Source organism: Haliotis rufescens, unplaced genomic scaffold, assembly GCF_023055435.1.
Source record: "Haliotis rufescens isolate VD_foot unplaced genomic scaffold, xgHalRufe1.0.p SCAF_6, whole genome shotgun sequence".
In the NCBI taxonomy this organism is placed as follows: Eukaryota; Metazoa; Mollusca; class Gastropoda; order Lepetellida; family Haliotidae; genus Haliotis; species Haliotis rufescens.
In genome coordinates, this window is record NW_025964334.1 from 23,480,697 (window position 1) to 23,552,785 (window position 72,089).

At 39.4% G+C, this 72,089-nt stretch overlaps 3 protein-coding genes across 3 annotated transcripts; all 3 read right to left on the reverse strand.

Annotated features, from left to right (window-relative positions):
- Positions 1–121: 121 nt before the first annotated feature.
- LOC124111260 lies at positions 122–7,566 on the reverse strand. Its single transcript, XM_046470909.2, has 4 exons — positions 7,512–7,566; positions 3,367–3,846; positions 1,706–2,233; positions 122–1,142 (listed from the first exon to the last, which is right to left on the reverse strand). Exons 1-4 carry the CDS (start codon positions 7,555–7,557, stop codon positions 217–219), a joined length of 1,980 nt encoding a protein of 659 aa, XP_046326865.2. The 5' UTR covers positions 7,558–7,566; the 3' UTR covers positions 122–216.
- A 10,411-nt stretch (positions 7,567–17,977) lies between these two features.
- On the reverse strand, positions 17,978–34,781 carry LOC124125804. Its single transcript, XM_046489167.2, has 7 exons — positions 34,407–34,781; positions 33,815–33,905; positions 26,629–26,796; positions 24,863–25,131; positions 22,337–22,495; positions 21,720–21,861; positions 17,978–18,783 (listed from the first exon to the last, which is right to left on the reverse strand). The coding sequence occupies exons 1-7, from the start codon at positions 34,743–34,745 to the stop codon at positions 18,743–18,745; spliced, it is 1,209 nt and encodes a 402-aa protein (XP_046345123.2). The 5' UTR covers positions 34,746–34,781; the 3' UTR covers positions 17,978–18,742.
- A 22,529-nt stretch (positions 34,782–57,310) lies between these two features.
- Positions 57,311–71,567, reverse strand: LOC124111263 (A disintegrin and metalloproteinase with thrombospondin motifs 9-like). Its single transcript, XM_046470911.2, has 6 exons — positions 71,323–71,567; positions 65,349–65,522; positions 64,367–64,632; positions 61,454–61,624; positions 58,486–58,630; positions 57,311–57,755 (listed from the first exon to the last, which is right to left on the reverse strand). The coding sequence occupies exons 1-6, from the start codon at positions 71,537–71,539 to the stop codon at positions 57,715–57,717; spliced, it is 1,014 nt and encodes a 337-aa protein (XP_046326867.2). The 5' UTR covers positions 71,540–71,567; the 3' UTR covers positions 57,311–57,714.
- Positions 71,568–72,089: the final 522 nt, after the last annotated feature.

The following is a 72,089-nucleotide window of genomic DNA, read 5'->3' on the forward strand; positions in this document are numbered from 1 at the left end:
TTCGTGTGACGTTAAACAACATGCAACTTAAATGTGTCCATTTCAGATATGTGTCAAACACTATATCAATGTTACTTTAAAAGGTTGCTACACCACAAAGTATGCATTTAAAATAAGGGGATGCAGATACTATTTTATTTCTGATCTGATTACAAGCCTCGATATATTGCTATATATCAATGGTCAGGAATGATGCCACATCAAAGATAACATTAATTAGTTAGCATTTTGGCCAAAAAGCCTGTTCCACAAATGATGCAGACACACCGCCAGCAGCATACCGAGAGAAGGTGTGCTTGTCCCAGCTGAAGACCCATCTGAATCTAGAAAAGACTTTAGAATGGAGGACAGATTAGGATTGTCTTCTTCTTCGTCTCTGTCTGCCATATCTGCAAGTTCTCCACTCTGTGCAGATACCGTGACGGATGTTTGCTCAGTTGCAGCTATTTCGCCTGTTGTAACACCACTTTCTTCGTTGATTTGTTCCAAGGCTGTTTCAATGTTGCCCAACTCGCTCCGTGACACACTGACGTCTGTCGCTTCTACTCCAGCCGATCCACTAGTATCTGACTCCCCTTCCCCAGCATTTCCACTGTGGTCTAAACCATCATTTCCCGCTGATCCAGGGCTGTCTGTCGATCTCAATGATACAATGGTGTCGGGATCTCCATTATTAGTTACAACACTACCAGAACCTCTCTCTTCAGTTGTTTCAGCATTGACTGATCCACCCACTTTATCTGCTTTTATGGTGTTAGGTGCACTCTCTTGCGTTGTTCCACTATTATTTGAACCTACCTCTGCAGCTGTAGACTGTTCAATATTGACAGAGTCAACCGCAACATTCGTTCCAATGTTGTTTGGCTCAACCCCTTCAGCGTGCTCCCTGTCACCATTGATCCTTGATTCATCCTCTTCATCTGTTTCATTGCCATCTGACCCGCCAAATACGTCGGTTCCCACGTTGTCAGGCCCTACTTCACCCGCCGATCCACTGCTGACTGACGCCGCTTTTTCAGTGTTGTCCGACCCACCCTCTATACCTGACCCATTGATGTCGGGATCATCCCTGTCCTTCCAATCATCTTCTTCGTCATCGTCAATGGTACTTGTAGTTAGACTTCTGTTGCAGACGGAAGAACCTTTAAGTGTAAGGATATAGAAAACCAAATGAGAATATTATGCAAGGATTATGATGTCAGTTTGGCATAAATGCATAAGCATCCACAGATATGTAAGGGACAAAAATGTGTCGCGTAATTTCCTCACACAAACACAATGCAGTGAGATTGAAAATATCAATTTCTTATTCATTACTGTCATGATTTTCGAATCCAGGTTTACTCCAAATAGGTACAGATTGTGCACACAATAATGGATGTTGTCATGATCATAGATTTTGTTTTAACTACAACATGAAACATTGAGCTGACAATCAGCAAACTTTCATTCATATATTCTGAACAAAAACGTTAGGGATCGCGAATGTTTTGAGGATACTGTTAGGAAATTGTCTTTTACTTCGAGACACTGTTCTAATCACAATCTGCCTAGTACCGTTTTCTGACCGTTCAAGTAACCTTAACATATATGCCTAATTGGAAATGGATACTGTACTCAAGTATTAGCTCTTTCTAAAACATACTAAGCACATATAAAGAAATATATGTCCTCCATTTAGCAATTACATACAAATGAAACTAACCGAATTTCCACTTGGCTGAACCACGTGACTTCACTGCTATGTCACCGAGGGAAAAAGGACTTTCACCAGTATACGTAAACATGGTACCATTCTCAGGGTTGCATCCTTCTCCATATTCCACTACCTCTGATGACTTCAATCTGATCCAGAATGTTTTATATTCATTGCAGATTGGCTCCATTGCGTACGAAACACTCCCGTAACAGTCAAAGTCCTCGTAACCTAGTATTGTGCATTTCAAATGCCTGGCAATAACGTTTCCTTCTGTTGTCGTTTGCTGAACTACGAATTTATGGGCCCTGTCGCCGATTTTCTCGCCTCCAGGAAGGAGAATAAGCTGTCCTTTGTCACAAGAGGTCACTTCGAAAAACAGGGTTGATAACCTGGTTACAGCAATTCCATTTTGGCTCAACCTGAGAAACCCTTTTTCTTTGACAGTCTGTAGGTTCACTTGCACGGGCAAGTGAGACACTGGCACAGTAGTGGTGGGGCTGGTAGATGCACTAACAGCTTCGCTACATTCCTCACCTGAGCAGAAAGAGGGGTGAACCCAAGTGAAGTAAGATCAATTTAAAATGGCAATTCCTTGGGATATTCTTAATTACAGGCATATGTAATAATTACATGATATTATATTGTATATATGTTGATCACTGAAACCACTCTTGTCTTTAAGTGAAGAACTATTGGCTGACACGCAGAAAAGACACTGACACTAATCACAAGAACAATCGTAAAACATCTAACTCACTGATAAAAGACAACTCCATGTCATAATTAAGCCATCATCGGAGTATTTTCAATGTATGTGTGACGCCACAATCCTCCAAAAGCGGGAGTACTCACGATACACATGATAAACCTGTTATTATATATAAGAGTTACATATACATTGTTACTACTAAAGATATATCATATAGTAAGTTGTTATCAAACAGGCTGGGGGCACGGGTGGCGCAGTCGCCTAAGGCGCCGCGATTCGCTGTGCAGAGTTGCGTCCCTTGGGCACGCCAGGTACCTTTGATTGTGGGTTCGAATCCCGGTTCGCCCCGATTATGTTTCTAGGTTTGTCAGCACCATACCCGTGCTCGTGGGTTTCATCGAAGTGGTAAACGTCTGAGACCTACATCACTTCGGGCTTTCCTCCCACATTAAGCTGACACGCCGTGATAACTGGAATACTGTTAAAAGCGGCGTTAAACCAAACTCACTCAATCACTCACTCAAACAAGCACAACTCATGTTTTGACATGTTATGGTTATAGCTTAAAAAGGGAATGTGAGTAGCCCTACAACGTTTCAAACTTGAACGTTACTGCAAAATTGAACGTCGCCGTACATTAGAAATTGTATATGGAAGTCATTTCCTAAAACACTTATCACACTGACATATCTAATGATTATCCTTTCATAAAGAATAATTATATAAACATGTGAGGTTAAACTAGTTGTAGTAGTTCCTTTGATTGCCTTCACTTCCTTTGATTCCCTTTACATGCGAATTTGGGCCGGAAGGTAAATGATCTTAAGGCAACAGACATGTTCTTTTCATATGTAGCCATAGTAAAGATTTTTTTTTAAATAGTTATAATGTATGTTAGAAAAGGAAAACGTACAAACTCCTTCAATAAATAATGTAAATGAGAAATAGATCTGCTTACCGAATTTCCATTCAGTGGTATCATCAGAGCCTAAACCAATTTCACCAAGATTGAAGGAACCAATGTCGGATAGTTTCCACAAGGTGTTGTTCCCAGGCTTGCATCCTTCTCCAACCATGAAAATGCCTGATTCTGCCATGCTGATCCAGAAGGGTTTAAAGTCGTCACATGAGGAGGTCATTGTTGCTCTAATTTTGTCACTACAGTTCATGTTTTTCGTCTTAGTGAGAATGCATTTCCTCATGTTGCCAAACCGGTGTCCAGACTTTTTATCTTTTATCATGAGCGAGAACTTCAGTGCCAGTGAGTCTTCAGCAAAGCCTTGTTGGTATAGTTCCACAGTGGCTTTGCCGCAGCCCTTGTGGCTAAATGTCAAGGTGGTCATCCCAGCAACATTTATGCCTTTGTTGCTGAGTTTGGTAATGTAATCCCAGTTACCAGACTCATTGGTTCGAATCTCCTTGGACTCCACCAGGAGCTCTAATAAGGAAAATAGTGGTATATTCAGTTAATGTCAAGACATAAGAGGCAGTACAATACAAGTTTTAAAATTAGTATCACATCGCGTTTGAAAACGAGCATTATAAATATTCAAACAGTGGTACACGCGGGCGGGCCCTTTTGTCACCCAATCATGTCCATTTCTTTGTCTGATGGGAATAGAGCGCACCTTCCTTTTTAACAATGTTGGATGACATCTATGACCTCACGTGCGTGTTAACCGTCCAAGTACCCGCTGATTCTAATCATGTTTGGACATTTTGTTGACAGTTATTAACCCGGGTTAAAATCGGTCTTCAGTAACCCATGCTTGTCGTAAAAGATGACTAACAGGAACGGGTGGCCAGGCTCGCTGATTTGGTTGATGTCATCGTATCACAAGTGCGTAGATCGATGCTCATTATTTCAATAACTGGATTGTCTGGTTCATCTTCCCGAGGAAAGGGAGTCAGCTGACTACAGAAGTCCAGTTTTCACCCTCGCCGGACTGGGCTTGAATTCGCCAGCACACAGAGACAGCGAAGAATGGGTTAGAGTGGGTCAGATCGCTGACTTTGTGTGCTGGCGATTGGTTGCCTCACTCTGGGAGTGTGGGTTCGATTACCGGATGGGACTCAAACCCCAAAGTAATAGAATCTATAATTTACTAAAAAAAGTGTTATCTCAAATATAACATTAATAACATGACTACTGCCGTGAAGATTTCAACCATCAACTCAGTCGGTCACACAGTCCCTGAAACAAATATATCCAATAAGGCCCATGCAAGTCTATAATATTGGAAAATTTAGATTACCGTCAGAAAATGAGGAAAGTCTCTTGGCTTCTTTTCATTATATTTCATATATTACTATAAACTGTTTTTTTTCTTAAAATATGTTCATTTCAGAGACTAGATTTTAATCTACCGTCAACTGGGATATTTTCCAAATCTTTTCATCTTTTTAATCAACGTATTCAAGTCATTGGATGCTCTTTGCGAAGTAAGAGCACTTCATTACAATACATATCAATCTGATCGTCTTGGCAGGGCACCGCTTTCAGGGGGGACATGCCGTACATTATATAAGGTATAAGCGATAGAACTAGGCGAGAAAGCAGTGACGTGAGAAAGCGAAAGAATGATGCGATAAAGCGAGAAAGCGATTGAACGAGAAAACGAGAAAGCAATAGAGCGGGAAATCGATATTTCCAATAATGTCGTACATTAAAAAAGTTTTTGCTGATATTCAATGATCCATTTCTATAATGTTCACCGCTATTTTGCCTTTTATAGTTACCAAGAACGTTTCAACATTTTGTAGTAGAGATACATTTGTCTGATACAGAATCCAATCTTGTTTCGTTTGCATATGTACACGCATTTGTTTACCTTCTTGTATTGTAGTAAATTAGCAAGATTCACATACACGCTAAAGGAAACGTTCTTAATTGTTTTTTTATTTCGAAAAACTCGGATTATGTGACGGCGTAATGGGCCCTTAAAACATCTATTGAGGGCCATTAAATAATCAATTAGTCTTCGCAGAAATCCGTGCATTGTTTTAAAACGTCTGTACAGTTATTATGGTTAGTGAATAGTGAGACAATTTTAACAGTCTCTCTATGGTATAATTTGAAATACGTTTCGAAAAATCCCTGCTCGCTTTTATGAAGAAAAAAACTTTTCAGCCGCCCCCCGTGACAACCGTTGTGACAACCGGCCGCGTCATAAAAGATGATACTTGTTGTTACCCTGTCTGGCGCTCGGCATTAATAATAATATAAGGGGCTAAATCAAGGACTGGTCGGCTCGGAGTCAGTATACTGTGTCTGAGAGGGGCATTCATGTTCAACTGTGGCTTGGTCGTGCATGCACGTCTCAGTATAAGTGCAATAATCTTGGACGCGACGTTAAACCCCATTTCACGTGACCATCTCACCTTCACTTTTGAGTTACAATCGAGCATGCACTTTCCACCAAGATTTCAAAGAGCGTCATACGAGTCTTGCTCAGAAGTTGTTTGATCATGCTTACAATATTCAAGGCCTCAGTAGAGCTATCAAAGAGTTTTATGGCAGACATGTAGAGGGCATTTCAAAATTTGACGCATCAGTGACAAAAATAATGTCTGAGGCAATTCCTTATTTTGACTTGTACCATATGTTCCCGTGTGTTTGCAGGTGAACAATTGACTTGCCTTTGCATGGGTTTGTGACGGGTGCTACCGGTGGTGCAGCATACGTTCACCTTTTAACGAACACCTGGTATCATCTCTTGTTGACAGTGTTTCATAAACACATGCTCATGATATAGTCGGAATCGTACAATCGACTCTGCTTTTGGCAGAGATTACTAATTAATATGGAAAGGATTTTTGTCGCTTTTGTAAACAAGGCATTACTGTTGTTTTACGAATGAACTTTGTACCGTATAGAACACATAACCCTATAGTGGCCAAGAGATAAAATAGCTTTACCGTGAGATATCGCTTTCTCGTCTCGTGTTATCGCTTTCTTGACTCGTGTTATCGTTTCATTACTTTCTCGCGGCAGTAATTGTAGGCGAGAAAGCAATGAATGTTCTCGGCCACCATAAGCATACTCTTTCTAACAAGATTGCAAAGAGCGTCACACGGCTCTACCTCAGAAGCTATTTGATCAAGGTAACAAGTACAGTAAACTACGGTTATAACGAACACGCTAACAACGAACTGCCGGATATAACGAACTTACGTTTTCGTCCCGACTATTTGCTGTAGTTATGCTGTATATATGCATATAACGAACCACGGCTACAACGAACTAAAATTAGTGGTCCCTTTGAGTTCGTTATAACCGTAGTTTACTATATGTCCGATGCAATTCCGTATTTTGACTTGTGCCAAATGTTGTCCTGCTTTTCACCTTTTCGCGAACACCCTGGTATCAACACTTTTTGATAGTGATTCATAAACACATGTTCATTGAAAAGTCGGAATTGTACAATCGACTGCTTTTGGCAGAGATTTCTTACGATCATGGGAAGGGTTTTGTAACTTTTATTCTACAGTCCCTTGCCTTTGGAAGATACTGGATTGTCTGGCCCAGATTCGATTTATTTACAGACCGCCGACATATAACTCGAAAGTTGCTGAGTGTGGCGTTAAACAAGAAACACCTGGTAAGGCAAGAAATATTGTACGGTTTTCAGGATCTGCTCCGGAAACGAACACTACCGCCATTTTTAGTCTAAGTCAAAGTCGTTGCCACCGACATATGAAAATTATGTTTTCAAAAAAGCCCAAACTATCAGTTCATCTCTAAGCCTACATGTATCTTTGTGCCAAGTTTCATAAAGATATATGTCATGTGTTTTTAGTTCTGCTCCGGAAACCAAACCTGACGGACGGACGGACAGGGCCCATTCCTATATCCCCCTTCCACTTTGTGGCGGGAGATAGTTATGCAAGAATGCTACTTAAGGAAGGGAATTTGATTTGATACGGACATTGTGTTGGGACAATTCAATATACGAACATCAGATATATGACGAGAATATATATGCATGATGGTGAGAGTTAAAACGCACTCATTTATAATTAGGAAATAGCACGAGCACTGCTCAAGAAAGGAAATAGCAAGAGTGCTGGTCAAAGAGGAAATACTACTAAATGATCACATACCCTGTCGAAGCAGCAGCAGCAGCAACACACGCAGTGCACCCATCATTGCTGATTGGAAGCCGCACACGTGGAATGCAAACCTGGTTCTGGTGTTCTTTATATCATACAAAAGTTATGTTTCCATGGCAGCTAGTTATTTGAACTCATGTATAGTGTGTTTTTATGAAGGTTCATCACGAGTTCTGTGATCGCAGATAATTATCTTTCTCAAACAAAGTATGTATATGTTCTGTCATTAGTCCAACTGGTCAAATGTTTACCGTGTCCGCGGTTCTCTTACTGCATCATTACACGACAACTACGTACTGCTTAACCTCTATTCATAGGACATGGCCGTTGTTAATATACTCTACAAAACGTTGGGGTATTAGAAATAACTGATCATAAAAAAAAACACAAAGAGGTGTCGGCGGAAAGTAAGGAATGGATCAGAACAAGGAAGGACTGGGTGTGACATGACAATCACCATAACTTGTTGGTAGTGTATTGTAAAGATGCAAACAACAAAGAAAGCCGACGGGTTGTGTAGTGACAAAATGCGCGTTTGAAGTGACATGATCAGAAATAGGTCATGCACCCACGATTGGGCAAACATTCGTTTAGAGGGTATGGTCCGAATCAATCTTCTAATATGACAGTATGAGAGAGTCTTCTCACTCCTTTTGCAACATTACACGAGATCATCGGCAATTCTCCCAGTTTCTACGCTCTGAACACCATTGGCGTCTGGCTGAATGTGTCGATTTGTTAACGGTGGTATGGCACATGGCCGCAAAGGATACAGACGCCTTGTAATAACTTGAACGTGGCCTGGCGCAGGTCAACAGAGATTAGATGGGCTGTTTGGGATCGAATTGTTAATGAAAACGACAAAAGAAAATCCACCACTATAAGAAAGAACTTTCTCGTTTCTATACATAAATTATGACTGTAAACAATGTTCAAACAAACAGCAGGTTAGAAGAAGTTTCAGTCTAATGTATACTTCCGCAATTCGTGCAGTGATTTTCTCTCCATACATATCTCACAATAATAATGATAATAGTAAGATTAATACAGGTTAAGCCACAAATACTTATGCTGTACCCGTCCCTTCATATTCATTTGGTGTTGTTAATTGGTAGAAACAAGAAATTCATGGTATTACACCCTCACACGAAGAATCATCTCAGACAATAGATCTCACCACCCTCGCGCCTCCCTCAATCGCTTATATTTTCCAATCATGATAGGAGGGCGTGATTTGATTAACGTGGAGCCTCTTCGTGATAGAATTGTTTTGTGCAGTTTTGCACACATTTATTTGACTGATGATCCTCTTGAAAAGCATGTCAAGACTCAAGATGAAACAAGGCATTCCACAATTTTCTTAAACGAGCCAAGGATTTAGGACCTAATCTCAATGACAGTGTTGATTTTGTTGATGGATCTGTACTGCTTGACGGTACAGAAATGATTGTGAACAAAGCGAAGTGCCATATCAAATCGGCCCAGTGTTTTAAGGAGAGGCTATCTGAACGACCACAGCATCGAGTTTATGTTCAGTGTGTTGAGGAGATCAGCAACCCTGCAGAGCCCTTCTCTTGGATGAAGTCGTCTGGACTGAAAAGTGAAACAGAAAGCTTTGTGTTTGCTGCTCAAGATTAGTCACTTCCAAATCCAAACCGATTTTGCATCAAGCTTTAAATATGAAATGAAGAATATGCAATCAACTTAATGAGACTGCCCAACACACTGTCAGTAGATGTCCAGCCTTGGCACAACCACAGTATCTTAAGCGACATGATGGTGTGGCTCGATCCTTTTATTGCCGTCTTAGCAATGCTTGTGGTTCTGACACAGAGGTCCATCTATGGTACGACCGAGAATATGTAGAGGGCGTCATCGAAAATGATAAATACAAAATTCTTTGAAATAGCCATTATACAGCCTGATCTTTTCGTGTGTTTTTTTGGGTGTTTTTTGTATAAATCCAAGTACATCATTTATATCATTGAACTTTCTGTCCCTTTTGACATTTATGTGAGTGACAAGATTCAGGGGAAACAAGGTAAATATGCGGACCTCGCTTTCGAAATGTCACGCTTGTATCCCCGGTCCCAAGTTGTCCGATTCCCCATTATTCTCGGTGCCTTTGGTTTGGTACCTCTCAATCTGTTGACTGACATTGGGAGAGTACGTACCCAGGTTTGTTGCCAGTAATACAGTCCTTCTGACAAGCTGTGTAATGCAACCGTCTGACCGTGCCAGGATCACCCAATCCCTCTTTGTTCCATTGTTTTATCTTAATCTGTAAATAATAATAATAAAATCGACAAAACCATTCCCATATTCATGAGACATATATGCTACCATTTAGAATATGTTACGAACATGTGTTTATGAATCACTATACAAAACCTAGTATACCACCTTTTCGCGAAAAGGTGAGCGTATCCTGCCCAACCGGCGGCGCCCCTCACAAACACATGCACATGCAAGTCAATTTATGAAGCAACATACATATGTATGGTACAAAACAAAATAGTGATTTGCATCAAAAATAATTCGTGTTACAGATGCGTGAAAATTTTGAAATGCCATTCACATGTCCACCAAAAAACTTGTTAAAACCTTTACAACTTGTGAGCAAGACTCGTATGGCGCTCTTTGCAACATCCGTAAAAAAAGGATGCTTGATTGTACCTCAAGAGTTGTAAATATGCTGTAAGTAAGTTGTAAGTTGTAAGTTGCTGCTGAAATATTGCTCGAGGTAAAGGGAAAATTGACCTTTGGAAAGTCTTACCTCCTCACAGTCTTTTGGATAGTATTCTTCTATTTCTAGTTCAGGAGCGTAGATGAGTCGAAGTGACGTGAATATGTGACCGTTTTTTTATGGATATCAGATCATCGATATACCTGAAGCTTAAGATACGCTTCTTGTCTTATTTCTATGTTTGATTTTGCAAATCAAAGCAGAAATTCCTATGCATAAAGAAACAGATCAGCAAGAAGAGAAGGCCATTTGGTTCCCCCTGGGATGCCTACTTCTTACCTAAACGTCACATGGATGTTATCAATGAGAAAGTCCAGCATTTAGGCATTTCAAGTTTTGTCATTTGGGATACCCGTGAACAAAGTTGAAAACTCAAATGTTTGGACAGAATTTGATTGCACAAATTCAATCAATTTGATTTGAGATTTTGAGAGTGCCACTGGTCTCAATGCTTTATGCAAATATTAAACAAATCCTCCCTTAGTTGTATTTAGGATATGGTGCTTATCATTGAGGCAGGGATTTGTTGGTACATTTTCTGAACCCAGCAATATTATAAATATATCTCTTTGTGTGGATTATCATGGAGCTTTGGAATCAAGTACAAAAGAGTATTGGCATTTCTTCAGGTTTTAAAGCCAAGTTAAAAGTTTTAACGTGGTTTGGGGGGATTAATTTCTCAGTTAAAAAAGATGGCCTTTAATGAGACATTATTTGTTTGAAGAAATAGCAAACATATTGCCCCTAATTTAATAATATTAGTGGTATAACGATTACCACGGCTATTAGTAATGTTGCTGAAACTATCCGCAATAAAGTCATTGATCCACAACTATCGTTTTGCTACTACTTCCACCACGACTGTTAAGATTATTTGTACATAACGTCGCTTTCTTCACTGACGGCAGTGACTTAGTGTGTAAGTGTAAATGTTTACGTTCGTGTGTGTGCTTAAAAGCGTCTGTGATGTATGCTAACTGATGTTTCACGTTTGCTTATCAGACTGTTCTCACGAACTACGTCGGTATACATTTGCTTCAATACTATCTTATGGTCTGTCTCATACATTTGGTTGAATTATAATCGGATCTATAGCGTCATGGTATCGTGATCAAGGGCAATCACAAGGGCAAGTTATTGTGTTCGTTTCAACGACCTTCAGTACTTACAGTACCTTATTCGAAAGTATACTGTGACAAGACATTATAATTAGTGCATGCTGATGGCAGTTACGTGATTAGGTTTGTAAAAGAAGAGACATTCAAAGGTGACTTATAATAGTCCCACAAATTTACCTGCAATTTTCTGCAAGAACATTCAAACTAGATTTTTTAAAAACTCAGTTCCTACCGTGTCTCTAAATGGTAGGTCGTGTTGGCAATTATGTTCCCGTGCTTGTCGAGGTGATTACTTGACTTGCTTTACATGTGTTTGCTACGGTTACAACCTGTGGGAAAGGATACGATTACATTTCGCGAACATTCCTACCCGATGCTGTTTCATAAACATGTTCTTATGATATCGTCGGAATCGTACAACAGATTCTTTTGGTAATAGAAAGAGTTTTGTGGCATTTATTTATTAATAAACTGTTACGATAATCATCTTGCTCGAAGATGTTTTATTTCAGTGTACTTCTATGTCCATTAAACACAAACACGTGTAAAGGCAAGTCAAGCTAAAGTGTTCACCTGAACTACTAAGGGAATAAAAATAGTGATTTCCATCGGACCTCATTGTGGTCACTGATGAGTCAAATTTGAAAATGTCCTCCACATGGCTGCCATAAAATTCGTGAAAGCTTTATTAACCTTAATTAAACAGCATTTGAGCAAGAGTCGTATAGCGCTCTTTGAAATCTTAGTGAAAGAGCATGCTCGATATTGTATCTCAAACGTTATCAAATGTAGACACACAGTGGACATGCATTGTCACTCTAAATGTTTATGGATACATGTGAATATGAAACAAAGGACGCTGTGATCATACTTGAACTACACAAGACATAACTGCAAATTCTACTGCTACATCAGCTGCAACTACTACATCCATTAGCTCACTGTTCTGATCAAAAATCATTTTACCCTACTACAACACTTCTAAATTCTGCAAAGTGACAAAGGACGACACAGCTTAAATTTTTTTTTAAATGTTGTTGGGAAACAATGGAATTGTCCGACAATATATGCTTTCATTCGATTATTTTTTTAGTCATGTATATGCATGTAAGAGCATGTCGTGAAAATACCTACAAACCTCATGATCACCTTATCAGCCTACATTCATTACCGAATATGTCTTCAAATTGAGGTACATTCAAGAAGGTGTTTACATCAAAAGTTGATCACAAGCAGGACATGAAGCATAACATCATACATTCATCGTGTCTTTCGATCAGTGACTCATCTGATGTCCGATGCAGTTCCCTAGTTTGACAAAGAACGTCATACAATCCTTGAAAGTTGTTTGCCCAAGCTTGCAAAATCAAATTTAATCAAGAAAAAATTGAAAACGTTTTACGAAAGAGGACAGGTAGTGTTCCCGTATATGTTTTTCAGGTGAACAATTGCATGTGTTTATGACGGGTTGGGCAGGACACCTCTTCGCGAACACCTGGTATCATCAATATGTGATAGTGATTCCTACAATTATTCTGATTTTATATTTGTTATGATTAAGGGTTTTGCAACTTTTATTTGTTTTAACATATGGGGAGAAATACACAGGCCTCGTCAAAGTAACGTGTTCCAGTTAGCGCGCCTTCAAGTATATATGTTTATGTATATTTCTTATGGATGGTGCTTATAACCCTTGGAACAGTAAACTTATGGAGGCATGACACGTATAGGGTCTCATCGACATTTGATGATTGTGAGACCAAATAACGAAATCTGAAAGAGAATCATTGGTATAATGCTGTTCTTGCCCGCGATTGATAGGATGCGGTAACGCACCAGAATATTGATAGACAGTGGTAACGCACTAGCATTGGTGTCAGTGGAATTGTATGGGGCATTTGAAATCGATAGTATAAACAGAACCGGATAGACAGTCATTTTAAATTCACATTTCTAGTGGTGAAGTTATATCAATAGATCACTGGAGCAGTGATGAAGCACAATAATCAGTCTTAGTGAAATGAAGATTTGTTGTGACGACAGATATGTACATTTTACCTTTTAGTTTATCAGTTAGTTTCTGAATTGAGTTATGGTCGAAAGTACCATCGATAGCTCATTCACTAATTATAAATGTGTATAACGGAAAACGTTCAAAACCTGAATAACCCTGACAAATGGAAACAATAATATAAGGGATCAATGAAAGCGATAACCTTCATACATCCGGAGGGCACATTATCATAATAGTAAGATAACTAATTACCTTGTTGAAATTTTTGTATTAGTTTTTTTATCATAATTTTGATAGATAACGGTACGCTCAGGATTTATTGGATATAAGATTTGCAATCGAGGATTTGATTCACAGATTAAGAATCGGTGCCCTACAGGACATCATATGCTATTTGAGTAATTGATGAAAAGAAGTTTTCTGCCATGACATTCTAATAGATTTTATACCATGACGGTTATATACCATATTTTAAAGAGGTTTATCTCTGAATATCGGTGTGGCGAATTATGAAAACGCTGCAAATGCTACAATTAATTATATAAAAAACAACATCTGTATTGTTTGTATTTGTCTTCACACTATCTGAGATTTAAGAATCCTGGACATGTGGTAGATAGTTTGATCAGAACATACTCACAAAGTATGTTATCTACATTAAACGTATGCCTACTTTCTCAAACTTGCTTATTATCTTTGACATAACAAAATAAAATTATGCAACACTTTGTATCAATCAACTCAGCGAGCCTGACCACCTTTTCCCGTTAGTCGCCTTTTACAAGCAAAGTCGCCTCTTACGGCAAGCATTGGTTGCTGAAGACCTATTCTAACTCGGATTTCACGGGTCTGTTATCTATGAAGTTTGTGCATTTACGTGAGTAGAGTATCTTAAGTGTTTGGAAAAACGATCTGGGACACATTCTTCTTGCATACGCAGTCTACTATCGATAGATCCATAAAACGTTCGTGTTTGATTGCTATTACGTCGAACCCAGCAATATTCCAGCTACACGACGGCGGTCTGTAAATAATCGAGTGTGGACTAGACGATCCCGTGATTGATATCATTAGCATCGATCCACGCATTTGGGATATGATGACATGAATCAACCAAGTAACCCTGATGCCATAGTTACAGAAAAAGAAGTATAAGTTGAATACTTTATTATAACTGCTAACTAATATAAACTGCATACATAGTGTCTTGATATAATCAAGTGACGTGCTTTTTTATATGTATTCCTATATATTCCCTGTTGTAGTGATGATTACAGAAACTATCCTAAAATGTACTGCGTAGGATTTTAGAATGTGTATTGTCATATGTTTGTATATCCATGAGCTAGTTACTGCAAAATCTAAAGCTCTTTGATCACCTAGCTGAGGGAAATAATTAAAAAAATGATTATTGTGTAAAATCATAAATTACCATAACTGTGGAATAGTACCCTTACATGATTCTGTGACGCGGTTGATGGATGTGTCCGTATGTCGTGTTTACTAAGGATACATGCTATTCATAATCTGCTCCTCTGCTTGAACCTACCGGTGGAACTAATTTCATACGTATACTGTCATGACTTATGTCCATGCGTCAAGAAGCATTGTTCAAAGAAAATGCGACTGAGATCAGATGGAGCGGCAGGAAAATCCATCACATCAAAGTGGTTGATGTCCTTTGGCAGATTCTAGAAGGCATTACTAAAAAAAAGTGACAGAAAAGAATATAATCGGTCCATTTATAATGCGAGTAGTTCCATATACCAAGTGAATGCTCATGGTCCTATATTAGTACTACCCCGATCAATAAATCAGTGTGTACTTGATTTTCATTCTCAGCTCCCTGGACTATATCCAAGCTGCCTGTGACGTGCTTTAATGTTAACAGTCGCAAGACTATCTCATCCTACCGGGTTCCCATTCACTGACAGGTGAGCAGTTAATGTTACCCACCACAGAGATAAGATGATACATGTACATGTACCTCCTAACAGCCTCATACGCGGTGAAAACGTCGGAACCATCTTCACGGAATGACGGGGGGGGGGGGGGGGGCACGGGTGGCCCAGTCGTCTAAGGCGCCGCGATTCGCTACGCAGAGTTGCGTCACCTATGATTGTGGGTTCGAATCCCGGTTCGCCCCGATTATGTTTCTAGGCTTGTCAGCACCACACCCGTGCTCGTGGGTTTCACCGAAGTGGTAAACGTCTGAGACATCACTTCGGGCTTTCCTCCCACATTAAGCTGACACGCCGCGATATAACTGGAATACTGTTAAAAAAGCGGCGTTAAACCAAACTCACTCACTCACTCGCTTTTCACGGAATACGGACCCATCACATGATCAAACTTTCAGTGACTTTGCCAAGTACACCACCAGGCCCTTCGTTTCTCCTTATGGACATTGGAGGGATTTGGATCGGACTTACAAAGCAGCCCGAAAACAAACCACTGGTTTAGGGCTGAAACTAAGTCAAGAAAAATATGCATCTATTCAAACATTGCATCCCTACATTATCCTCATAACTCTTGCAAACTCCGGTGTAAAACAACAAACCAACTCATCTTGCAAACTGGAAAGCGTTCGTTCGTCCGAATTCGGTTTCCCATGGATAAAATGTGAAGAAAATATTCTCTGTGTCTCCCATCATGACATTGCCGACAGAGTGTTATAACCAATATACATAAACGGCAGAAAAACGTTCCCATAGTTTTGTGATGTGAAATTGCTTAGCACAGGAACAACAACACCTATGTTTTGCGACACTTCAGCTGCTGTTGTCTACCTTAACGTGGGCACAAAAGGAACGTAAGAAACTAGCACCGAAACTGAAACATCTTTATCGAACTCATTGAATTCTGTTTCCGTCTATATGAAAGACTGAACAAAACAATCGTCAGTTGTGATAGCTTTATTACAATCGCGTCATTAATTGAGGAAAAGATCTATGGATGAACAACATATGGATATCAAGCAAGTGATAACTGTAGAACCTTCACCAAAACGTCGCTCCTAATTGTTATAAAGAAATTGTTCATCCACATATCTTATCCTTACCTTGTACTCCAACTCTCAATGCGTCATTAATGATTAAGCACATGCCTTGCAGCAGGTCAAACAGTAGGAAACGGTATTTTCACACCAATGTACAAGGCAAACGCTAAATGTTGAACCGTCTTGCTTTAAACAGATTTCAAACAACCTTCACATAGTTATATTATTTCATACAAGTTCCTGTCTTACTGCCTCTCACTGGGAGAAACATCTAGTGAATTGTACCAACTTAATCAGTCACATCGGCCAGGTGGCTAGTAAACAACGATTGTACGAAGATGCTGAACATTTGTAGATATCACTCACGAAATTAGTATAATGCACTACTTAAACCACACTGTCAATAATATGTTAAGAATTTAAACACATACAAGACAAGTTTAGGAATGTGTTTCAATCCCGAACGGTATGCATATTTGGTGTGTTCTATCTCAACACGTTCAGGGTCTAAACACATGAAATGACCTATCGCCCCATAGCTTCAACACCACGTAAACGCAGCATCCACATAATCCAAATATGTTTAGAATATAAATAAACCAAGCTAACGGTGACTAGGATAACTGATATTCGTACAACATTCTCCGTAGCACAGGTAGTAACGTGACGGACTACACATCAAGGGGTTGCAGGTTCGAATCCCACCGAAGTATACAATTCGTTGTGTTCATACTTGTGTTGTTGCTGTATGCCTAATAGCATTGCTTTCATTTAGGATGCAGACAACGACGGTATATCCCATTGACCTCGTGACGATAAGCCACCTAGTGAAAAAATACTTAATGAGTAGTAAAGTCTACGAACAGGTTAGTGTCTGAGTGGACAGTGAAATTAACCAACTAAATTAGTTGTTTGTTTGTGTGTTGTTTAACGCCCCACTCAGCAACATTCCAGCTATAAGACGGTGGTCTGTAAATAATCGAGTCTGAACCAGACAATCCTGTGACTGACATCATGAGCACCGATCCACGCAATCGGGATACGATGACATGCATCAACTTAGTCAGCAAGCCTGACTTCCGATCCCGTTAGTCGCCTCTTACGACAAGCATAGTCGCCTTTTACGGCAAGCATGTGTAGCAGAAAATCTATTCTACCCCGGATAATCAGGGGTCAACTAAATTAGTAAACTTGACAAACTATTTCTGTCAGTACTGTGGTTCCTGATAACCAAGGTTTTCGTTTCAAACTGTACTCATTCGAGTACAGAAGTAGTTGGTAATGGGAGGTACCAAACCTAAGGCACCGAGAACAATGGGTAGTCGGACAACTTGGTACTTGGGACGCAAGCGTGACATTTCGAAAGCGAGGTCCACATATTTTCCATGTTTTTCCTGAATCTTGTCAATCACATTAGTGTCAAAAGGGACAGAAAGTTCAATGATATAAATGATTTCATTGGATTTATCAAAAAGGACAAGATCAGGTTTGTTGGCCTGGATACGTCTGAGGCTGTATACGGGCCTATTCCAAAGGCTTTTGTATTTATCATTTTCCATGACGCTCTCTACATATTCTGGGCCGTACCATGGATGGACCTCTGTCTCAAAACCACATATTATTATTATTATTATTAGACAGCGAATGGGACTTCTTCCAGGAAGCGCTGCCTAGTCGAACCAACCCAGAATTGTTCGACGAATTTGAAGACTCCCCAACACTGCATCCTTCAGCATTACCCAGATTGTCAGAAGGGCTGTAAACCCCGGATACTCTCCCAACGTCCGTCTACAGATTAGGGGGTACCAAACCTATGACACCGAGAACAATGTGGTCTTGGGATGCAAGCATTTCGAGACATTTCATGTTTTTCCTGAATTTATCAATCACATTAGTGTCAAAAGGGACAGAAAATCTAATGTTATTATTATTGTATTGGATTTATCAAAAAGGACAAGATCAGCTTTGGCACACACACAGTATGAAGTGGCTCGATCTTTTTATTACCGCCTCATATAGACAACGTAGATGGCGTCATACAAAATTCTTTGGAATAAGCCTGTATACAGCCTCAGACCTATCCAGGCCAATAAACCTGACCCTATCCTTTCGCTGTCGGAGGCTGCGAGTATAGAGGTCAAGGGCCCTGACGATGGGCCTAAACAGCCTGACTGTGCCAGGATCACCCAAACGCTCTTTGCTCCATTTTTATTTAAATCCGTAAATAATGATAATAAAAATATTCCGATGATTACAAAAGGGCTTCCATCCTCTCGGCTTGCAACCCTAATGGTAATAGTGGAAATTCAAACCATGAACAAAGAGAATTGGACGGTGACTTGCTCATCATGCACACGTAGGGACCGTAGCACTGTTCTCTGCTGGAGCTGAAATATAAAAAAAAAAAAAAAAATGCGACCGAAGGTATATTTCTAGCATTTTTTTACAAAACTTGGTGACCATACATACTGTTACATATCTGTTTACCATACATGTATACTGAACAACAAAGGTTCCTGTGACATTGAATAATGTGTGTGAGTTGGGTTTAACGCCGCTTTTAACAGTATTCCAGTTATATCACGGCGTGTCAGCTTAATGTGGGAGGAAAGCCTGAGGTGATGCAGGTCTTAGACGTTTACCACTTCGGTGAAACCCACGAGCACGGACATTGAATAAGACTTAATGCAAAGTTATGTTTTTTACCAAATCTGAAACAATTTCGGTTTGCAACAGATATAAGACTCCTGTAAGTGTTCGAATGGTTTAATTTGCCCGCTCCAAGCATACCCATTGCTCGCAGACGCTCATTTTCGGACAGACGTGGCATTTCGTAATGTTGAATAATTGCGTACTTTTTTGTTTTTTCTGAGTGGTCGTTGTCAGCACGATGCTAAACAATGCATATGGAATCCCGTTAACGCACATGTATCATACCCAATCTTTCTGTAGCAGTTGCGTTTTTGTGACTTGATTCCAAACATGTACCACAATATTGAAAACCAAACTTTACTTGTTTGAAAAATACACTAAAATATTGGTGTCACGGGAACTTTTGTTGTTGAGTATAGATATAGTTGCATATCTATATTCAGAGATTTAGATCAATTTGTTAAAATGGAAGCAAATGCAATCTGCAGTTTACTTATAAAACAATATGTGAAATGACAATGCTTGGGTTATGACATTAAGTCATGCAGAAGGGGCATGCCCATTGGCACCAACTGTGCTCCTCTTCGGGCTTCTTCACTTCCTACAATGGACCAGTTTCTATCAATTGGCTGATTATGTCAAGCCATGTGTATGAAGTTTTCTGTATGGTTTGACTAAAAAAAACCTAATTGTCAAATAGTCTTCTGTTCATAACGTTATTTAAGAAACTTGCCAAGATAATATACTCAGAAGGCGTTGGCTCATGGGCCACAGTCTGGTTGATCCTCTGGCTATGTTCGAGTATAACATAACTGTGTCCTTATGATGTTTGCTGGAATGCAGCTGACATATGGTGCCCCTGTTTGTGCTAAATGGAGGGCAGGGGACAGGCTTGTAACTTTCAGAAACTAATTCTGACTTTGATTCATCTGACGCTGAAATAGTAGCAGGGTTATTGATTTCTGAAACGGGCACTTGGCCTCGGGTCCTTGTCAAGCTATTATTTGACCCGTGAAGATCTGGGGTAGAATAGGTCTTCAGTAACCCATGCTTGCCGTAAAAGGTGACTATGCTTGTCGTAAGAGGCGACTAACAGGATCGGGTGGTCAGACTCGCTGACTTGGTTGATGCATGTCATCGATCCCAATTGCGTGGATCCATGCTCATGATATTAATCACTGGATTGTCTGATTCAGACTCGATTATTTACAGACTGCCGTCATATAGCTGGAATATTGCTGAGTGCGGCGTTAAACAACAAACCAACCAACCAACCAATTAAGTTATTTGTTCCTCCATGCCTGTGAACATCCCACAATGCGCTTCCTCTCAAGGTGATCATATATCATAAAAACTGACTGCAGTGAATGTAAGTGTCAATCCACTGTACAGAGAATCAGATTTGAGCAAATGATCAGCTACGCCGATGTCAGGAAACAAGATTAGTTGCATTTGCAAACTAAAAAGGGATTCTTATTGCTTCCGTAGTTAAGACAGCTAAAACAATTGAAATAGCACCAGTCCAACGTCAGACAGATCTGTCATCGACAATAGGAGACTCTCCTTATAAGCAAGTTTCTGATATTGAAAACAAAGTTACAACTCCAGCATCAATCGCAGTAGCATCAACATCAATGAATCTGAATGGTCTGTGCATGATTCATTAATAACTGTATGATATAATCGGAATCGTACAATCGGATTTCTTATGAATATGGAAAGGGTTTTGTCTCTTTTATTATTGACGACTTATTTATGAGAGGGAAATTGTATATAGTATAGCTTTCTGGAGGCCTAAATTACTCAACAGTAATCGAAATTCACAAATGCGAATCCAAATTGTAACAAGAAAGTTATGCATTCTGTACACAACTAATGAACCTTCTCTACATATTCCCATCCCCTAATAAAACATGTCCATCATCGGATTTAAAGAGGGTAAATGTCTCCTTGTCCCATAATGACATCGAGCTACCCGGAGGTCCTGGTGTCTTGACCAGTGGTATACATGAAATATGTATATAATAATTAATGTATAGAAGACCAACCTTATCTATCTATATATACCTTCATATCTACAAACAGTCAAGTCTCGTTTATCCGACACTCGTTAATCCGACAATCGGCTTTATCCGACACAAATGATGGGAACCGATTAAATCAGTGCTGTTTAGACCCGTTAATCCGACAGTCTCGCACTCCGACTCCGACAAACCTAATTTGCAACGAATTGCTGAAATCACTCATCAATCAGTCTCGTTAATCCGACACGGTGATCAGCGTACTCCATGGTCATCTGCCCGCGAGTACATAGCCCCGTGTTTTGATGCGAGACGAGTCGGCGAGTAGCTGCATATTTAAACGGCTGCAGAGATAAACTTTGTGTTTTGTGTTAAACTTTAGAGGTTGCATAATTAGAAAACATATTCCGCGAACAATGTAACACAACAATATATGAATATTTCCTTTTTTCCTTTTTTTATTACAACATGTTTGAATCGTTATCTATCGTGTAGTTGTCCAATTTTCGATCACGAACGTTGATAATACCTAATTTCGTTTATCCGACATACTCGTTAATCCGACATAATTATATGCAACCAACAGTGTCGGATTCCAAATTCATTATGTATATGATCACACTTACTGTTACCTTAATGAATATACTTACCATCAGATTCAGCAAATGAGAGGGACAGAGAACCGTTGACTTTACACACACCGCAATATCCTCCACACCTAATTTCGATCAATTGGCCATTTGATGATCGCGTCACGTTCGGACCCCATTTACCAAGCATCTTCCATGTTACCTGAAACATTTTCATTAATTAATAGACAAGTTTGTTAGTTTTCTTATTGACTAGCACCACACACGGCTATAGCTATATGAGCGAGCCCTAAATAACCGAATCGTTACCAGACAAACCAGTGATTGATATCATGAACTACTTTCATTTCAACGGGCTACGATGACACCGATCCTGACCACCAATTATGTCGCCTCTTGCGATAATAATACTTAAGTTGCTGGGGAATTATTCTTATCTGGCATCCCTACGGAGGCAATGGGCAAGCTACATTCGGTCATAATACTAAGATATAACGTATGTTACAACCAACTTTGCCAAAAACACAGAGCCGAAACTAGAACCTGATGCTGTGTTTAGTTATGATCTACTGCGACCATTCTAGTTTCCAGTGAAAATGGTTTCGCAGTTCACTGTTTCAGAACGGATTGACACAGAACTAGCGGCAGTAATTCTAACTGATTTGAAGAAAACTTACGCCAGTATCAAGAGAAAATCCGGTCCCTCTCAGATCTATCACCGCACGGCCTACTGGGCCACAATTACGAGAGTAGCAGTCTCGGACTTCACCCACTCTTGCAGATTTGTTCCCCTCCTTGCTGTAGAAATCGTCATCCGATTGTCTGATTTCCATGGTCTGAAAACATATTTATTATACAAATGCTTTAAAAACATATAGTACCTGCACTGAGACAGATGCGATGTGTTACCATATGTATGATGAGGTTAGGTAAATTTGGGTTTAACGTCGCGTTTAAGATAATTTCATTTATATGAATACGTGCATGCACAATGTCCTGTGTGTGCAGCTGCTCGTACAAATACAGACTTTGACCCGTTTTAGCCCACTGATATACCGTGTCATACTTTAACATGGACATACTAGTCAGACACATTGTACTGACTCAGATCCAACCAGTACTTTTCTTCAACTAAATTCCGAGTGCCAGTCAGGGTAAGAAAGCGTACCATCTTTATATTTGTACGTGTTTTTGTATGACGCGACCAGGGGATCATACCGCCGACCTTCCGCTTTCCGCGTAAATGCTGTATCCACTACACTAGAATTAAAGGAAATCCGGTCACTCTCAGGCCAGCACGACCTATCGTTTGTTGTGTAACGCCGCACTCAGCAATATTCCAGCTTTCTGTAAATAATCGAGTCTGGATCAGACAATCCAGTGACTGACATCATGCGTATCGATCACAGCAATTGGGATCGATGACATGCATAAACCAAGTCTGCGAGCCTGACCTCCCGATCCCGTTAGTCGCCTCTTACATGCAGCTTGTGTTCATAGGCATACTATATCTCAGGTATTATCTAATATTTCTCACCCACCATCTCCCATGTCCCGACTACACCTTAAGCTTGTGTTTGTTGTTAAACGCCCTACACAGCAGTATCCTAGCTACATGACGGCGGTCTATAAATAATCTTGTTTGGACCAGACGATCCAGTGATTGACATCATGGCCATCGATATACGCAATTGGGATACGAGTCGGCGAAACTGACTACGCGATCCCGTCTGTCGCCCCTTACGACAAGCATTGCTGTTGGCTGCCATTTCTAACCCGAACCTTTACGAGGGCTAACATGTGAGCAATAAGAGCAGGACAATGAAGCGTAGTACATGCCATCATATAGGTGGCCCTGCAGACTGTGAACCCTTTAAATTACCAAAATGAAGGACACAAAAATGGTGATTAATAAATCACGTGTGACACTTTAAGAATCCTGTAGAAAATTTATAAAGTTGAAATGTGCTAGGTGATAGGATATGACTAATTAGATCGAACATATTATGCTTGACAAGCTTGATAAAATGTTTATAAAATGATAACGTGTATACCATCACCGTAGGACGCTGAAACACTGGTCAAGTTTCAAATATGTAGTTCGGTTTTTACGCAAGTAGATGTGCCTCTTTAAGTAATGTAACCTCGTGATTTGGTATTACATACATGTAATAATTATGATCAATATAATAGTCATTAATGTTAATTAAGATATATTAATAATTATAATTATTCTTAATTATAATTACATACATGTATTGTTGGAGAACAATATGATTGTAACGAGAAATTGTTTGGCATGTTCACTGGCACAGGTCTGTCTTTACGGAATATGCCTTCAAATTATAGTTCACATGTTAACTTGATATCATTGCGACCAAACTGACACTCATAGTAATAATTACACTTGTTATTATGTTAATATCGGGGCAAAGGGCGTTCTGGTTTAAAATATAGCTAATTTTATCAGTAAGGGTCGTGTTATTTTAGGATTTAAAGTTTTACGGCAAAAGACATTTGAAACAGCAACCAGGATAGGATTGTGACGTTACATTTGAACTCACTCACTCATTCATTTGACTGGAAACGCATGTTCGCATTAAGCTTTCTCAATAAAACAGCAAGGGAACTTCATTAGGCACTGGCGTTTGCTCAAACTGAAAGTGATAATTCTAGCCGGGATGCGTTAAACTTTCTCATGTAAAAGTTTTACTACATTAGTCACGTGTGTAGGGGCGGTCAGGTAGCCTTTTGGTCAAAGCGTTCGCTCGTCACGCTGAAGACTGGGGTTCGATTCCCGACATGGGTACAATGTGTGAAGCCCATGTTTGGTGTCCCCCGCCGTGATATTGCTTGAATATTGCTTGAATATTGCTAAAAGCGGTGTAAAACCATACTCACTCAGTAGTTACGTGTATGAAATAAAAGCGACAAAATCCTTTCCATATCCGTCAGACATCTCTGCTAAATTAGTTCATTCTTCGATGTCGAATAGGATAACAATGTATTTATGGATTACTATCAAATAGTGATGTGACCAGGTGATCGCGATAGGTGAGTGTATGCTGCCCCACAGGTGACACCCGTCACAAACACACGTAATGGCAGGTCAAGTGTTCACATGAACAAACACGGGGCCATATAGTACAAGTCAAAATAGGGACTTGCATCGGCCAGTCACGTCTGATTGCAGTCAACCTCACCTGGACATCCAAGCCAAACTTTGAATAAATATGATGTCCAAGCCAGTCCTTTTCAGCAGGTGTGTCGTTTCCTGAACAATTGAAATTCGATATCCTAGGAGCATCCATGAAGTAAGGTGTGGTCAGAGAGATGTACTCTGAGGGTGTATTATTCATGCCATGACAGTACACCTTTACACGTTCACCATTCAGTGGTTGTGGATACAGCCAGTATTCTCCATCAGTGTACGTGGGACTAAACTGAAGCACATCTCCACAGTTTGACAGACCTGCAAATGAAATTTCGTAAATAATAAGAAAAGAGGAAAGGGATAGATGCAACTAGATAAGGCTAAAAAGAAATTGTTTCCCGGGCATCGGTGCACCACTAACCCCTAGATGCGGGGTTATTTTGCTGTAAACATTTTCATAAGTTCTTCAAAGTGAAAGTCGTGCGAGAATTGCGGTCGCGCTGCACTGGTTCTACTTTTAATTATAAAATTATGTAAAGATGTCGAACAGTACGTTTCCTATCTAAGAATGTAAATTTTAATTGGGAATGAAAAATTGTTCAGTAAAATAATTTAATAACAACATCATTACTTCACTAGACCTTTGTACTTTGCCATAGATCACTAAAATTCATTTTGGTATTGATTTGTGCATGAGTAACCAAACTCAAATGCCAATACGGAAACCATACACTTTTAGATATCATGACAGATCACAGGCTTCACAGCACAGAGAATTCCCCTGTAGAATTCAAACCTATGACATCCGTTTCAAAGTGAGGGTTGCAAAGAATGGACATATTTGTTTCTGTGGCATCTGAGGGATTGAATTCCGCATGCCAGTCGTTCTGTATCGCCAATAACAACTTCTTTTTTTTAAATTGGCCGCGTGATGTGAAGCAAACGCTGTTCTCAATGCTTGACAACTTTCATTGTATTAAAGAGACGAGTTCAATGTGTGCTCCGCTCTGTTTGTTAGTATGCTTGGTGAGGAAAAACAAAATATAGTTTTCCTTCCTTTTCACTCGTGTTTTTAATTTTAAATAAAACAAAGTGCCCGGGAAACATTTATTTTCATGCAGCCTTCTGCATAGCGTATTTTTCCGCATCTCTTCCTTACATATGTGACATCCATTTATTGTTTGCTGGGTTTGTCGTTTTACGCCGCACTCAGCAATATTCCAGCTATATGACGACGGTCTGTAAATAATCGAGTCTTGAACAGACAATCCAGTGATTGACATCATGAGCATCGATCCACGCAATTTGGATACGATGACATGCATCAACTGTTATTTCTTCAATAGTTACGGAAGCGGAGGTAAAATGTCTTGCAACCAAGGTGGGGGAGAAGTAGAAAGATATTGGCCCCCATTTTTTATCACGTCCCTTCCGCAAGGCCCCCATACAAGTAACATTCCACACACACACACACACACACACACACACACACACACACACACACCATCTCTATACTAAAGTAGCACTCACTAAATACTGTTCTAATCACAATAGAATTGTGTCACATGTTCAAGGCCACTCCTCCCCTTTTATATGGTAAATGGCGACCCCCACCCCCTTTTTAGCTGTGCCATGTTTCCTTGAATCTCACCGGTCCCCAGCTTCTTAGTCCCGATTCTTCAAGAAACCCCGTGATGTAGCTAGTATATTGCTGACTGGCGTAAAGCTACATTCACTCACTCACACGCTACGTTCTAAACAACATTTCCTTATCATACTAATATATGCAGGTCTGACCCCGTTGTTTCAACTTACGCTTGCAAGTCATAACGGTCCATGTTCCATCCGGTTTACATGTGACGGCGTTTCCACACGGTACGTATCCTGCAGTGCACTCGAGCTGCAATGACTGATTTACTGGAGTTACCTGACTGACCGGGGACGACGCTGTGGCATGTTTAACCGCAGGAGGAGCTGTGCAGTCTGCAAAGTAGACACATTGAGATATATGTTAATGTACGTCATAACAGCAATATTATACTTCTACAACAACATATACAAGAGAACTTTGATCCAGAGGATCGACACGGCGCAAAGATGTTTTGTAGCATACCTACCTATTGATGCAAGTACCTCTGCGCACATGTGTAACACAGAAATTAAAACAAATTTTAAAATTTGCATGTGATACCAGGAATGAGAATATGGCACATTTCAGTTTAAAGATTTAAGTTATATAAAAATAGAAAATAGAAAACAAAACTCATAATTTGTACTCACAATTATGACATCCTGAAATGTTTGTATTTTTGTTCAAGGAACATGGGGTATTAGGTTGACACAATCATGGTGGTATTTACTCATAAAGTAATTAATACTTTTCAAATTAATCTTTTCAAAGTAATAGTACAATGTTGTAATATTATTTTATAACGAAGTAGACCTGCACATGGATACGAGCAGATATTGTCAAAATTGAAACCAACAACGTTGTGAGTGCGTTTGTTATTTTTAACCAGGAACCCTACTTCTCAATGAGAGTTATCTCTCAAATGGCAATATGTTTACTCCTATTGCGTGACACTTCAATTATTCACACTCTCCAAAAGTGCTAATATCTCGCTAAATGAAACTGAGTCAACGTTTCCCGCATAGCGATATGCTATATGGGGAAATAGGTCGGATAAAGCTTGAGTTATACCCTTGCAGGCGATGAACTCAAGCGCTCTGGGGCAGGCTAGCCGAGTCTAGGACATGGCGTGGCCCCCTGTTATGATTGTAATAATTAACTGTAAGGGATGTTTAAAAAATATTTAAATGATTCTTTATATATTTCGTATGTTCGCATATCTTTATACACATAAAAGATAAAGTTTCTTTCAAAAGTTTGGTTACATCTTTCCCATGATTATTCATCCCCATGGCCGATATCCCAATGTCATTTTCTTAAACCCATAACAAATAAGGCACGGCGCCTTTCGGATATTCAGGTCAAACCAACCTTTTAGTTATGCCAGCTGTTATTCAATATTCACTCACCATAGCGTTGTACCTCTAACACATTTACAATGGTGTGTGCTTTAGTAGTGTCTCATGTCATACTTCTAACAGTAAAATCTTACTTACTTACTTATATTGGAGATTTTACGTGCGCTTTCCGACTGCAGCGTATTTCGCACACGGGCCCGGCCAAGCCATTTAATGTGTTTCCGAAAAGGGGAAAAAGTTGTTTGGCAATCCAGTAGGGATGTTTTAGTGGTTGCTTATATGGAATTTTGAAAATTTTGAAATTTTGAAAAAATGCCAAGAGGGTTTGGGGGACGAACTAAGGGACCTGAGTATGGAAGTTTGTTAGTTTGATTATGTATAGCTTTTTAGTATCTGATTTATTAGTTCAGGGCGGTTTTTGGTGTTTTTATTTTGGAGGGCTTGTAGTCCACTGAGCGAGTCGGTAAGTATTAGGATTTTTTGTTGTTTTTTAGATTGTTGATTATGAAGGGCTGAGGCCATGCCCATTAGTTCGGCCGTGAATATTGATTGATTGTTTGGGAGTCGGTAGGATTGTGTGGCTTTAGTTGGTTGTGTGATGTGGACTCCGAGACCTGTGTGTTTGGAGATCGGATCTGAGGATCCGTCTGTGTAAATGTGACACCAATTTGGCCAATTTTCATGTATGTATGCTAGTGTGGTGGTTTTGGCTATGTTTTGGTCGGTTTGTTTATTTATTGTGCTAGCTAGTGTTATGTCTATTTTGGGTGTTTTAAGTTTTGGGGTGAAGATATTTGATTTTTTACAGTTTTGTTGAAGATTGTTTATTTGGTGTCCATTTAAGTAATTGGTTATTCTTTGGGATATTGGAGTAAGTAGAGGGTGTTTTCGAGCTAGGGCTTGGTTTTTTGGGCTTATATTTTTGTTTATTAGGCTTTGAATTAGGGGGTTGGATTGAGACGCGGCCCAGAAAAATCTATTACAGTGTTGACATTTATATAAACACAGTTAAGAACGTACAAGGGATTATCCTCACTTTGCCACCAGGCTGGTGGGGATTAACAGTGGTGGTGTTTTCACAAGGAAAGGGAGCATGTCCAAAGGTGGCAGGTGGACTGATCTCACTCAGACAATCAACCGCTATATATAGGTCCCAAACAGTGACCACGGTTAACTCATGAGCTTGTATATGGGGGTCATAAGTACCGAGTCAACATCATCAAGTGCAAGACAGCCGAGTTGAATCTTCACCTGAGACCAACCTACATCACCAAGAAGCTGCCGCAGAAGTGTTTCAGTGCCGACTACGTGGTTGCATGTTTCACTACAGACAGGCCATATGGCGAAATGGTCAGATTGGACTACAGACAAGATTCAATACTGACCCAGTCGTGAAACTGTTTGTCAGACGTGCTTGTGCCTTGCCGTTGGTGAGGATTGGTGACATGGATAATGTCTGTTGGCATGGCATTGAAGACACCGACCTTGCAAACCCAGCCGCCGACCCTTCACTACTTCAGCTTGCGGACTATTTGACAGTACAGTGGGTAGAAAAACCTGATAGAACAATGTGGAACCATTTCAGCAACGATGGGGCCAGAACCACAACAAATGTAGAGGGTTGGCATGCCAAAATGAACAAGACTTGTCATCCACATCCGAATCTGTTCAAGTTCATCAGCATCCTCCAGAAAGAGCAGAATCATACCGAGATAACCATCAGTCAGCTGTTGTCAGGTGGCCGTCAGCCTCCCCGACAGAAGTATAGAGATTTAGAACACCTTCTCCAACGCGAAAAGGACCAGCTTCTGGCCCATGTAAAGACACCTGTACAATATGCAGATTCTGTTTCACATCTTGTTGGACCTTAATTGGTAATTTGATTATGTGCTGTGTAGTGTATTAATAAATGATAATGACATGTAGACACATCAGATTATTTGCTGTGCAATGTATGAATTCTTAATATAATTTGTATAACATGCATTATAACATGTGTAGTTTTGTGCAATAAAATGTTGAGACGAGCCCTTATTGTTCTTCCAATCTACACACATGACTGCATCTCCTGGCATCACAAGAAAGCTGTCTCAAGATTCGAAACTAATTGGTTTTAACGAGGCATGGTTTCGCTTGGCTTGGCGTTTGATACAAATGAACTTGTTGACAGTGTCAGTATTACAGCACAACGAAGCGAAAACACAGGAATATTTTCTTTCGACATATGTTAAACATTAATGATAATTAACAAGAAACATATGGGTTTCATGTTTCGTGTTGGGTCGATTTTGGTTTCACAGTTCGCCGCCTATTATTGACTTGCCACATGATCGAATTTTGCTTTTCTGGTTATGCCGTATCTGATACAATGTACGTTCAATCGACTTACGTGACACGCATTTAACATTCATTAGTATAAGAGACAGAACTTTGTATAAAGGACATATCGAATAATGTCAATATAAGGACACTATGTTAACTGAGGAAGAAATCTGCCACAACCACGCATCAATACTATGAACCTTTGACTTGACTCTCAAACTTGAAGACATATCCATTTTTCTTTTGTACTGGAATCCAAAGCTCCAAAATTCCTTTCAAAGAGAAAGTTATTGCTGGGTACGGCAAGTGTACCGCCGAGTTCCTGCCTCAAAGCTTAACCATTTAATTAATGATACAATCACGAAAGATCTTTCATTACATTCACAGAAAGCAATGAGACAAGTGGAGTTAGGGATCGACCATTTTATCAATTTTATAGAAAACAAATAAAATTGTCGTCTTGAAAAACATATTTTGCTTCAGACCTTTGACAAATTACAATGATGCAAAGTGTTTGTCTATAAAAGGAATTCAGGATCGTAGTTTTCAATAACAAACACCTTGAATATCACATGGTCGGTCCCTAAATACTATGTGGGTTCTAAAAAGGTGGGGCATATGTCTCCAAAACCCAGTGACCATACACATAGATACATCTCTATTTTCAGACGTTTAGGGCAAGTTCTCAAAAATGAAGGTAAATGTCATCTGAAGTATACCGAGAAAACAATATGTGAAATGAATCATAAATAATATCAAAGTGAATTTAGGAATTTGGACATTTAGGCAAGAACTAGGCTTTCTAATGACCACACAGTGTGCACGTCTCCTTACTGCTATATTCTTTATGCAAACACATTGTGCTCGTTTCCTTGCTGATATATTCTTTATGCAAACACATCAGAATTTCTTCTCAGGTTGGTAAAATCAAAACAAGGGAATTTAGCCAAGAAGTAGCGCCAGGTATATTGCTGATCTGATATCGTTAATTAGTGGTCATAGAATAATAAGCTACAAATGAAAAAGACCAATGAATCCGGCTGATCTGTTTTATGTGGATGTATTCATAAAGATTCAGGGCGATAAAAACGATCAAACGATCTTGATTGACAAGAGGAGTGACTTCAACTTTCCATTCATGTCGATATTATATATTCGAGCAACTACATTCTTTGGTGTTTTCTATGAACCTCAATTTACCCAATGTAGCTGTGGTATTGCGAGTATGTACTGTTCAGTTAAGACAGGAAGTACAAAGCGATTTCTTGAATATATACAGTATATACTAGGTGACAAGGTGTTTCAGCTCTAGGTGAAGGGCGATGCTACTGACAAAGCTTAGTTTACGTTAAACATAGCGATTCGTCCTGAATTGCACCGGTGTGACAGTTTCGATTTTGTTAACAGTAAAACGAAAGCTATGGTTTAGAACTGTTTAATATTCTCTACCAAATAATTAAAAGAATCGATAGGATCTTTCGAATGATTGACATTCGTTCTGTATCATGTCTTCAAAGTGATATCCCATTTGACGTCAGGAATGTGTACAAGTATTTTGTCACTATAAATATGCAGTAGGTTGATAATTCATGAATTCATGCTATTTGCATGTAAATTTTGTTCATTGTAAAATAGACCGGTGAACGTTATTACTGACAATTAAAGCAATACATTATTTCGGAAAGAGTTAAAAAATGGGGAGTAGGGGAGGTGCTGGTAATTTTGTTAAAGACATAGACGAAGTATTTGTGTTACTACAACAAGAAGATCTGAAAAAATATATTTATTTAGGCTTTGAAGTTTACCTTTGTGTCCCAAACTTTAGGCAAAACTGTAATCCCACGGTGACGCAGGACGTGATGTTTTCAATTATGGCCAACTATTTTAACAATAAAAATGGATTCTAATTTCAAGCATCCACACAACCACAACTTCAGGACAGGAGTTAGTGAATGAGTTGGCTTTAATGCCGTTTCGAACAGTATTCCAGTGCTATCACGACATGTCAGATTATTGTGGAAGGGAAGGCCCAAAGTAATGCAGGTCTCAGACGTTTACTACATCGGATAAACCAAGAGCATTTGGCACTGAAAAAAACTATAAAAAAAACATAACAGGGGCGCACCGGGATTCTATTCATAGGTTTCTGGCGTGCTCAAGGAGCGCAACTCTGCACAACGAATAGCGTCGGTTCAGACGTGCCTTCATTATGCCAGGGATGCAATCAATATATACTGAACCGCAAAAAAACGTCACCCCAAGTAACATTGCATGAACAATTGTCATTTAGATATCTGGGTAATCTTGATCAAAGTTTCTAAAATTTAACATTTCCTTGTCCGCAAAAATGAAATTTGATGAAAGCAGATGACAATAAAACCGATCGCCAAAACGCATCACGACAACAGCCATGGTAACCAGATGCACGTGAGTTCCGTGCAAATTGAAATGCACACGCGTTCCCCCATTTCTTGCCCTATAAAAATCCACCCAGATCGGATAACATTCATTCGTTATTGAATTGCTACAACATGCCAAGATTGACAAGAAATCAGCGACTCCAAGCCCTTGGACGATTGCAAGATGGACAAACCGCCCGGCAAAGAGCAAATGCATTTCAAGTCCACATGAGGACCATATACAGGCTCCAGCAACGGTACCAGACCGCCAGCACTACAGATGACCGACCACGTAGTGGAAGACCAAGGGTCACCACCCGACGTCGGGATCGTCAGATTGTGCGACAGCATCTTCAAGATGGCTTTGTTACTGCTGCGGAAACCGCTCGGCAGACCATGGGGACACACCAGCGACACATTTGTGCGGACACCGTGCGTCTAGGATTGGCGAGCAGACACCTCCACTGTCACAGGCCACACGGAGGACCCATTCTGACACCACGTGATCGCCGGGACTGTCTCAAAAGCAGATGGCAGAGGGAGAGTCTGGCGACACCGCGGGGAACGTTATTCGAATGCTTGTGTTGTTTAGAGAGTGGTGGTCCCAGCATCATGGTGTGGGGTGGAATTGGTCTTGCACAGATGGTCGGCCCTGTGGTCTTCCAGAACATCGGTCCAGGGAGAGGCAATGGTGTCACAGCAGCTCGGTACATTGATCAAGTCTTGAGACCACACGCCATACCTCATTTGGCACGTCGCCGCAACCACGAGTTTCAGGATTATAACGCCCGTGCCTACATTGCGAGAGCAACAAGAGACTTCCTCCAGCAGAATGGCATCAGAACCATGCAGTGGCCTGCCTTCAGCCCCGATTCAAATCTGACTGAGAACCTGTGGGACGAGATGGAAAGACGGCTGAATGACGTCCGACAAAGGCCGACAACTGCAGCTGAACTGCGTCAGGCGTTCCTCGGAGTGTTGGCTCAAGTGCCTATGGCCTTCATCAACCGCCTCATCCATTCCATGTATCGACGTTGCGAGGCAGTCATCAATGCACATGGCGGACACACGAGATACTAACTTGTGATGCCATTTTACAGAGACTAGTGTTGTGTTTCACTTTAAGAATATTTGACACTTTAATTTCAACCTTAATGATCAGTTTTGCCAAGTTTCATCTTTTTAATATGTCTCAAAGTATGTTGACAGTGTTTGGACGAATAAGGTTTCTCATATATCTATCCATAGTGACGTTTCTTTTACGGTTCAGTATTTTAGTACAACATACTTACATGTTATAACACACAGCGAGGTATTGCTCCTTACTTCCACACACCGTGTGTTTAAAGGACAGTTGTGGTCTTTACATGCACCAAGTATTCTCTGGTGGGAGATTGAGTTTTATCAGAATCAATTGTCAATATATAATGAAAATATAGTATATACACTATGACATTTGTAACTGATTCTATGAACTGTAAACATAATTTTAAAGATCGACAATGGAGTAAATGTTGCTTTACGCCACAATCAGCATATTCCAGCCATATCATGTCATGTAAATAATCGAGCCTGGGTCAGGCAAACCAGTGTCTAAAAGAACGAATCAATGTTAAAAGCAAAATACAAGAATCTTGTTATGATGACATCTTTCGAAACATTAATAGATTAACATCAAGATATGATTGTTCTTCTACCATTTCTCTGTATTTGTCAACATTACTATTTTTCATTCAGCGTATAGGTTTCTATAAACACAAAAAAATCATAAATACCATTATTAAGTCCGGTTACTGTGTGATCTGCCTGACCTATATATGTATGTATAAATAACTGTGATGAAATAAATATTTGAATAAATTTTAACAATTTAGGTAAACTCACCTGCGGCCAATTTTGTGACACAGAGAACACAAAGCGTTTCACCCCTGTAGCTGACACTGCTCCATCAATACTTGCGATATCCTCACTATTGAGCTCGCATGTCCCGTCATCAAGATGAAAGTTGTAGGACTTGCACGCATGTCTTGACAGGCATTCTTTGGCGCAAGTAACAACACCTGAAGATATAACAGTGTCAATCACAGCTCCTGTTAATCTTGAATTCTCTTGTACAGGTAGTTGAATAATAGGGGAACAGGTCTTCTCGATGGCACCAACAAAGTCAACAATTGTATATAGAAATAGTGTTCTACGAATCCAGTTCACAATTAGACGTGGCATAGTGCTTTGAGGCTCTCTTCAATGTATGTCTATTGCTTAGGCCATGCATGTACACCTTTCGTATCAATATGTTTATATGTGCCCATGGCAACGACCCGAAAATGGGAAATTTAAGTGGTTCATTAGAACATATTTACACGTCGAATTTGTCCATTAATAATGCATGCAGTTTCAATGTGTTTAAAGCCGTGAAATATACAAGGTAATGCATCTATTGATTGTAAGAGTATATGTCATGTACAAGCATATCTAAAACTGCCTACGATTAGTGATCTTTCCTTCTGCTTGCTTGTTTGTTCATGTTTAAAATGTCAATAACAATAACGTCTACAGACAAGAACATATGGTATAACTTCCATGTTATTTATAAAGGCTGAGAGCCTCAGGCAAAAGAAACGACTCAGATGATTGTATCAACATGTTTGATTTTCATTTGAAATTATCTTATGTCAGCGATACTACTTTCAAAGAAGAAACTTACTCAACACCCTATCCAAGGTTATATTTTTAATATGAAATTTTGTTTAGAAAATTTAAAAATTAAAACATAAGATTTCGCACAATATCCAACATCGTATGGGTTATCTCTTTAAAAATCAAGGAATTTACTTTTATGGCACAAATTTTCATTTCGAACATGGTAGGGGTCATTTCTTACCCCAGTCGTCATAGAACCAATCTATTCTTACATAAAAGTACCCAGCAACAGTTTGCTTTTTACAAATTCTTGCCATGAATATCAGAAGCTAGTTAATGTCCATTGTGGACTTGACTATCTAAATGTACAATGGGCCGATGCCCTACAGTGCGAAATGAATAAAGAAATATCAATCAAATTCTTGCCGGAATGATTGGTGGTTAAATAGATAACACAATTAAATGTAACTACAGTTCTTTCAGTTTTCCATTGGGGACACAGGTGTCCTAGTCGTCTCAGGCGCCGCGATTCGCTGTGCAGAGTTGCATCTCTTGGGCACGCCAGAAACCTGTCATTGTTGGTTCGAATCCCGGTTCGCCCCGAATATATTTCTAGATTTGTCAGCACCATACCCATGCTCGTTGGTTTCACCGAAATGGTAAACGTCTGAAACCTGCATCACTTCGGGCTTTCCCCCCACATTAAGCTGACACCCAGTGATATAACTAGAATACTGTTAAAAGCGGCGTTAAACCATACTCACTCACTCAATCACTCACTCAGATTTCGATTACTCGGTATTCCTTCCTTTACCCCTCAGTCTGTTAACATATACAGGGGAAACGTTTTAAAGCAAAATATATCGCATGGTTGACTCGCACACATCTTTAATTAATGAGTATTTTCCTTCGATACTGAACACCGGATGGTTGTACGCCCACTGTATGTATTGATTTGTATTCGTTGTCATGGGAAAAAGTTTATGTCACAAATTTAAATTACACCTCATGCATGTGTAATCAGTATATTTGTAACTTCTGCACACGATGCCACGTACAATCCGACAGCGTAATACCACAAACATATTTCAAGAGGTGAGGTGAAATGGGGTTTAACGTCGCGTCCAAGATTATTGCACTTATATAGCGACGTGCATGCATGTGTATGTATGTGTGAGGCTGCTTGTTACTAGTCCGGACTAATGCCGATTTATAGTGCTAGCTCACTGAGATATCATGCCGCAGTTTAACAGGAATACCCCACTCAGACACAGCATACTGACTCCGAGCCGACCAGTCCTTGTTTTAGCCCCTTTTTGCCGAGCGCCAGACAGGGTAACAACAAGAACCATCTTTTAACGTCTTTTGGTATGACGCGGCCGGGGATCGAACCCCGGACCTTCCGCTCTCCGGGCGGACGCTCTGCCACTAGACCACGGAGGCGGTCTATTTCAAGAGGGTTTCGCAGGTGATCATAATTCTCACACTGAGTCAGCGAAATACTCGTGGACCACAACACGTATGTGAGTGTAATAGGACAGAACCATAGATAATAAGTAGTGCGTTACATGAACACTAATAAATTGCTACATGCGTCGATAATAACAACAAACTTGGTAATCTACAATGATATATATATATATATATATATATATATATATATTTATGTCATATATCGAACTATTCAAATAGTATGTCCCAACCAAATCAATCTTACACATGAACAACATAGCATCTTTGCAGAACTATGTTTGTGAAGGGCACGTGTGACACAGTCGTATCTCTTCGAATTGCCAGAAACCATAAATGGGCTTCACACATTGTACCTATGTCGGGAATCGAACCAGGGTCTTCGGCGTGACGAGCGAACGCTTTAACCACTAGGCTACCCGACCGCCCCTATAGGTGGTGGGAATAGGTGTACCTTAAATAGGCAACTTAGAATGACGACAATGCCGATACCGGCGATAGGGTCGTAACATGGTGGGACAGGATGAATAGCCCAGCTGACGAAACATGCTGGTCACCAGGCGTGACAAATATCTCTTAGAATATTACGTTTCCGCTTCTGAAAATGTAATAAGCATATAGGTAATTTAGGTATTAAAAGTGTTATTCTTACCACGTTGGTAACTGTGTACATGTCGATTCGGGATCGGGTGACACATCAGGTGATGTGGGTCTTCTCTTGTTTCCACTTGATTTTCATCGTATCCATATTGCGAAACTTGCTCGTGTTGGTTCATAAGCGTATGGTTTTGCGATTTCTTCATGGGTCAAGGGAACGTCTTCGCATCAGGCAATGTTATCAGATTCCATGTTGTCTCACAACAAACTGGTACTTAATATCTTTTGCGTTGTGACAAGACAGGGACCGAGTTAAGTCGGTACCAATTACGTCATAATCTAAGGGGGATAACTCAGGCCTGTTTAGCTGGTAAAACGAAGGTCTCATAACAACATAACATTTTCACACTTATTGTGAGCTTCCCACTTTCACTGTGAGAAAAATTAGTGTATATTTTCAAACACTAATCCTTACTAATTCTAAAATTGCGTTTAGTTCGAAATTAGAAAGAAAGTGATTTTTGCGTGTACACTTCCCTGTTAAGATCTGTTTTACTTTCCTCCCACATTAAGATGACGCACTGTGGTATAGCTAAAACACTGCTCAAAGTAGCGTCAAACCAGACTCAGTCACTCACGATAGCTAATGCCTGTATGTTAAGTGCCGTCTATTGTGAGACGCGAGATATAATAAATGGAACGTTAATTAGACGAACAATAATTAACCACTACAATATACACTATGATACACCAAAAATAATAAGACCATGATAATTACCGTATACCAACATTGTAGCCGGGTATAAAATGATTGTAGAGGTATCAAGCACACCTCTACGGAAAACAATTAGCAGGTTGGCTTTTAGGGAAAAAATGCATTCATTTCGGTACAAACGTCCCCATTCCTGTATATCCACCCACATACGCACGCGCGCGCACACACACACACACACGCACACACACAAAAAACAACAACAAAAAAGAACAACAAAAAACACACGCACGCACTCGGAAGTTACCTCGCTAGTTTCATCTTCCATAGCACTAAGGTAGCTCTCGTGCTCGTGAGCATGGAATCCACAAAATATCGACTTGACTCTCCTGAGCGAGAGTTGGACATAGATCCTCAATGATCATTGCGCCTTGTTTTCAATGCATAATAATCAAGGAAGGATGAATTCCTTGAGACAGTATGCAACGAGGCAATGCCGGGTAATGGTGATATCGACGTTTTTTCAACACTTATAACAGTGCGACTTGATTCAATGTCTAGATTTTTTCCTCGTGTCGTTCCCACCTAAAGCTATGGTAGGAAATGTGTCCAGGGTATTAATCGTTTTAGAAAGGAAATATATACATTGGACAATTTAGGATGAATTAAATCCTGTCAGATCTACGCCCTGTTTGTCGTCGGCCTTTCTCCACACAAAAGAAAACTGATGCCACTAAAACTCAGTGATGATACTTACGACTACGCCGATTTCACTCGTCAATTATTCGTCTGTACACCTACTTCATGTACTTTTGGCAATAAATCATGGATGTTTAGTTATATTTATATCACCAAATTTTGAATTTTGAATAAATCTGTTTTATGTCACCTTCCTGTGAGTTTCATTGTAAAATCATTAAAAAAGATATAAAATTATTTTTCGTTTCTTTATACTGGCCACCGGTTTCGACAAACGCTTAAAAACTGGTGCCATGATAGTTATAATTTTGAGACATAAAATGTTACAAAGAAGCAGAGAATTTATTCAATATATGACCTATAGTACAATTGTAGTAGAACATTATTGTTACTTTTCATATACCCCTTACATAAAGGATGGGAATATAGTCGACGTCTCGTCTGTCTGTCTGCCCGCCTGCACTTCCGTCAGCTTGAAAATGTGTTTCGAGGAAAATCCAGATTTTTGGTACGGGTTGTGTCATTTGTGTTTTCATATACATTCATCTATCACCGAATGAGTAGCCTGGAGTTTTCTACATGTCTAACACTTTTGACATTACACTTTTAACACTTTTGACACTTATTACATTTTTCAAATGTCAAATAAACTATTCTAACACCAATGCGACATACCACAGCATATGTGTATAAGCCAGTCCCTCAGCATATGGTCACTCCACTCTCTCAGCATATGCTTACTCCAATATCTAAAAATTACTAAAATTTGAATTCCTTCAATTTGAAAATTAGTCCATCCCCTTTTTGTTCGATACTTAGTTGGCGATTAGGCTAATATTTAAAACTTGAGGAACTGGGGATATGTCATCTTCTGAAGGTCCCAATTGATAATGCAGTTATAACTTTATTCGTTTTTTTCTTTATATTTTAGTGAATTTTAGTGAATTCGGCACAAAATCGAGACAGATTATTCTCTTGCGTTGACGTTGTATATTTTACTAAAAACTTAAACTGTTAGGGAATAAAATAACTGACATACGCGGGTCACTCTTTCACTTAACACGAAAATAAAACTGTTCCTGCATATAATGCCAACAACCTTGAAGACCGGTGGCAATATAATTATGTTCCATGACAACACTCCCCAGAGTGACTATATCAGTGAGTTAAGTGAGTGAGTTAAGATTTATCATCACATCGGCAATATTTCAGCCATATAGTGACGAGATCAATTTATCTATAAAACTAAATACATTTTGACAATATAAAAACCTGTCAACGAAGGACAGTAAAACAAACTAGGATATCACAGATGTGAATATAAAACCAGCATGGAACAATAAAAAGATGTAACAATACACAATACATGATAAAAACGGACTATTGATCGCCAACCACTGAAGGTAGATCACCACACTAGGGACCATGGGGACTTACAGTACTTTTGCTACCTGCATGGGCCCTAGCAGGATTTACACCATATCTTCAGCCGCTGGCGATTGTATGCCAGTTGAGCCATCAATTAAACCCAACAGATATACTAAGATAACAATCGTGGTAGTACTAAATTTAATTGAATGATGTGGAACTTACGTATCCTCTGAGGGGGACAACAATTTTACAGTACCTTAAACCCCTTCAAGGATACTGCCACTAACAATCTCAGTTTCTAATTTAATCTACCAATTTTTAAACTTTCATATCATATAACACGTGTCAATCAAAACTTCTCAAACAACTCTATTTCTTTTAAAAAATCAAAGATTAAACGAGAATTGATGCTTTTAAAAAGAACATTAATTGATGACGCTTTGAAATATTTATCCCTTGTGATGGAAAAATCAATATAGTCAAACAGAACATGCTTGACTGTAATTCTCTCATCACAAGGGATACAAAATGTAGGATCCTCACCTTTCAATAAGTACTCATTTGTATACCTGCTATGGCCAAAACGACATCGTCGTATTACGACCTCTTCAAATCTGGACTGACAACCCACGTGGGTGTAGCCAATAGTTGGTTTAATTCCATGTAATTTATTGATACCTGCTTGGGTGTCCCACTTCTCTTGAATCAGATCTCGGATGTAACATCTGATCACTGGTTTATAATCGCTGTATGGAATACGAAGTGTTGTCATAGATTTGTTGAGAGCTGCTTTGGCTGCAGCATCGGCCATTGTGTTACCATTGATACCAACATGGCTTGGTAACCAACAAAAAACGATGTCGCATTGGCCAGTAGCATGAACAGTTAATAATTCAATAATTTCAAGTAAAAGTGGATATTTACAAGATTGATTTTTAATTGCCTGAAGACACGAAAGTGAGTCTGAAAATATAATATATTGCTTATGTTTTGATTGGTTATTTATGTATTCTAATGCTGTTAATATGGCCTTGGTTTCAGCCGTAAAAATGGAACAGTTATCTGGAAGTCTTAAAGATATTGTCCTGGATCCAATTATGGTGGCGCTGGCAACAGCGCCTCCATCCTTAGATCAATAAATGCCATTCGGTGATCTCCGTTCCAATTCAGTAGCTATATAAGTTGTGGATTTTAAGGGTAACGCGTACGATACACTGGTATCTGATTGATCGACTACGGTGAGGAAACCCATTCTGTCTTGTCAAATATCCCATTTGTTCCTCTGGTGAATGAGAGAGTATATACCTAAATGTTTAGACATTGTCAATCATATTAAAGATTCGGTTGCGCCGAACGTGGTGTATGATATTCTGCTTGAATGACAAAGATAGATTTACTTGAGTTCACTTCCTTGGATACATATCAGACACAATCGAAATGTCATCGTCTCGACTCCCGTCTCAACATATACGTGATGGATGTTATAATACAAAACGTAGTCGTCATTGTTTTAACATTGAAATGTGTCTATCAATATCCTGTATTTTGGATGTGTCTAATAAAGAGTCCCTCATCTTAACAGTTATGGAACTAGAGTGCACAGAATTAGGACCAGAACACAACTGTCAGGGTGTTTGTGCCAAGTTTGGATTCAGGATACGAAAGCACGTGACACGGGACCTGAAAAGAATGTCGCCAACAAAACTGACAAACAAGTTCTGCAACCATCTAGACTGAAAGTGCCTTACTGTTCCTATTCCACAGTTTTGTTCAAACAGTTATCCGTGAAAAGAAAGACCCGGAGGCTATTCTATCTCACAGCTGGAACAGGAGAGATTCACAAGTTCAACATTCCTCATGTACGTGGCGTAAAAGGAGGAAAATACATTTCTTTCCTACACACTGGCTCCTGCGACATATACAGCAGTCTTAATGTTTATGAGGAAACATCAAAGATCCTCAGAGACTGGCTCTCGCCAAAGAGAGGTAAACGTTATTGTGTCTCGGAAAGTACAGTTTTAGTAAAGGGATGTTGTAGGCGGTACGCTTCGGTTGAATGTCGTCAAATTGTCAAGCACACGTTAATTATTTGGTTGGAAGTGTCAATTAAGAAAAATAATGCAGGTACCCTAAGTGTTTATAATTATACTACAGCTGAGGTATCCCGAATGCCAAGGTTATGGGAATTACCAAACGTATTTATGTCGATGTCTCTCGACGATAATCATGTGATAATGTTGACGTCCCTACAACACAGAAGCATTGTCAGTTATTTTGAAATCGTGAAGAAGGTGTTCAGAGAGGAGTTCATGACGACAACACGAGTCTATGCATTTACACGTTGCGATAACGACCTTCTATTTTTAGGGTTTGTCAATGACAGTTCGTCAGTACATCTATATAGGAAGACATGCGACAACCTAACACTTATATGGGTAAGTCAGCTAAACACTTTTCTTACGTTTGTTTCAAAAGAGAAACTCTGAATGAAAATGTCAGTTTAAGTAAAGGCAATGAATTTCGTTATTAATGACGGTGGGAAGCTTTACATATTGAATCCAACATAGAGGTTTATCGATTAACGGTATTCAGCACGTTTATTTTATCATTATACTAGTATTAGTTGAACCTTGCCAATAATCAATTTCTTTTTATGCTGGTACGTGTTATCGATTTAAAATTACCTTGATATTTCAGTTACATAACATCATATCAGCTTAATGTTTATTGGCAGCCTGAAGTGGTGCATATCTTGGATGATTACCATTAAAATTTTCAATTTTGATGTTACTTGTAGTTTTCCTCCATATTTATTCAATAAAATATATCGTACTACCAACTCACTTTGTGTTACGTTTTTGATTCAGTAACATCTTCTTAATATAAACAGGCTTACTGTTCCTTCAAGGCTATCACGGCAAACGAACATGAATATTTAACAGTTTTTGATCCCCTGGCATATAATGCGGGGGATTTAGCTAGCAGCATGTCCGTCCGATTTTTGCCTGATCAGAGCTCAAGACAATTACACATTTTATACCCCCGTATACGAAGTAAATCGGGGGTATATAGCGTTCCGTCTGTCCGTCCGTCCGTCCTTCCTTCCGTCCGAGCTTTTGTCCTGTCCATAACATTTTAACCATGCACTCTAGCTTCACCAAACTTGCTACACACATTTACCACAATGAGTACTTGTGCCTTTTGCTGGTTTGAAGATTCTGAATTTTTAAATTTTTGCCGTTTCCATGGAAACATTAAGAAACATATTTTTTTAGGGTGGGTGTTTTGTACGGCCTATATCTTATTAACCACAGAAATAAATGTATACTTCAGTGATACATTAGATTTAGCAATGATTTCCTTAATAGAGTGACATTTGTTTTTGTGTGATCTTTACTTTTAAAATCAAACATTTACCTATGAACAAATTTCATTTTAATTGCTTCGAATCATGTGAGACGAATAACCCATCTCCCCTTCTATAAATGCGTCTTTTCTAGCTTTGGATATTGACTTGTGTATGTCTGTCGTTTAACAACTATGGTGATGGAAAACATATTCTGCGTTGAAATTGAATAATAACAATATTCAGAAGGTATAATAGTATGTCACAACTAAAATAACCTTTCTCGTTTTTATAATTCTCTGATATAAGTTTATATTATTTAATTGTATTGCAATAGTACATTACCAGTGCAGAAATGCAGAAAGAATTTCCAATTGAGCAGAAAAACTGAAATAGAAGATTCACATACACCCATATCTTCAATGAATTTACAAAAATATTGATCTCGCAGTCTGACTACATTCTAAAGAAAAACAATTCCATAATTTTAAGACATAATGAGAATAAATAAGAGTATGTTGTGCGATTCCGACAATACCATCAGCATGTGTTCATGCATCACCATTAACACGTAATGGTGCAAGGTGTTCACGAAACGTGAGCGTAGCCTGCCCCATCGGTACCGAAACTCGCAATGCAAATTCTCAATCTTCCGGCGTACCTGGGTGAGAGAGTTGGGTTTAACGCCGCTTTTAACAGTATTACAGTTACATCGCGGCGTGTCACCATAATGTGGGAAGTGATACAGGTCTCAGACGTTGAACCCACGGGGGATTGGGGTGGGGGGTGGGGGGGTGGGGGGGGGGGGGGGGGGGGGGGTTTGCTGACAAGTCTAGAAACATAATCGGGGCGAACCGGGATTCGAACCCACATCCGGCGTACGGTTCTACTCCAAGGGTATCGTTCGGTTTTGGTGAAAGTGATGCACGTCTTTTTTAAATGCCGTTTACAACTTTGGTGAAACGGAAGTCGTGTGGACACAACAGTTATCATAATTAGGGCGATTTCGTCATTCCAATGCGCGACCAATTGGTATCGGTACGCCTTAGTGACTCGACCGCCTCCGTGGTCTAGTGGTAGAGCGTCCGCCCGGAGAGCGGAAGGTCCGGGGTTCGATCCCCGGCCGCGTCATACAAAAAGACGTTAATAGATTGTACTTGTTGTTACCCTCTCTGGCGCTCGGCATTAAGGGGCTAAAACAAGGACTGGTCGGCTCGGAGTCAGTATACTGTGTCTGAGTGGGGTATTCATGTTAAACTGCGGCATGGTATCTCAGTGAGCTAGCACTATAAATCGGCATCAGTCCGGACTAGTACAAGCATCCACACACACACATACACGTGCATGCACGTCGCTATATAAGTGCAATAATCTTGGACGCGACGTTAAACCCAATTTCACCTCACCTCACCTCACCTAAGTGACTCAAACACCCAAACGGAACTTGGGCTCCTGAGACGACTGGTTCGCCCTTTCAACCAGTTACAATGCGTTATCAAACGACGTTCTGTGAAATGTGATTTCTATCACGAGGGAATTATGGTCAACTTAACAGCCTTTGTGCCATTCAGTATCGCCTGGAAGAAAACATATTGAAGATATTGATCAGGCAGTATCGGTGAATATTTCACGAAGGAAACGTCCGTATACACGCACAGGGCATCCAGGACATCTACTGTTATTGTGTTATCAGGTTTTGTCATCACCCACAGGTATTAATGTCTTATTTCCTGTCCTTTTAAAGAATGTCAACCTTCAGTCGAACTCGTATCATCAGTAGTCATCAGAGATGAACTTTATAAATAAATACTAAAGACATATGATATGTATCTATGAACAGAATAGCTCGAGCTTCTGCTTTGTATGACCTTTAAATGAATGTGTGTTGTCGTTTTTATATTCAGATCCTCGGCTACCATTTCGTCACTGGACATACAACGGTAACGTGAGTTTTACCGCTTAAAAACTATTTTGTGAAGCTAACAATGTAATATGTTGTTTTGTTACTGACTGAACGTTTGAAATGTTGATTTCATATCGTTGAAACAAAGTATATTTGAACACCTTAGAGTGAAACATTTGGTACACATTGACTAAATATCTAAACGTACTAAAATGCTCGTTATTTTCATATACTAATACCTCCAAAAAAGGATTAGTTTGAAAAAAAAGTCATTTAATGTCCATGCTTTGTTTTCAAGGGAATATTAAACGCTTGCAGATGGGGAATCGAGTATTAAGAGCCATCTTATGTACACAGTTGTGCTACCTATTGTGTAAGTACCATGATCTTTTGTGTCAAGATGTTTTATTATATATTTTATCATGTGTATTTATGTAATATGATCTCGCAGACCTTATACCTAAAACATAAGCATAGGCAAAACTTATATCCTCTAGATCTACACCCTGAATGTATTTGGTGGAGAAACATGTCTCTATTGTACACAAAGATCATCGTTTTTGGCATCCAATTATTAGTGATTATTGAAAATCGATCCCAACCAAAAAACGTTAACGGTTTTACAGCCAACACTTCCAGATCTCGGAAACTTTTAATTTCACTTATGACGAAACAAACAAGCGAGACCTCAAGCGATTTCCCGCACACTCTTTGGGCGATAGTGTATCCCTTGCGATGTTAGGTTCACCTTCAAGGATGTATTGCCTGTCTGTGTGGACCTTGCAATCGCAAGGGTTTCACATTATCAAACAGTAAATCTGAAAGATCTCTCTTCCCGTGTAAGCGGACATCTCATTTTCAGCTAAATGTAAGAAATTAGTCTGTATAATAAATTTTGAATATGTATGTCAATAATGAATTGCTTGTTTAGAAATCTGGTGTGATGATCTTACTAACTAACTAACATGGTTGTCCACGAGGCTAAAGTACCGTAAATGATTGTCCCCCCTGTGTGACACGTAATCCTATCATAATCGATGTAACTATCATCAACAAGTGCTTTAAGCCAACTCATTGTTGAATATATTTTAATTTGGGCTAATATTGTGCACCTACCTCCAAAAGCTAAAGTGATGACGTAAATCCTGCTGGGATATCGTGCAAGGAAGCTGAGGTACCGTATGTCCCAACGGTCCCCAGGGAGGTCGCCTAGCTTTGGTTATTGGTGGCCTGAAGCCCGTGTTTCTAAACTGTATGATTGATAGTGTTAAGCAAATGTATTGGATGAAATTTGTTTTAAATATAACTTTGCAGAAATGACCCACTTGTGAATATATAAACTTGTTCTCGTCGCTATATGGCTGAAATTATGCCGATGCAACATTGCATTTTGATTCACTCACTCACTTTGGGCGATGGCCTTTGAAAACGGTTGGTAGTAATTAATAAATAAATCTTTACTCGGACTTGGGAACCTCGAGTTCACAATTTACTTCTTTAACATAATGAAAATGACCTAACTTTGAAAGCATTTTATGTCGTTAAAATTATAAATATGATAAGAGGGCAATGTTCGAGGAACTCTGCTTTCCTCAAAGTCATGGGACCCGTGAAAATTCCGGGGTAGAATAGGTCTTCAGCAACCCATGCTTGCCGTAAAAGGCGACTATGCTTGTCGTAAAAGGCGACTAACGGGATCGGAAGGTCAGGCTCGCTGACTTGGTTGATGCATGTCATCGATCCCAATTGCGTGGATCGATGCTCATGATATTAATCACTGGAATGTCTTGTCCACACTCGATTATATACAGACCGCCGTCATATAGCTGCAATATTGCTAGAGTGCGGCGTTAAACAACAAACCAACCAAATCAAAGTCATAGAGCCTAGACCCCAATGGGCGAAACGATGCAGGTTCGAACTCGGACAATATATGAAATCATTCTCTTGTCAAAATATGAAACCAAATAGTTCTGAGTATTCCAAAGGTAAATTAATTGAAAATTTTGTTCCAGATAATGTAATATTGTCAACTAACTGTCCATTCATGAAGCATAATGGAGTGTTTAAACCATAGAACGAAGTCACAGATGTGTTTTAAGATGGTGTAATTATATAGTATTCTGAGAGGCTGTGATTATGACAGTATATGCGTTACATTTGACGCAACAACACATGATAACCAAATTGCAACCTGTCTCCGTGCATGTAACAATAGATTTGAATAATCGTAATGCTTGAAACTACCTTGTCACTCTGGGTGAAACGACAAAGATTCGATAAAAGCAGACCATCAATTCCGAATATTACAAGACCATAGCAACATGTTTTGATATGTTCAAATATTGCCGGGAAACTGGTGTTCCAGTCGTCAAAAGCGTCGTATTCGCTGTGCAGAGTAGCGCCCCTTAGTAGTGCCAGAATACGATGATGCTTGGATTTATAGTCTCATATACATTCTCCGTGAGTATGATTAGTCAGCATCATACCAAAGTGTCACCAAAGTAGTAAATGTCTTACTTATAACACCTCGTTGATGTAATTCATAGATATGCACTCGACTCACGCACACCAGTGTCGCTACAGGTGATGAAGATGTCACAGGTGGTCCTGTCGTGTAGGGGGCCGCAATTCGCTGTGCAGAGTTGCGTCTCTCCTTCACGCCAGAAACATATGATCGTGGGTTCGAATCCCGGTTAGCCCGATTATGTTTCAAGGTTTGCTAGCACCATACCTTTTGGTTTCAAGTGGTAAATGTCTTGGACCTACATTACGTCGGGCTTTATCCCACATCAAGCTGACACGCCTTGATATAACTGAAATACTGTTCAAAGCGGCGTTAAACACAACTCACTTGCTCTCAAACGATGAAATATGGTTACTGATAACAAATTTATTCACGTTTTAGATGGAAACAGTTTGGATTTCTCAGGGACAGAGTTCATTTTGGCATTTTGCGAACATAAAACTGGCAGGTCACAACCTGTGCTGACTATCATTAACAAGGGCAGTGACCCTACACCCGTTTTGATCTCAATGCCACACACGCTACAATACCTATCACCAATCCGGGCAGTCGTAAATACCTCCCTCACAATAGAACTTCCTGAAAGTCTCATACAAACTTACACATCGAAACGCAAACTTGCGATATTAGTAACTAGCCAACGGGACATCTATGTTCAGGGGTTTAACACTGGCCGGTTTTCTGTAGGCGGCTTTCTCGTCCTCCCTGTCGCCCAACTCGGTACAGAGTACATGGTGGTCACCCTCTGTGAAACGAACGTGTGCCTGGTGATGATTGTTGCTACTGAAGACGAGACATACCTGACAGTATATTTTCATATGGAAGTCTTTTGTGTTGTGAAGTTCCAAAGCGTTAAATACACTTCAGGATCATCGTTAAATATGTTTCTTGATAAGTATGATACATTGCAACTTCAGTGTTCTGCAGACCTTTCCGGAACGTTGGTACGATCCAATAAACGTGTCGCTGTTTTCTCCGGTTCTGATGTCACAACAATTGATTATTTCACACATACGATAGGAGAGGATAACATAATTGAGCAAATGCCTCCAATTCAAGCTCTTGGCACCCTTTACGTCGTTCCGATCATTCCCGACTTACCACGAACCTACCAAGCTAAAATACTAAGTATCGAATCCAACAATACCGTTCGCATCAACAATTATACATACTCTCTGTCCAGAGGACAGGCCAAGGTAGTTAAGCTTACTTCCCATGAGATGTATACTGTTATTTCTCAGAGCAAAGTCCTCGTAACAGTTCTAATCAATAACTGGGGTTATTACGAGCTACCCAACAACAACATAGATGGTAGCATGGTGATCCTTTACCCAGTAGATGAAGGACAGCGCTTAACCTCTCTTGGACACAGGATTAGGATGAGGTTTGAGGTCCCCAGAGGAAAGGTCGAAGTCGATGACATCTGGTACCTGGTTGTAACTGATGAAAGCTGTGACTCTGACGAAAGTGTCATACATATTAAAGATGAATCTTCAGGGTTCGCCGTTCAAGCATTTCGATTTAATGCATTGATGCAGAAGAGGTTTGATGTCGAAATGGATTCTTTTGATGGGTGTCCGGTATTCTCCGGAACTCTTTGGATGCGGGGGATGAAAACAGGATGCATGCTGCCATGGCCCGGGATTTTTGTAAGTATGGTTTAAAGTTGTGATTGCTTCCGTTACTATAGTCCTTGCCACTTGAAATAAAATCACGAAATATCGCGATTATCACTTAACGAAGATGGCTGCATGTGCGCTAAATTCAAAAAAGTCATTCCGCCGACAAGAGATACTATATAAAGAAATGACAGACATTGCAAAGTGCGCTTTTCAAGAAAGGTCAATTTTCTCAGCGATCACGATTATCATTGAGTTTCACATGGTTTCAATCCGGGTACGAATCGGCAGTCAGAATTCGAGACGACTTTCAACAAATCAAGGGCCTTCAGGCATGTAGTCTTTAAATATTTAATATGTGGCAAAAACGTCAAATGGTGGTCGAAAATCAATCCCAAATCAGATGACTGCGAGAGATGACCTTGGGCACATGCGCTTTAAATACTACATCTACGCGTGTTTTTCCTTCAGTTCGTGCAGATAATGTACCTACGGTGCACGAGATGCTAAATATAGTCACTCGCAGTCGGATTGTAACCACGTGATCAAAACTCAACGATAATGTTTCCCACTCTGCCTCTTTTGTTATTTTGTAAGTATTACTTATATTTTTTATTGGCGTAATGGCCTGTTTTTTCACTTTAAAAGTATCAGTATGCATTTAGCTGTCTTTGTTGATTAATGATTGCGATATTTCATCGTTCTCCTTCAAGTGACAAGGACAATACCTTTCAAAGCACCGAAAAGGCACATTACGCATGAATTGTTTTAAACAAATGAGTTAATCTAATATGCAATGTAGAACCGATTTAAAATTGCATTTCCATGTTTGACTTTCAATCACTCAATCAGACTGTATTAACCCCTTATACCCTTACAAATTCTTGCGACCTCAATATATGCTTTGTGTACTCCTAACGTGGTGTGTGTGTGTGTGTGTGCGTGTGTGTGTGTGTGAGTGAGTGTATGTGTGTGTGTGTGAGTGAGTGTGAGTGAGCGATTGAGTGTGTGTGATTGTGTGTGTGTATGTGTGTGTGTGAGTGTGCGTGTTTTGTTATTGTTTGTTTGTTGTTTTTTGTTTTTGGTTTGTTTGTTTGTTGTTCTTCTTCTTTTTTTTTCTTTTTTTATTTCTTTTTTTTTTTTGGGGGGGGGGTGGGGGGGGTGATGGTGTGGGTTGGGGGTGGTGGTTGCTCTGCGTTTTATGTTTTCGTCTAATACGGAATCATTGCTAAGAGCGTTTTCGACTCTATCATGAGCATGTGTTTGCGACTCTATCAAGCATGTGTTTGTGAACATGTGTCTGTGAATACCTTCCTGTTCCACAGACGCACACCCATCACAAACAACATGCATTTGTACCCTGATGAGAAGCCGAAAATATCACTATTCACATCACGTGTCCAGTAAAACCTAAGGGCAACCTGTTTTTTCCAGATATTTTTCAGAAACAATCTTTTTGTTTGAAACAAACAAGGGACGCGCATCATCAGTTTTCAAAGAGAACATATGTACACGTCTAATACAAATATATTCACGAAGGAAACATATATCTTGCAATCAAAATACAATGCTTTTACGTACACAACTGTGCCCGACATACTTGTAGCATATATACACACTAACAACTCACTCTTGTATTGACAGACACAGAGGGCGCCCAAGCTTTCGGAGAGTGAAAATGGAAATGTATTTTGTAATCGTGGCCAGCTGTTACTGATGTATTTACAGAGGAAGTTATCACCGAGCGTAGCTTCTGCATTGGTTCGACACTTTCTCAAGAGTTGTTGTACATAATGTTCCTACAGCAAATTTGAAACAAGGACCCTTCCTGGCTATGACTGAGAACTCTCCGTGGATTAAATAGGTGAGGTGAAAGGGGGATCATTGCACTTACATACCTACGTGAGGTGAGGTGAAATGGGGTTTAACGTCGCCTTCAAGAATATTGCATGCATATGGCGATGTGCATGCACGTGTGTGTTTGTGTGTGTGTGTGTTGCTGTTGTACTCGTCTGGACTAATGCCGAGTCACTTAATAGTGCTGAGATACCATGCCACAGATTAAAATGAATACCCAACTCAAACACCTTATACTGACTCCGAGCTGACCAGTCCTTGTTTTAGTCCCTGAATGCCGAAACCACGACTTTATGCTCTCCGGACAGACGCACTATGCATGTATATGCTGCGTGTATAAGTCCGAACTAATGCTGCTTTTATAGTACTAGCACACTGAGATACCATGCCGCAGTTTGATATGTATACCCCATTCAGACACTGTATACAGACCACGAGTTGTCCAGTCCTTGTGTTTTAGCCTTAATGCCGAACACCAGGCAGGCTAACAACAAATACCATCTTTTAACGTATTTGGCATCGAACCACCAACCTTTCGCTCACCGAGAAGACGCTGCAGTCACACGTCCACAGAGGCGGTCATATGGATTATAATCGTGGGTGATGCATATCATTGTAGTGTGTTCGTTTCAGCATTAAAACCAGAAATCCTCTTTCGTGTCGGTATTTTTCTTGCGTCTAACGGCGCATCATTCCATAGTTTGCATCTGTGTTTGCTGTGTCTGTCCATCTTGTGTGAGTGAGTGAGTTTGACTTTACGCCGCTTTTGAAAAGTATTTCAGTTCACAACGGTGTCATGAAAGGTCGAGGTCGCACAGGTTGTAAACGTCGTAAACCAACTACGAGCACGGGTATGGTACTGACAACCCAACGATTACAAGGAAGGCGAATCGGGTATTCAAACACATGTCAAGCAGATTCTGTCAATACTGTGAGACGCAAGTTTGCACAGCGAATGCGGTCATTTTTCAGAATATTCAATATAACAAAAGCCTTTATAACGTTGGTCTCGTTTCCATGGATACTCTTATAACCGTGGCAATGTGGCTAGATATATGTATACCTCTTCTTGTCATGTCCCACAGAAGAAGTATCATACAATGAACCGCAAAAGAAACGTCATCATGGATAGATACATGAGACACCTTATTTGTCCAAACACTGTAAACATACTTTGAGACATATAAAAAAGATGAAACTTGGCAAAACTGATCGTCAAGGTTGAAATTAAAGTGTCAAATGTTCTTAAAGTGAAACACAACACTAGTCTCTGAGAACATGGCATCACAAGTCAGTATCTCGTGTGTCCGCCATGTGCATTGATGACTGCCGTGCAGCGTCGATATATGGAATGGATGAGGCGGTTGATGAAGGTCATATGCACTTGATCCCACACTCTGAGGAACGCCTGACGCAGTTCAGCTGCAGTTGTCGGCCTTGGTCTGAGGTCATTCAGCCGTCTTTGAATCTCGTCCCACAGGTGCTCAATGGGAATTAAATCGGGACTGAGGGCAGGCCACTGCATGGTTCTGATGTCATTCTGCTGGAGGAAGTCTCTTGTTGCAGTGTGGGCACGGGCGTTAACTCGTGGTTGCGGCGACGTGCCATATGAGGTATGGCGTGTGGTCTCAAGAGTTGATCAATGTACCGAGCTGCTGTGACACCATTGCCTCTCCCTTGATCGTTGTTCCAGAAGACCACAGGGCAAACCCTCTGTGCAAGACCAATTCCACCCCACACCATGATGCTCGGACCACCCCACGAGCCTCTCTCAACAGTACGAGCATCCGAATAACGTTTCCAACGGCGTCGACAGACTCTCTCTCTCTCTCTCTGCCATCTGCTGTTGAGATACAGTAACGGCTTTCGTCTGAGAAGGGGACTCTTCTCCACTGCTGGTGGCGCAAATGCTGGTGCTGTGTTGCCCACTGAAGACCCGGTCCCGGTGATGACGTGGTGTCAGAATGGGACCTCGGTCTGGCCTGTGACAGTGGAGGTGTCTACTCGTCAATCGTCGACGCGCGGTGTCCGCCTTAATGTGTCGCTGGTGTGTCCCCTTGGTCTTCCACTACGTGGTCGGTCATCTGTAGTGTTTGTGGTCTGGTACCGTTGCTGGAGCCTGTATATTGTCCTTATGTGGACATGAAATGCATTGGCTACTTGCCGGGTGGTTTGTCCAGTTTGCAATCGTCCAAGGGCTTGGTGTCGCTGATTTCTTGTCAATCTTGGCATGTGGTAGCAATTCAATAACGAATGAATGTTATCCGATCTAGGTGGATTTTCAAACTCATTGCAATCTGATTGCAAAGCCACTGGCATTACCGCTCTACGATTGGCTCTCAGATGTGCATCAAACATGTGAATAATTATTTAAGTTTTAAAGATATTTCCTCGCGAATATTTTATGTCCGTATTCTGCCGGTAAATCCCAAATACAGAAAGACAGAAATTATTTTATTTTTATTTTAAAAATGTGCTTATGTCGTGAACAGTTTTGTTGACAGAATCCATTATTCAAGTGTTGCATGACGATTACATAGAAACATCACACGAAAGAAGAGGTTTATAATAGTGGACTATAGTGCATAAATTGACACTGAAGAATGTTGGTCTCGGATTGGTCAAATCATGTCATGTATCTAATTCCATTCGATCATCGGTCCCCAAAATGAGCATTCTCTCGTGTGGCACATTGCCGACTCGCTTGCAGTAAAAAACTGCGGTTTTCAGACACACTTCAGGGCGGTGCCGTTTGCATTTAGGTTGTGCCAACAGGCTCATCAGTGAATCATCATGTGAGTTGTGAACATAATTCGGTTCTATATACAAATTGCATTGATCCCGAGGATTTATGCAATTTGTATATAGCACGGTCACCTTGAACAACTATCTCGGCATCCATGCCAGGTGAAGAGTAACAGGGGTAGTTCAAGTTCAGCCATGTCGAAGTTTGGTTTGGAGAGCTAGTCAACCTGAATATGTATTTCTGTTACTGGGAAATTACTTCACACCAACTAGTACATTATTACAACTTCCTAATGATTTGTAAAAGAAAATTAGTTGAGCATTTCTTTATCACCATTTCTATAACCTTTGACCTCCACAATGGAAGATGTCATGCTGATGTTCAAGAAATGAGTCCAACCAGTGCAAATATGCAACAGATGGCAATGGTATAAATATACATCTATGATGGTTATTTCATCAATTCCTTTTGTAAAACTATGTATTGTAACCATTGTGTTGAAGTAGTCACAAATATAAGGAATTAATCTTACGTGAGTGGGTTTGGTTTGACGCTGCTTTGAAAAGTATTCCATCTATATCACAGCATGTCAGTTTCAAGTGGGAGGAAATCTCGAAGTGATGCAGGTTGTACCACTTTGAATATAAGAGTACGAGTACAGGTATGATGATGACAAACCAGGAAACATACTCTTGGCTAAACGGGATTCCCACGATCACATGATCAAGGGGCGCAAATGTGCACAACAAATTGTGTCGCCCATGCCCCCATAATTTACCTTGAACTTTAGTAATATTGTTTATGTTTGTCACAGCCTATGACCCATTTCGGCAGAATTTAAGATAGATGGCCTATTGCACTATGTGTAAGTATGCCTTTTCATAGAGCATTGTTGTCAAAGAGTTCTTGTCCTCATGGTAGACTGAACATAAACCTGCTGCTTGAGGTAGTCTAACTAGAGATTAGATTCCTCTCATTATAAATTGGAACCAAGCATTTTATCTGTAATTCGTCTACCTCAAATTTGAGGTTAATCTCCGAACTGTAGTATCATTGTACAATAGTGGACACATCCTCTAACGATATATACATGTATACCATCTGATGTGTTTATTATTCAATACACAGGTTGAATTTTTACATCTTTATATATCGAAAGATTCGAGTATACTCGTGATAATGGGGTTCCTTCGTTGGGGATAGACATACAAATAATAAAATTAAAAAAATATAAACTCGAATAAGTGTCGATGTACCAAGGAGATTTATGTAGAATACGCAAGTACTCATGCATAATGAATTACTCTGAATAGAAGAATCAGATCTTGTGTCCTTATTCCATTATTCCATGGGGACACAGGTCATCCATTATGCATGCTGTTTCTCCTCATGACGTTTGTAATGCATAAGCGAGTCACCATAAAGCTTAAAGAAGTGCAAGTACATATGGCTGTTGGCCACAAGCCGTGCATGTAATTCATCCACAAATTTCTAAGGATATTTGATATACGAAAACGGTTCAAACGGTTGATATCAAAAGATATATTTGATTATATCCCAGTCAGGTCACGGCAAGTACACTATCGATGGACTTTACACTTTCATCAACAAGGGAATAGAACATGGTATGTAAACCTATGTCACTTCTCCTGGGCTTTACCAAACGTATATAGACTCTTCCAACTAATATTATTTGAGACAGAATATTTTATTCAATATATTTTACTGATTCAACACACCTTGTTTTACTCTGAAATGAAAACACATACAATTCATTTTAGATACATATAGTGTTATGTTTTTAAGACATCCAGTAAACGATTATTTTAAAAAATACGATGTATAATAAAGACATCTGAGAAGGCGAAGCGTCCTATGTGCAGCTCCTACACGCTTTACCTCAACATGAAGTGTCACAAAACACCCCTTAACACTAACACTAACACTAACAAATTAAACTCATTGAAGGCTACTAACATTTTTTTTCATCACGTCCTTCTACTATTGATTTCATTGGCAATGTGTTAAATATGTAAATGGTATTTGTCTACTCATAGTGTGACTACGAGTTCTGGTGACTGGTAGAAAACTGCTGGGGCTATTCTATTGACGGTTATTCTCATGAGAATGTCGTGTTTCGGTTGGCTGCACGTCTGATCATCAATGTTTGATAGATGGGATCAGATAAACCAGTGGACGTTCCTTGGCCGTGGTTCAAATACATCATCTATTCTTCACCTTTTGTCAGATGAAGTTTTCATTAATCAATGCTTGGGTACGCCAATGAAAATATATTTCATTTGTTTCGGGATGGCGACATCGTTAGTATGATTCATTTAGCGTCAATGTTTTTGTCATAAAGTTACAAAGATTAAGAATAGACCTACGATATAATTAATAAGATATTCCCGACATGTCATATGTGACGTTAGTGTTATGTTTTTCTTTTATTTCAATCTCTGGAACATGTTCGACGTTATTGAAATATTTGTACCAAAGTAGTGTCGGAAATAGACATAAAAGGTCTGCACCTGTCTTTTGACCTGTGAGTATTTGGTTTACATTTCATGGCCCGTCTCTGAACCTTTTTATAATTACTTATTCCAATTTAATTTCCCGTTTGTGTTATCTTGCGTAACCTACACATTCAGCTAATCATCACACAGAACGTTATCAACAGCTGGTCACCAAGCTTTGTACCAGTTCCAACCCATGAACATACGGGTTAGAGTGAGTGAGTGAGTATGGTTTCACCCCGCTTTTAGCAATATTCCAGCAATATCACGGCGGGGGACACCAGAAATGGCTTCACACATTGTACCTATGTCGGGAATCGAACCCGGGGCTTCGGCGTGACGAGCGAACGCTTTAACCACTAGGCTACCCGACCGCCCCAATAAGGGTTAGAACTGTCTTAATCCCAATTTCGTAGATCGATGCTCATGGTGTCAATCCCTGGACTTTTTTTTTTGGTCCAGTCTCGGTTATTTACAGACCTCCATCATACAGCTTGAATGTTTCTGAGTGTGGCGTTAAACAACAAACAAACAAATAAACCACTTGGAAGTGCTGGCATACACAACGAGACAATTGCGTGGGACGTTGCAAATGATTAAATATTTGGCTGGATCAAACCCGAATATTTTCAGGCCGCCGTCATAATTCTAACTGGATTATAGCTGGGTGTGGCTTTAAGTAACATAAGGATATATACCTCTGTATATGGTCATAGACTAAAGATAAATGTTTCAACTGATAAATAAACAGCCCCATCGAAATGTGGTTCCTTTCAGGTTTTGTTACATCCTCCTGGCATAAATTTGATCGATGATCCTTTTTCTATGGCACAGCCCCAGTTTTGCTGAAGGACGTTTGTTAACAACGCGATTCGTCAGTTTCTATTAGAAACAGTGTCAAGCAAGTCGCTTGATAATTTATGGCTTCGTTATATTGTACTATACCATGTTCTACTGTATACCGCCATGAAATACACTGCATGTAAACGTAAAACAAATTACGCATGCTAAGGGTTGTGTGTTTATTACCAAAACTATCACTCCAATACATGGAGCTTCATTTTACTAAGTGTCTGTATTCCTTGTCTCATTTTCTCAATTTGAGGATCATAATATCTACGAATAATTCCTATAAAAAGATGCGGGTGATAATTATTGTTGTTGACCTCGAAGCCAGTGAAAGTCCAGTTCAGTCACATGTCAAACTGGTGGCTGTGGCGATGTCAGGCTCTGCAAACAGTATAAAACACCCCATGTATGTATTTCTACAATAATACTCATGTTAATCACCTTGATATATTGATAGAAAATTAATGCTAAAAGGAAGGTAATATTTTCCGAAAGCATACATTGATGGAACGATGCTACTAGCAAAGTTATTTCGTTAAGTATGTTGATGTATATTCTCCATCTGTATTTTGATTAAAATAAAATGTTAAAACGAAGGAAATATTTTCAGATAACATGTATAAGCTATTCATGAGGTGTGTATTTTACTGGCATGATAAAGCCATTTGGGTGAGTGAGTGAGTGAGTGAGTGAATGAATGAGTGAGTATGGTTTTACGCTGCTGTTAGCAATATTCCAGCAATATCACGGGAGGGGACACCAGAAATGGGCTTCACACATTGTACCCATGTCGGGATTCGAACCCTGGTCTTCGGCACTTCAACCACTACGCTACCCGACCGCACCAAAGCCATTTACACGTATACAAAGCATAATATGTGCCAGACAAATGAAGTTATATTGTGATTCTTCATTCATTGGTGAGAGGTCGATGCCATAGAATACATTTAAAACTAATAACAACATAATAGAGACAGCAATGTTCTTGTTTATGGAATATTGTAATCACGACATTTTGTTGAAGATTTCATCGCTATGACGCTGAAATATACCAGTTATTTCTTTTAAAGATCCATTTTTGCAAGAATTAATTAGCATTCAGTAGACGTACCTTGGAGCGGATATGGTTGCAAAACAAATGGTCTGTCGGCCCTACACCAGCCGCAGAAACCTCCACAGTTCAAGTTAATGACAAGTCCATCGTTAGAGCGACTAAATATCGCCCATGGCTTCCATCCATGTGCAACCCATTTAACCTGAAGATACAGAATATGACAACTGAGTGAATGATATTTTACAAACAGTACTTTGTCTTCAGAGATTCTGACCGCCTGCAATTAAACGAGCCAGGCAAACCTGCTGTATTAGCAGCAGCAAGGGGCCAAGGTCAACGATTGCACAGTGACCAACAAGGCCAAGTCGGCGCGCATCACAGGAATGGGGTGTTGGGGACCTATTCTGTCCACACGGACACTAGAAAACGGTGGTGTCACAAGACAGACACAACCTCATCACTACCTTTTCATAAATGCCCCCCAACTACCAACAATCCAAGTACAACAGTTTTGACATTTTGATTGTTTTATGGTAGATTCAACACGCATCCATATCTTAAATTTGATAACAGATTGCGACTTGTTATTTTGAAATGACTTCTGCTTATTCAATGCCTCGTCGTATCATGTTTCGGAAACACTTACGTAATGCAACAGGATTTTAGCTTAATCAGGTGAATTCCCTTCAAGCTTGATGTACGTTCAGACACAATGAGCTATCTTCAAACATTTAGGATACACGCAATTGTCAACAAAGAACGTAAATGTCATCAAAAGTTTCCTGAGAAAACAGTTGCTATAAAAATGGACTTCCATATTGATGTGAAATTGGGGTAGAAGACATTTAGGCAAGAAGTAGGCACCAATTGGGCTCCCCTCCTTTCTTTATGCATACGAGTTAGAATAGATTCTCGGATTAACAAAAAACAAACGAAGGCAATTGTCTAAGAAGTTCATCTTCAGCTTCAGGTAAATCGATGATATCCTTCATAAATGTTCCAAAAGCCAATTTCCATCCACTGATTGACCCTCATGAGCTAGAGATAAGACGGACCAGTGAAACCGCATCATCTTATTTATGTTTAATAGTAAATATGTACGAATTGAGATTCAGACTGAAAGACAGGAGAGATGACTTTAATATTCCAATAGTTAGCATTCCCTTATAACGAGCTATAGATTCCAGCAGATCTAGCCTTTGATGTCAACATTTCACGACTTTTTACGGAGATAGTTTCAAAGAGCGACATTTGACACATGCCCAAAGTTTGTTTGAACAAGGTTACAACATTCAATGTCTTAGTAACGCTTTGGAGGACATATCTGACGTACATATGTGTGTGTGTGACACATATGATTTCCGATGCCTCTATTTTGACTTGTACCATTTGTTCCCGTGTTTCGGGTGTACAATCCATTTGCCTTTGCATGTGTTTTTGACGAATGCCTCCGGATAAGATCACTTTTTCGTACATTCCTTGTTTCAGCACTATTTAATAGTGACTAATTAACACATGCTCTGGAAGTATTTAAGGAAGAAGATGTTGGCTTTGAACCGTTTGGAGCCCAAGACCCATTTTGTGGCCCAGGGCGGTTCGCAAAATCTCAACACCCTTCCGAGGTGAAAGGTCAAGAGGGTGAGCGGGGTAATGTGCTTTTAAAAAAAGTGTTCGTCACGAGAAAAAGTACTGTAGCCCCCTTGTCAAAATAGCTCTCCATCATCCGTTTCGCTCAGTACATCTATATCTTGTTTTGCCATTTACTCATACGCCGTTTTGCGCGCAATTCTGCATCTTTGCACGAATCATCCCATCGATAGTGCCTATCAATGTGATTAAATCCAACCCCTTCCATGGCAAACTAACGCATAACAAATTAGAACATGAGAAGGGAAGTCGAGTCTAATATGGCCGACTCAATGAGACGTTTTTTCAAAAATATTTTACAGTGTTTTTTTGTAGGAAGTACAGTGACCATTTGTAAAGCATTTGACTAGTATGTACTAGAGGATGACATTTTAGAAGACAATTACCCCAAAAGAGTTCAAAATGAAATTTGAAAACATTAAATCCAATATGTCTGCCAAACAACGCAATTATTCAGATAAGTCAAAGACAAAAAAGGGGCATTTGATGCTGCAAAGCTTGCCATGTTTGACAGCTGACTGGGCTGTTGGGGATCATAAACAATGTCATCTTAAATGGATTAATTTTCTGCCTTTAGTCCCGAGTTTTGATCTTGATATGCACTGGTCCTCCTGCTGGTGACAGGATCGGACGACTGGTTCTTGAAATATAGCTGGTAAAAAAACGGCGGAATGATAAAAGATAATGACAATAATAGATTGTACAATAACAATATGTCTCTTGGCCACTGTGACATGATGGCCTGAATACAGAAAACACATGTATTCTAACGATTGAATAAATACCTTACATGTATTGTCATTACGGTTTTGGGAAACACATGTCTATGTTATTATCATTATAATATTATACATGTAAATAGCGCAGGTATCCAGGTACTGGTATCTAATCAAATGCGGTTTTATATGTTCCCCGCCAAGTGGATCCGTTCATATTCCAGTTATCATTCTCAACTCCCTGCCGAGTATACAACCCAGGGTGCCTTGGGGCGCTAGAAGGTTCTACACCCACCTCACATATCGGGTACCCATTCCCTGCTGGGTGAACATAGGCACATTTGAACAAAGTCACTTGCCCAGGGTGACACGACAAGATTGAACCAAAATGACCAATGTTTCTAGCTAACCTAGAGGTAGATAATTGTGTTTCCTGACTAATGATACATGTATCAAGTTAGAATTACTTAACAAACCTCCTGGGAATAAATGGCATCGACACTGCTTGTGACATTGGTATCTGGTATTTATCACGCATGAATATTCATTTTATTACACCTGACAAATGCTTGTATTCAGGTCAATGTTAATGAGAACTGATGTGTCATGATAATCGATTCAAACACGCTATCATGAATAAAATGGGTCCCCTAAGAACTCACCTGAAGATCAACTCTCATCCCAGTGCCTGTGGTGTCGATAGTGAACGTCCCAAGAGGTCCACAATTGTTGTTGGACCCGTGGTTTGTGTAACAATCGTGGGCCTCCCCATAAGGGTACAGGATCTTCGTTGATGTAGCGAACTGATGGTCACCAGACACAATCTCCATTGTCTGTAGGAATATGTGAAATAATTTACCAGCTTTGTTTGAACACTCTTTGATTGCATATCACACGTTTATCATTGGTACATTGATACAGTTGTGATGCCCAATCGCTGTATTTTCTTCTGATTACTGGAATATTCACTATGTACCATTTACTTTAATGGCAATGTACCCCAATCATTATTAGAAAAAAATTGTTTATGTGGTATTGCTAGCAATATATACAATGTAAAGCTGAAAATAACAGAACATCATTGGTATAGGGGGCTCTGTGTCATGTCTGACTGTGTTTCATCTTCATGTATATGTTAAGAAAATGTGCAAATGTGCGACAAAACAACGACTATATATGTATGTGATTTTCGGAAGAGATCTTGGCAATCTATTTTAAACCTAATACCAAAATTAAACTTGCCAACCACACCAAACTTAAAATACGCATTTTAAAAATCATCCGTATGTGGTAAGACATCTGTTGGGGCTTTTGGCATAAGGCTAACGTGTCGTGATAATATGCAATACTGTTCAAAGCAGGGTTTAACAAGCTCAGAATGAAGAATAACATTTTTGTTTTCTGTGTGTCTGGGAGTCCACTAAAAACACCGCGTAACGCATGTGGCGGCAATCTGATCAAATAAAAAAGGTTGTTGAATTTAAACCCGGAAATCTTCTGAAATTGTAGAACATGTATTTTCAAATTACGGGGCAAAATTAATGTTCATCGATATTGTAAAATACAAAAGTTTACAGTAATGCTCTTAGCACTCTCACAGTTTTGAGACTGTCACACTTGAATGTCATAACGTCATGATACCATCTACCATGACAGTGAGGAATGCTTGCTTCATTAAGCAAAATAAGATTTAAATCAGGTATATAATCTCATTCGATAACTCAAAATTAATATGCCTTAAAATATACACAAAAGCCTTGCTTATGAGTACAACAATCTGTCGGTAGTCTGGTCATCAACGCATATGCCAATGGCCACCGTTAACACATTAGCGCGTATACGGCGCCTTCTCAAATATAATGAAATCTATTTCAGAATGCACAAAAAGGAGTAAAATACATGGTGACTACTGTGTCAAGGCCACAAAATTATAGGTCATAACACTGAACAATCGCCTGACAAAACAAATATATGCTTGACGAACTAATATGTAGAAAGTGTACAATTTAGTCAAGTTGACTTTCGGCGCTACGTACTGCCACACCATCGCTATCGCGTCACAGTGCTAAGACTTCCAACCATCATAGAAGTGGTGTGTACACATCATCATAAAGGTCGCTTCATTATCTCTAGGAATGTATGTTGAAGTGGTTCAAATATGATGGTGAACATCATGGTTTGGGTACATGAAGCAGGCACATGTGAGCAGATGAAACAAGATTTACTGATTCCTAAATTCGCCCTTTACATATACTGAAAATATCAGTCTCAACCTATGTCACTGCAACCAAAGCCTTCAGGTTTGTTTTCTGATTGTGAGTGAGTGAGTGAGTGAGTGAGTGAGTGAGTGAGTGAGTGAGTGAGTTGGGTTTAACGCCGTTTTTAAAAGTATTCCAGTTATATCGCAGCGTGTCAGCTTAATGTGGGAGGAAAGCCCGAAGTGATGGAGGTCCCAGACGTTAACCGCTTCGGTGAAACCTACGAGCACGGGTATGGTGTTGACAAACCTAGACCGATTATCGGGGCGAACCGGGATTCGAACCCACAATTATAGGTTTCTTGCGTGCCCAAGGGACGCAACTCTGCACAGCGAATCGCGGCGCATTAGACGACTGGGCCACCCGTGCCCCCTTTCTGATTGTGACAAGAGAGCATGCTTATAAACCAACTATGATTTAAATATAGAGGTTTTTAACTTCGATTTCATATATGTATATTTTTCAAATTCACGTCTTATTCTTCCTTGATAACTGCTTCCATTTGTTTAGCAGAATATGGACAAAAACAACTGAATCGAGGTTCTTCTGGTTGATCAAACTTAATATTGTATCAGTGTTACATTTTGCCAAACCGAATGCCAAAGTTCGTTTTCAAATTTGGAATTGAGACGAATAGATACCCATCAAAAAATGTATTCATACGCAGTTAAAAGTCCGGAAATGAACCCAGTTGATTTCTTGCAGACATCATTACATTCCTGATTACCGTTTGTTTTTTTCACGGTATAAAAGAGGTCCTGCAGAAAAGTACCGAGAAAGTTTTGTATTCATGTTGTTATACATACATACATACCTTTACAGTCGAATTGAATATAAAAGTCGTGCATGGATTACTTCATTACGCCGACCATTCTGGACAACGATGTGTTTATCACCTACATTATAATGATCCTTCGGAATAAAACTCTCCTTGAAACTAGACTAAAAAGCAAAAGGTTGAACACAATGTTAAAATAGGTTACTTTATAACCCTGTAGAGAAGACAAGATATGTTCGTTCTTTCGTTTTGCTCAGCAGACCGTCATAAGCTATTCACTTCACATTCACTGAAGGAGCTCGAGGCGACTATGGTATCGTAAGAGGCGACTAACGGGATCGGAAGGTCAGGCTCGCTGATTTGGTTAATGCATGTCATCGTATCCCAATTTCGCGGATCGATGCTCATGATTTCAATCACTTGATTGTCTGGTCCAGACTCGATTATTTACAGACCGCCCGTAATATAGTTGGAATAGTGCTGAACGCGGCGTTAAACAACAAACAAGCAAATCACTGAAGGACGTCATGTTCACTTACTTCAGTGTTGACCTTTATCTTGGTAAACGTTGTATCACCGCCTTTATCTGGCCACGTTCCCGTTGACCCACAGTCTGCTCTCTTCGTGTTCGGATAGTGTCCACTGTTGGGAGTCCCGAGTGACACATACTCGGCCGGGGAGTTACCCGACATTCCATGGCAATAAATCCTGGCCTTTTGGCCATTAAACGTAGGAGGGTAGAGCCAGTATTCTCCATCAGTGCGACCGCTCTCACAGCGCTTTACCTCTGCACATGTGGAAGGACCTATGAACGCAGATACATGTTGTAAATATAGTCAAAGTGTGACTAAGATTAAACCCATGAAACAAATCGTGGGCCTAAAAAGTCAGGGTTGTTAGGTTGAAATAAAAAACTGCTTTTCTTCTTCTGTTCAAATTCCTTTTTTTATTGGTCATCCATATTTTGAACAAAACGTCTGGTCTTTTTCATACAGGAAACACTTGTTTTCCCTCCTTGAATTATGCTCTTTTATAACGCAGTTGCCATCTTTCCACATATATCAACAAAGACATGATACCAACTCAGATGACACAGGCAAAAGAAATCAAAAGCAGTCTACAACTGAAATACTAAATAGTCGTGACAAGAATATTATTGTGAAAAGTACGGGGCACCGTAACACATTGAAGGATTGTAATTGCTGTGTACAAATCGTGGGTGTTTGGTGGAAAAATAACACACTAGTTTTCTTCTTCTTTTATCATTACAATTTGTTGGATTGGTAAACCAAGTTTCGAAAAAAAGCCTGCCCTTTTTCTAAGCCAGGGAAAAAACTCTCTTTTCCAGTACCTAATATACTATAAAACTACAAGACATCACTAAAGACTGTCAATGCTGAGGAACATCCTGATTAATCCTAATTTGGATATTTCACATATCTCGAAAAACACTCATTGCTTTAAATTTAACAGTGCAGTGGAGGTTAACACTATTCTGTGCCAATTAAACTTTTCGCTCACGTTTGCAAATCATAGATGTCCAATTTCCACTGATGAGACAGGTAACATCATCCTCTGTGTCTGGTAACCGACCTGTATCACAGTCATAGGTCACCACCTCGCCGGCAATAGAAGGTTCTTGTGTCGGATCGAACAACTTCACGCTGTGTTCAACCGTGGGGCCTACAGAACATTCTGAAAAGAAGAGTATGACGTATGGGAAACATTTATACCGTACATAATGCTTTTGCGAAGTTTAAATCCTGAATATAAAGATTATGGTAACTGATTTTTGAAGTTACCACTGTTATAGCTTTTTCATCATATCCTAAAAAATGTTTGGGTTAGCATTAAGCATTATTGAGTAAGGGCATGTTGTTCAACGCCATAGCCTGCATTTTATATATATATATATCTGTGTCACGACGGCCGCTTCATAATAGAGTCTAGACCAGGGAAACCAGTCATGGGTAGCATGATCATGAGCATTGATCCAAGTCACCGGAATCAACATAAAGACTGGCTTCCCGATGTCCATTTTGATTTGATCCGTCGTCAAACATGAAATGTCTGGACTTATTCTGGAATCCCCAAATGGCTTTGACATGATGAATAGGCACAGTTTATACGTTTATGAAAGAGTTGTGGGTGCGTGTGTGCGTGCATGCGAGTGTGTGTTTAACGCCACTCTCAGCAATAGTCCATGTACATGGCGGCGGTTTGTAAGTAATCGAGTCTGGAGCAGTCAACCCATTGAGTAAATTATGAGCAACGATCCACAAAAATAACAAGTTGATATAAAGATGTCTGTATGATAATATAAAGTCGTGTGTTCTTGTAAATAATACATCCGCAGAATATTTCCACAGTTTTTCGGGCGTGAGACAAAAGTGAAAAGCTGTCACCATTATTATTTTCATTGTACGTAAAAAACATGAAAACATACCCGTTAACTCACGAATGTAATAGTGTACATAGTGAATGCTCTAAAGATGATAAGTTATTATTAATGTTAAAATGTTAATTCTCCTTTATGTCAGAGGAAACAGTTATATTTGGCGATAAACCCAAATCTTTACAAAGTCGTTAGCTGCATTTGCATGATACTGCTCCAAATGGAAATTATTTGTTAATCCATCAAAGATGAAAGTAGTTTGACGGCAAGCCAGCCAAAAACTGTCGATTGACTTTTTGCTTCGGAGAAGAATAAATTGAAATTAAAGATGTTTATAATTATTTAGGTTTGAAATTATATAGGAACAGACAATTACAACTATTAATTATTTTCTTCTGAAAAGAGCAACAACAAAAACAGTCTACCAATAGACTGAACAATTAAGGCTGTTGGGATAATGATACTGCTAATACTGCTGTATTGTGAAATCTGTGGATATGAAAACCTAGAAGTTTAATATAAGAATATAATAACTGCTTTTAGGAACTCTACTCTAAATTTGCTAGTATATGGCAAACGGCGAAGATAACACATAACAATCCAAATTTCAAAATAAATTATTACTTATCGGTATGAAATATCAACTGAAAACATCTTCCAATGACGTTAATTGCCTATAAACGTTTAGTTCACACCCTTGCCGAACTAGGTTGGTATTCCAGAGTTACATTTTGGCTGGACTAACGAGTCTGCATAGTCCAATCAAAATCGCGTAACGAACTACATTGATTTCAAATCTTTTTATGTTTTTAATAAAGGTGCTCAAGTGGTTTGATGCACTTTCCTGCGTAAGATCCGTTTTTTTACAATATAGATCTTGATTATCGATCAGATCTTTTGGAGTAGGCGCCGCCATTTTGCTTGAAGCAAATGCAAGTAATATGAGTGATGGAATCTAATTGGTCAATAGGAGGGACATAAAAAGGGCGTTACTCGTAATAGCGCTACGACCGAACCTTGAAATTCTAGCCTAGTTCGGCAAGACTTTTGTAGTCGGTTCATGCCCTTGCCTCGAGAAGATGACCGAAAAAGGATTCCAGTCTCCTCTACGATCTTGAAGTTTCTTAAACTTGATAATGGTATAAATAAAAACAAAAAGTATTGGTTATCTAATGTAATGACAATTTTGGATCACTTTGGACTTTGTGAAGTATTCCAAAATTCTAATACCTTTACCAAAATCTCAGTTGAATCTGTACTACGACGGAAGGCCGGGGTTCGATCACCGGCCGCGTCACACCAAAAGACGTTAAAAGATGGTACTTGTTGAGGGGCTTAAAACAAGGACTGGTCGGCTCGGGGTCAGTATACTGTGTCTGCGTGGGGTATTCATGTTAAACTGCGGCATGGTATCTCAGTGGGCTAGCACTATAAATCGGCATAAGTCCAGACTAGTACAAGCAGCCACACACACACGTGCATGCACGTCGCTATATAAGTACAATAATCTTGGACGCGACGTTATACCCAATTTCACCTCACCTCTGTACTACGAGATCATTTTATACCATTATGGAGAAATTATACATCCTATAGTTACAAGGGATTATTGTATTCTTCGTTTAAAGAATCTCCTCCTTTCGAAAAATATTTATTACTTTCCCACAACATGTCAATGCCTTTACTTACTAAAGACAGAACCTCTGATTATAATTGACCGTGGGGACAGAACATGCCGTCTAGATCTGTGTGCTTCTCCATCTATTTTGGGGGCGGTGGGGTAGCCTTGTGGTTAAAACGTTCGCTCGTCATGCTGAAGACCCGGGTTTGATTCCCCACATGGGCACAATGTGTGAAGACCATTTATGGTGTCCCCCGCTGTGATATTGCTGGAATATTGCTAAAGGCGGCGTAAAGCAATACTCACTTACTCACTCACTCTCTATCTATTTCAATTTTAGCTCTCATAGATATATGCATTTACAGGGAAAAGATTTTACATTGCCAAGTGTTTTTAAATATAAACGTGTGTTTTGTCCTGCAAGACTAAAATATATTAAAAAAATAATGTATATAATAATGCTGTATATTGAACCCGAACTAATGTGTCTGTCTTTCATTACGTGTAATTATGTCCATAATTGTAAATATTCTGTAAAATCAGCTCTTGTACCACCATTGATGGTTTTGAGAATTAAATTACTTGACTTGACTTGAGACTTGATCGAACTGTTCCATTAACTGACCAAAGTTACATATTCAATGCCCATTACTGACATTGTGATATATGATTTTTGTATCAGCATCACTGATCATGAATTTGACAAAGGTTTCTAGAAGTGTATATTTGCCTTAGCCCGACAGTTTGCTTCATGCCATTGTATATGCTTTGTTATAAAGTTCGCCCTAGGTGACATTGTATAACAACAGATTTGTTTATGCAAGAATAGTCAGACTGTATATCTAATTCATGATCACCAGGGCTAGAATTATAATGTAACTGCACATCCTTATTACCACCTTAACAAGATATGTCATCAATGAAGTCTGTAAATTAAAAGACGAGCAACCCTTAACATATTCTAAAGAATGTCTGGCTTAAACATTAATGTAGACAAGAGAAAAGCAATACAGATAGGCTCAAAAGCGGGTGGCAATGAACGATTATGTCAAGATTTACAAATAGAATGGCAAAATAAGGAATTATGAAGTATTAGGAATTATTTTTCTTCTAAACTTAAGTGAACTCTGGATAATCAATACAGAAGGAAAGACAGAAGAAATAAATATATTGCTTGCAAATTGGAGAAAAGGAAATCTAACTATAACAGGAAAAATTACAGTCATTAAACCTTTAGCATTGTCAAAACTGTTTCACATATTTTCGACGCTACCACACCCTCCTGAGGACTTTGTCTCATCACTTGACAAAATATTTCACAATTTTCTCCGAAACAATAAAAAAGACAAAAGCAAAACGACCACTTTGACAAGAAAATAATTGAAGAGCTTAGGGCCAATGTCATGTGGAGTCTGTTTTGAGAAAAGTGATGAAAACACATAATATTATGCATGTTAATGAACATTTGTTTTACCGATAAATTCCTAGACATAAACGCATTCTGACAGCAGAGATATAAATGTTGTTATAAAAAACATTCAAAAGGAATAAACTTACGTTTTTAATTTGTGTAAGGGTGGAAAGGGCCAATGTCTGTATTTTGGCCCTTTTTGACCCTCAGGCATTTGCATGGGATTTAACATGTGAGATTGATAAACTACTACTAAAAGTACAAATACATACCATTGAAGTACTTTTAAATGATTGAAACTAATGCTAACTTTGTTGAAATGGTTGAAATATAAATAAAAGGTGTTCAAACTTTCAAAATGTCTCTCAGATATTCAGTCTCAACCATACACGGAAATAAGAGCTAAAACAGCCAAAATCTACCAAAGTGACTTTGGCCCTTTTATAGAATTGTAAGTAGCTATATTTCAAAAACGCATCAATGAAAACATACAATATTTCTTAAGGCAGACAAGAACTCATAGATGTTATTTATGCAATACTATGCAAAAAGGGCCAAAGTGCATTTTGGCCCCTTTTCGCTCTAAGCTCTTTTTATATGAGAAAGGTGGATAACGCATGATTAACATTAGAGCCAATTAGAGATATACATGTACTCTCTGTGGGTGCTAATGTTGACAAGCAATCTCATGTTATAACCCCCAACTGGAAAGATGTATTGAAAGCTTGGAACAATTTTTGTATTAAAAATATTATAAATGTTGATAATATAGAAGAAATTGTGTTCCAGTCATTATGGCTTAATCACAACTTCAAACAAGCAACGTACAACATACAGAAATAGGCAAATAATGAAATTTACTCTATTAAAGATGTATGCAATGATAGCGGATTGATGTCATTTGAAGAACTGAAACTAAAATATCCGATAAAAAGTACAATATTAGACTTTAGATATTTAATGTTCAATACACCAGACTCATGGAAAACAACAATCAAGAAAACGTGACAAAAATAATTTTACAGAATGTGTATATGAACAGTTGCTTAAGTGATCTGATGAAACCTGTTAAAGGCGCTAGAATTTTTTATGATAAATTAATATTAAATGAATATGATATAACAAGTTAGTAATAAATGGCAATCAATCATTATTTTTATGTTTGACTGTGAGTTTAATTATAAACAATATTTGAGACAGCTTTTGTAATGCTGTCAATGGGAACATCACCCATGCCTTTTGGGAATGCAAGGAAACACATACTTTAATCAGTCATATACTTTTATTGGGGAAAAGGCATATTTATGCATGGGGTATCAAAGGAATCAAACTGAAAAAAATATACTTATTAAAACTACTTAAAGAAACATATATTCAATCGAGAAATTATTGCTTTAAAAAGGGATGACAAAAATAACTTTTAAAACAAAGGTCACTTTTGTTCACAGCATTTGATTCTTAGCTCTCAGTTGATACCTATTATGTTTGAGTCTGATTGTGTGTTGCAACTTTTTCGGTTTGAAATGTGACAATGTTTGTTTCCAAGCCTAATGTTTTGTGTCATTCTATGCAATCCGAAATATGTTTTGACGGAATACTGTATTACTCTACAACTCTGTATTGTTTCGACATTAGATATGTTTTTTCCATTTTCAGCTACTAAACCAGCGTATCAAATAGTCGGGCCCTCAAGTGCATTTCTTTGAATATGCTTCGCGTTGTCACAGGTGTCACAGGCCGATGTGAGTGGTAGTCAAAACAAGGAAGGTACCAGTCAGTCATGGCGCTGAATGTAACATACAAACATCTATTGCTTTTAACAGACAAAAAATTCCAAAGTGTTAAACAGGTCCATATGTCATATTTGGAATGAAACACATGCTAATGTTGTTGGCAGGGATAATACTGTTGGGCAAGGTAAATAAGCGATTTTAAAGATGTAACGTTAACATACGCGTCCTTTTTCAATAGGTTTACATGATGCAACAGTAGATACACATATGCCCTTTCCATATCGTATTTCCAATTCAGTTAGTGATATGACGTTATTAAATTTTACACAAATTACCTGTCGGTTTCCTGAAGTAGGCAGTACCGTCACTGACATTTCCAGTCGGCTCCACAAATATCATGGAGTGAATTTGACAAGACAAATTTCCCTCGTGGTAGAAGAAAGACCAGCACCCTGGATGTGACCCACAGTTTGCAGCACATTCTGCTCGGGAAATTCCGCTCCATTCCATGAGGATATTCTCATAGTTAATGATTCCATCGTGGGTTGGCATATATATCCAGCCGAAATTACTTTCTGTACATAGTGTCGCCAACAATATTTTAAACTTTACTACCAATATTATGGCGATCCTCATAATCATAGTCGGGCAAGGGTGTTTCACAAACAAGGCAGTAAACAGTTAATCATGCTGAGAGACAGCGAATACTGAATGCTCTTAGCCTGGAATCTGAGAGGCTTGGCCACGAACCATGTCAAAGTGATTACCATAGGTAATGTCGCCAGTACAACACATTGACGTATGATTACACATTCATCATTCCTGAATGGAAACAACATGTAAAACGTGAGTTCTCACCAATACTTAATAAATTAGTTCTTATTTCCGAACGAAATGATGAGTTGGTGAACAAACTTCTTCATGCGTTATTGAATTCACTCAAACGTTAAGGTCACACGTACAGTAAAGGTCATTCTTGGCATCACTCCATGTATGTATGTTTAAATACAACGAAGATAATCACATTATGTATCCAGTTGTCAAAGGTGCTATTATTCAAAGATTCGTGTGTAAGCTTTGCCAGGATCAACAAACTGCTGGT

What these genes read in the sequence shown, in the direction of transcription:
- LOC124111260 (XM_046470909.2), bottom strand. Translation starts at nt 7,557, where the DNA reads ATGATGGGTGCACTGCGTGTGTTGCTGCTGCTGCTGCTTCGACAGG. An exon ending in GCTGCTGCTGCTTCGACAGG is followed by an intron (nt 3,847 to 7,511) that starts GTATGTGATCAT and finishes TTTCCTTATTAG; the next exon opens with AGCTCCTGGTGGAGTCCAAG. An exon ending in TTCAGCCAAGTGGAAATTCG is followed by an intron (nt 1,143 to 1,705) that starts GTTAGTTTCATT and finishes TTACACTTAAAG; the next exon opens with GTTCTTCCGTCTGCAACAGA.
- LOC124125804 (XM_046489167.2), bottom strand. Translation starts at nt 34,745, where the DNA reads ATGCCACGTCTAATTGTGAACTGGATTCGTAGAACACTATTTCTATAT. An exon ending in CTCGCTGTGTGTTATAACAT is followed by an intron (nt 26,797 to 33,814) that starts GTAAGTATGTTG and finishes TCTACTTTGCAG; the next exon opens with ACTGCACAGCTCCTCCTGCG. An exon ending in AGTTTGGCTTGGATGTCCAG is followed by an intron (nt 22,496 to 24,862) that starts GTGAGGTTGACT and finishes ATATGTTTTCAG; the next exon opens with ACCATGGAAATCAGACAATC.
- LOC124111263 (XM_046470911.2), bottom strand. Translation starts at nt 71,539, where the DNA reads ATGCCAACCCACGATGGAATCATTAACTATGAGAATATCCTCATGGAA. An exon ending in CTACTTCAGGAAACCGACAG is followed by an intron (nt 65,523 to 71,322) that starts GTAATTTGTGTA and finishes TCTTCTTTTCAG; the next exon opens with AATGTTCTGTAGGCCCCACG. An exon ending in GCAACCATATCCGCTCCAAG is followed by an intron (nt 57,756 to 58,485) that starts GTACGTCTACTG and finishes TACTGTTTGCAG; the next exon opens with AGCCTGACATCGCCACAGCC.